The sequence below is a fragment of the Silene latifolia genome, chromosome 4 (genome assembly GCF_048544455.1).
Source record: "Silene latifolia isolate original U9 population chromosome 4, ASM4854445v1, whole genome shotgun sequence".
NCBI lineage: Eukaryota > Viridiplantae > Streptophyta > Magnoliopsida > Caryophyllales > Caryophyllaceae > Silene > Silene latifolia.
Window position 1 is genome coordinate 112,458,817 of NC_133529.1, and position 72,089 is coordinate 112,530,905.

General features: G+C 38.9%; 4 protein-coding genes and 1 non-coding gene across 5 annotated transcripts in view; 1 reads left to right on the forward strand and 4 right to left on the reverse strand.

The window, feature by feature from the left end:
* LOC141653849 (metal tolerance protein 9-like) overlaps nucleotides 1-125 on the reverse strand; it is a 2,771-nt gene extending 2,646 nt beyond the window's left edge. Inside the window, exon 1 of the mRNA XM_074461718.1 lies at nucleotides 1-125. This exon is cut by the window's left edge and continues 54 nt beyond it. Coding sequence (XP_074317819.1) covers nucleotides 1-121 — 121 coding nt within the window. The 5' untranslated portion in view covers nucleotides 122-125.
* A 10,388-nt stretch (nucleotides 126-10,513) lies between these two features.
* Nucleotides 10,514-12,795, reverse strand: LOC141653847 (metal tolerance protein 9-like). The gene is made up of 6 exons (XM_074461716.1): nucleotides 12,452-12,795; nucleotides 12,160-12,272; nucleotides 11,655-11,900; nucleotides 11,503-11,583; nucleotides 11,187-11,417; nucleotides 10,514-11,052 (listed from the first exon to the last, which is right to left on the reverse strand). The coding sequence occupies exons 1-6, from the start codon at nucleotides 12,624-12,626 to the stop codon at nucleotides 10,684-10,686; spliced, it is 1,215 nt and encodes a 404-aa protein (XP_074317817.1). The 5' UTR covers nucleotides 12,627-12,795; the 3' UTR covers nucleotides 10,514-10,683.
* Nucleotides 12,796-12,806: 11 nt separating this feature from the next.
* On the reverse strand, nucleotides 12,807-20,118 carry LOC141653846 (phosphoacetylglucosamine mutase). The gene is made up of 10 exons (XM_074461715.1): nucleotides 19,810-20,118; nucleotides 18,752-18,816; nucleotides 18,404-18,666; nucleotides 16,961-17,080; nucleotides 16,740-16,882; nucleotides 16,369-16,626; nucleotides 14,935-15,344; nucleotides 14,450-14,625; nucleotides 13,732-13,828; nucleotides 12,807-13,230 (listed from the first exon to the last, which is right to left on the reverse strand). The coding sequence occupies exons 2-10, from the start codon at nucleotides 18,810-18,812 to the stop codon at nucleotides 13,073-13,075; spliced, it is 1,686 nt and encodes a 561-aa protein (XP_074317816.1). The 5' UTR covers nucleotides 18,813-18,816; nucleotides 19,810-20,118; the 3' UTR covers nucleotides 12,807-13,072.
* A 12,305-nt stretch (nucleotides 20,119-32,423) lies between these two features.
* Nucleotides 32,424-36,018, reverse strand: LOC141653848 (F-box/FBD/LRR-repeat protein At1g13570-like). Its single transcript, XM_074461717.1, has 6 exons — nucleotides 35,876-36,018; nucleotides 35,128-35,641; nucleotides 33,937-35,050; nucleotides 33,677-33,835; nucleotides 32,933-33,541; nucleotides 32,424-32,610 (listed from the first exon to the last, which is right to left on the reverse strand). Exons 3-5 carry the CDS (start codon nucleotides 34,036-34,038, stop codon nucleotides 33,269-33,271), a joined length of 534 nt encoding a protein of 177 aa, XP_074317818.1. The 5' UTR covers nucleotides 34,039-35,050; nucleotides 35,128-35,641; nucleotides 35,876-36,018; the 3' UTR covers nucleotides 32,424-32,610; nucleotides 32,933-33,268.
* Nucleotides 36,019-56,433: 20,415 nt separating this feature from the next.
* LOC141654316 (small nucleolar RNA R71) lies at nucleotides 56,434-56,540 on the forward strand. Its single transcript, XR_012547877.1, has one exon. It is a non-coding gene; the product is annotated as a small nucleolar RNA R71 (small nucleolar RNA).
* The last annotated feature ends 15,549 nt before the right edge of the window (nucleotides 56,541-72,089 follow it).

Genomic DNA, 72,089 nt, shown 5'->3' on the forward strand with positions numbered 1-72,089 from the left:
TGTCAAGGCTGAGTTGCCAAGGCGGGTCATTTTCAGTCTCAACAAAGTTATGCGGAGATGCAGCTGGCAACAGGGGTTCAACTCTGTAGTCCATTGAGTCAACGCGTTGGTTGGTTGCCATTTCTTCTCGATTGTTGCTGATACATGTACTTAGTAGTACCAAACTTCACTCTTTATAGGTGATGAGTTATAAATTGTCGGATGTAGACGGAGTTTGATTCCGTAATATGATGTGCACTTGTACGAGTAGTTCAATTACCATATTGTGCCTTTGCCTTACCTAGACTAGAAAAGGTTGGCTTGTGAAAAGCGACTTGAACTTCATGCTAAATGAGTGTACAGTGTTTATGATTCGGACGGGATTTGAACTTCATGCATATAGTTATCTCATATACGTAATTGTTGGAATATGTGTCCTCCGACAATAATGCGATCACAACTGTTGATCATGATGATCACATGTTTAAGTCTCATTATAAAAAATACAATTGGGAAGTAATATTTACTGTCAACTGGTCCACACATATCGGTAATGATTGACTGACTAGAGTTTGACATTACTGTCGTGCGACGGTGGTGATCAGTTGATCCCCTAGGTCATACCTATAGGGCTACACTCTTAATTGATCATTTAATTAATCGTATAACGTTACGAGTTAATTAAATTACTTGAAAATTGACGGACGATTTTGGAAGTAAAATTTACGTATCACATTGAAATTTGATTAAATGAGATACGGTCTGAGTAATCGAATTGTATCATTGCTCGGATGAAATTATTGTTTAAAGAAACAATTGAAATTGAATGAATTATTATAAATACAATTTATTGTGATTTATAATTGGTAAAATATTTTGGTACAAGTAATTATGAATTACTAAGTCGATTTTTGTATATGACGTATTTTTAATACGTTGATTTTTAATATGTTAAAAATACATAACAAATTTATGTAAAATATGACATGTGACATAAGACAAATTGACATTTTGACAAAGATAATATGGAGTCCATATTATCTATGTGTGCCGAAATTAGGGGAAGAATTGGGCTAATATTGTGTTGTTTAAATTAGTGGAGAACATAATGATTGCCCTATTTTTCTAGCCATGCATACCTATTGCTCATTGTGAAGAACAACTAGGGCATGCATTGGCTCCCTTCCCTTCCCCATCCACCCGGTTTTTAAGAGGAGAAAAACCATGAGTTTTTCTCATCTTTTTACCTTATACATACATTTAGTTAGTGTATGATTTTATTCATTCTAATTCATCTAAAAATAAGAATTTTAGAAAGATAAAAATACTTTCCTCTTCTCTTCTCTCTAAACCGGTTTTTAGAGACAAATACCAAAATTATTTTGGGTCAATTTTCATACAAGATTAATATTGTACTAGTATCTATAATATTAATTTTAATTTAGAGTGTGCTTTGGGTATAAAACATTGGGAGAGATCCTACACTTGGGTCTTTGTTCATCCAAAAGGAAAGCACAAGAACAAGAGAGAAAGGTGATCTCTCTTGTGCCCTATAAACCAAAAATCCAATGTAAGACAATGATTTATCCTTTATATTGTTCATTAGTTTGCATGCATAAGATCATTTGTTAATTTTATGACAAATTAAAATAAAACATATATGAATATGTTAAGTATATAGATTTACTTTTCCTTCAATTGGTATCAGAGCCATGGTTGTTTGCATGCAAATCGGTTAAAAGTTTTTCTGAGTTATAAAGATTAACATATAAAACTTGTATAATTTGTGTTATTATGATATATCACGAAATTAATCCATGCATGTTAAAATTTCTGATCCTAAAATGTTTTTAGGATATTTTGGTTAATTTACGGATTTTTATTGTTCATATTATACAATAATGGCATTTAAATATGATTTTATGAGTAAAAATGTCATTTTCGGACTAAAAATAGCTAAACTTCGAATTTTCCAGTGATTTTTGGATATGTTATCACATATATTATTTTGAGATGACCTGTAAATTTTCATAATTTTTGGACTTCTTATGCTCGAAAAATGGATTTTTCATTATTAAAATCGGATTTATGTGAAAAATAGGTTAATATGAGATAAATTTCGAATCTGGTCATAGAAATTTAGTATGTTGTCACATGCAATTTTACAAGAGGTGTGTAAAATAATAGGCTATATTGAAGTCTTTGTGCATGATTTATGATTTTTTGAAGAAAAATAGCATAAATAGTGACATTATTAGTGAAATATTAATAAAACATAATCTATGACTAAGGAAAAACGTCACATGTTGCTTTTTATTATCTATTTCAGATCTAAAGTTGAAAAGTTGATGAATATAATTTTTCTCATGTTTTTATGATTATTTTGTTAAAAACGATAAACCGCAACATTGTTTTTCCGGAAAAATTTCGAAATTTTTTAACCTAAGTTTTGGAACATTATGAGTGTCATGGTATTTTTCCAGAATGTTCATGAGTTTAAATTTCAAATTTTGAATTTATTTGAAATTTTGTGATTTATTTGGAGTTTATAGCTTATTTTTATAATTTTAAGTCCATTAATGAACAAATTTTTAGAAATATGAGTTAATTATGGTCAAATTATTAGTGAAGACTAAATTTTGAGTCCTAAGAGGTTAGGGTAATTAACTTATGCATAAATATGAATTTATGTAATTTTTGTGATTATAAAATGTTGAAATCACGCAAATCCGTAAAAATCGAGTAATATACGATATTGGCTACTTAAAGGCGATTTAGCATAAAATTGAGCATGTTCATACATATTATAATGCTGCATTTTCTTTATGATTGTCATAATTTCATTTTATGTAATTTTTGAATTATGTAATTTTTACTTAGTATGGCCTTAGTTTTTAATTGGTATTACCCGAAATGTATGGGAATATCGATTCGGTTGTAATTTATTGTGATCTCGTATCACCGTTTTGTAATTTAATAGATTTATTTCTTTTTTAGTTACAAATGTATAATAGGAAATTATGTAATTTGTTATGTAATTTTATTTATTTCGGAGTTCCCAAAGACGGATTTCTTCAAGAATGGCGATACATAAAGAGGGTGTTACCTCGAGATGCGTGCCACAACCGAAGTTCAAGGGACCAATGGAGTTGGTTTCCGATTATGTAATAGTTAAATAGTTTTTCTATTTTAGGAAGGTCATACTAGGATTTATTTTATGTTTGCATTTTATTTATATGTCGCATGCATCGCTAAATCGCCATAACTAAAACATGCATTGTCTTTTTTATCGAGTTCATCGACCGTGTCAATTAAAATTATCGTAGTTCACCGCTTTAGTTCACTTAAAACGTGATAGATAATAAATTGACATGACCTCTCGCTAAAACAAATCAATTGAGACATAGCCTTACCAAATAGTAGAAACCATGAAAACCTATTTCGTGGGGGAGTGCACTCGGCCACACCGGGGTACAAACCTTGTTACGTAGGGGAAGTGGGTGATAAATGTCTATCCACCGAATTCATGTCAATAAGGGGTATTTCGGCACACCGTGCCCAAAATTGATATGGGTTTGGATTATGGACACATTTATTCGAAATTTGGGTTGTACTCAACGAAAGTATTCACGACAATTTCCGGATGTGTTTCGGGCTAGAGATAAATATTAATGTAATTTTTATCGACCAAGAGTTCTAAAAGTAGAATCGATTAAGAGGTTAATCCACCGAGTTGTGTTAATAAAGGGTATTTCGGCACACCGTGCCCTAAGTTGATATGAATTTGGGTCTTGGAATCATTTATCAAGTTGGGTAGAGGTCACTAGATAAATGCATTAAAACTTGTTTAAATCATACATTTTTACGAGTATTATTGTTAAAACGACATTTGTTTTACTCCTTCTATTTTGTTTTGTAGACCACTTCTTTTCTCATAACAAATGGCAACACCAACCCCTAATGTCACGCCTCTCGCTAATTCATCTTGGCTCCGATCCTTCATGGATCGATGTAAACTTGAAAAGAATGGGTCAAATTTCTCCGATTGGGATGCCCAACTCAAACTAGCCGCCCAAGGTGACGACAAGCTTCGTTACCTTACCGAGACCTCTCCACCCGAACCTAATGCTAGGTTGACCGCCGCCACCAAGGAAGCATATGAGGCTTACCATAAGGAGTCCGCCGCAATGAAAAATGTCTTGATATTTGCGATGGAGGCGGACCTCCAAAGGAGAGCCTTTAAAATGGGCACCGCTAATGAGATTTACTCCAAACTTGTGACAATGTTTTCACAAACTCCGCGGATCGTCCAATATGAGGCGGCCGCGGCATTCTTTGATCTCGACTTCAAAGAGGGCCAAAAGGTTAGCTCTCATGTGCTCAAACTTATGGAGCTTGTCGAGACCTTGAAAATTCAAAAGGTTGAAATCCCCAAAGAACTCATTGTAGATAGGATTCTACACTCCTTGTCCAAAGTCAAAGCATATGTTCAATTCCGGGTGAATTTTAACATGCAAGACAAGGATGTGTCTCTTGAAGAATTGCACAAGTTACTTGTGCAAGCCGAGAGGGACATGGGGTTAAATGTGAACCCACCAAAGGATGTGCTTAACATAAGCACTAAGAGTAAGGGGAAGTTCAAAAAGAATGCAAGGAAGGGTAAGAAGCAAACTCCCACTTTCACCAAAGCAAGGGCTAATGATGCTAGCACTTCAAGAATCAAGAAGGGTCATCTTGATAAATGCCATTATTGTAATGGTATGGGACATTGGAAAAGAAATTGTTCCAAATACCTTGGTGATATTAAGGCTGGAAAGATTACTCCAGTAGGTATATGACTATCCCTTCTTTTATGTTTCTAATTTAACTATGGTATTGTGATACAAAGTTGTGATAATGTATCTCCCTTTTTATTGTAAATAGGGCCTCCACCAAGCAAAGACAAAGGAAAGGAAAAGCAAGCATGAGAAACCATCAAGAAGCTAGGGATAGCTTTCATGGAGCTTTGCTTTTCATTGTCTTATTTTAATTATGTTTTGGATTTTTAGAACCTCTAAGTTTCCGTGTTCGACATGGAAAGGTATTTTGGATAATTGGTTGTATTTTGGATAATGGTGACTTGGTTTGCAACCCAAGTCACCCGTTTTATCATTTTATCCTTTGTTCTAAAAATTCGTATTTAAATGCTTGCTCTTAGAAACATATGATTATTCACTTAAAGTGATCTAATAGACAATTATAATGATAGGATTCATTATACGTCCACATGCTTAAAGCTTGTGTATGATCATTTATAAAGTGATAATGAGTCTATGAACTCTCTTAAAGGAATGTCAATCACCAAGTACACATCAAATATCTAAAAACTAATTAGTCAACCTATGAGGTAGTTCTCCTTATACTTCAAAATCATTGTTTGTGTCTCATATGCTATCTTTGAATCTATAGTGTATTTATTCTAAAGATAGAGTGGGAGAAAAATGAGGACACAACACACACCAAGATAAGTTTGTGAACTTGTGTAAATGAGATCTACAGAATAAAGAATGATTTGGATAAATGTATGTCTATTAATATAGTATACCCAATTGGATGAGATCTATGGTCTCGAATAGTTCTTCATGACTAAAGAGACCAAGTGAAGTAATCGAAAGAAAATATTCTTAAGATAACTACGTGAGGACACCAAAAGAAAGTTTTGGAAGAAAATGACTAATGTAAAGTCTTAACAAGAGTTTAGACTAGTTTATGATGTATTTTGACCAATAGTTTCAACCTTGAGATTTACTTAAGAGCCTAAATGAATCAAAGTTACACCCTAGTAATAAACAAGATTTATGACTAGAAAATGCAAGGATTGATATACCGATATCCTCAATAGCTAAGTTAAGCATTAACCACGCAAATGTCATTTTAACCTCCTTCCAAAAGGGTGTTTCGAAGGACGTATTCTAAATATTATTTATATTTAAATAATGACATTGCTACACATCATTATGATATGTGTGAGTTAGAGATTAAAATCTCTTTTAATAAGGTTAAGATGAGACCACTTCAAAATGGGTATTTTGAATGGATATGATGGGAACATATATGGTTTTATCTTAATAACTTGGCAATGCAATTTATATTTCAATTCAATTCTTGAAATGTTTCAATTAAGAAGTAAAATTCGAAACATGTGGAATTAAGTGGGAGTTTGGAAATTATCATGTGAAAACATGGAATTTAGTGGGAGCTATCATCCTTTGAATGTTTATAACTCAACACTCATTGAAGAATGACGAGCTAATACCTTCCTTCATAGAGGAAGTTTTGAGTTTTCAATTCTGGATGAAAATGGACTATGATGAATCCAATTACATCAAGGGGTGTTGGATAAGTATTGAGAGATACACATCGTATCAACATACACATAGGTTATTCATATGAATGAAAATGGAATTACCATTAGCAGTCATGGTCGTTCATTGAACCTAAGAACGGTTGATCTCATGATTATAAGTTACTAATGTTTCCGCCATTAGAATAATCATGCACATGTCCAATTATGAATCATATGCATAAGAGCATGATGGATCATTGTTAAGCCATAATAGAAACGTCATGAATTCTCGAGGAGAATCCGATGAGCGATTTCGGTGTTTGACGGAATGCTCTATTGTGTGTCAAGAGGTTGCACATATTATAGAAAATTCGAGCACATGTAAGGATTTATGAGAATCCTAAGCCTTGCAAGCTAAAAGGAGAAAAAGGAAGTTTGGAAAGATACTTAGTTGAATAAAAGGTTACTCAAAACTAATCTTTCCTAATATGCTAGGACTTGTGAGAAGTCCTAGGCTAATCATCTTGACAAATTGTTGCAAGACTCTACAAAACATATACCTAGTGCATTGTGTGTGGATGGAGTACTTGATCAGTACAAGTTATATCATTCACCACAAATCCGTTCGTTATGTGATAATCGATTAGGAAGTTCCTTCAAGTTAAAGAACCGAAACCAAGGTCGGAAACCTTGATATGTACTTGGTAAGGTTCGTGCTATGAGTGATAACATGAATGTAAAGGAAAATGCAAGTATAAGAAGTTTGAACACATGGACACATGGCATGTTAAACTTCTATTGCAATCAACGAGTGTTTACACACTTGCGATGTGCATCACAAGGTTGTAATATGGTATTGACTACCCGAGTGTGATGTCGACATTTGTCGTTTGAGTTATTATTAACTCACCTTATACTTTGTTACATCCAACGGGTTGTAGAGACAATTGAACCCCGTTTAAGTGAACACGGATTAACATTGTATTTGCCCATAGTTACTTACATGAGGTGACGTCTCGAAGTGACTAGAGTGTGATGCGATTGATGGCAAGTTCAAGTGTCATAGAGTCATATGAGAATGACTAGTCGATCACATAGACAGACTGTTAGGAACTTTTGTCGGGCCTAATGACCGCTTATAGAGTTCTGGCAAATTTATATAGCCTGGTCGTGGCGAGAGCTGCTATAGTATTCAAATGAGTCGATTCTTTTGACTAAAGACTATTCGCCTAAGATGGCACGATTTGCATTAACTTTGATTTGTGTTACTACGACCTTCGTAAATGGGGTCAAATGGGCATATTTTGGGTTATGATGGCTGTGGGCTGTGGCTAGTCGAAGGGAATGAGTGCGATAGGAATTGTCCACCCCTAGTCAGGGTTATAATCATATCTCAGGGCCACTCGAGGAGTAATGAACTGGAAATGCGTGGCCACGCTCGGAATGTATCCATGGTGGATAAATCCGGTCAATCAGTTATTCTCCAGATCGAGGAAACCACTCTCGATATGATCACTTGCAAGTACGACCTGAAAGACACCTTGCATTGAGTGGGAGATAGTAATAGGACAAGAGAATTGGTGACGCACACTTGTCGAGGACAAGTGGGAGATTGTTGGAATATGTGTCCTCCGACAATAATGCGATCACAACTGTTGATCATGATGATCACATGTTTAAGTCTCATTATAAAGAATACAATTGGGAAGTAATATTTACTGTCAACTGGTCCACACATATCGGTAATGATTGGCTGACTAGAGTTTGACATTACTGTCGTGCGACGGTGGTGATCAGTTGATCCCCTAGGTCATACCTATAGGGCTACACTCTTAATTGATCATTTAATTAATCGTATAACGTTACGAGTTAATTAAATTACTTGAAAATTGACGGACGATTTTGGAAGTAAAATTTACGTATCACATTGAAATTTGATTAAATGAGATACGGTCTGAGTAATCGAATTGTATCATTGCTCGGATGAAATTATTGTTTAAAGAAACAATTGAAATTGAATGAATTATTATAAATACAATTTATTGTGATTTATAATTGGTAAAATATTTTGGTACAAGTAATTATGAATTACTAAGTCGATTTTTGTATATGACGTATTTTTAATACGTTGATTTTTAATATGTTAAAAATACATAACAAATTTATGTAACATATGACATGTGACATAAGACAAATTGACATTTTGACAAAGATAATATGGAGTCCATATTATCTATGTGTGCCGAAATTAGGGGAAGAATTAGGCTAATATTGTGTTGTTTAAATTAGTGGAGAACATAATGATTGCCCTATTTTTCTAGCCATGCATATCTATTGCTCATTGTGAAGAACAACTAGGGCATGCATTGGCTCCCTTCCCTTCCCCATCCACCCGGTTTTTAAGAGGAGAAAAACCATGAGTTTTTCTCATCTTTTTAGAGCATCCACATTGAAGAGGATGGACCATCCTCTTAGCACCCTCTCTCATCTAAGAGGATGTCCTCTTCAATGTGGAAGCATGGTTACATGTCCTCTTAGAAGGAGGAAGAGGAACACTTCCTCTATTTTTAGAGGATATGCAATCTTGGCCCTTGTGCCCACTAGTCATCCAATATCTAGCATGTGGCATAAATTTACTTCTTTTTTTATTTTTTGGGTATAAAAAAATTGGGAGAGTAGAGTTAAGAGGATCCTCTTTGATGTGGAGTTTTTTTAAGAAGATTAAAATGAAGAGGATGAAGATAGTGGAATATGAGTGAAATTGAGGTGTCAAAATTAGAGAAGGAAAGAGAAAAAATAAGAGGATAATATCATCCTCTTGGATGTGGATGCTCTTACCTTATACATACATTTAGTTAGTGTATGATTTTATTCATTCTAATTCATCTAAAAATAAGAATTTTAGAAAGATAAAAATACTTTCCTCTTCTCTTCTCTCTAAACCGGTTTTTAGAGACAAATACCAAAATTATTTTGGGTCAATTTTCATACAAGATTAATATTGTACTAGTATCTATAATATTAATTTTAATTTAGAGTGTGCTTTGGGTATAAAACATTGGGAGAGATCCTACACTTGGGTCTTTGTTCATCCAAAAGGAAAGCACAAGAACAAGAGGGAAAGGTGATCTCTTTTGTGCCCTATAAACCGAAAATCCAATGTAAGACAATGATTTCTCCTTTATATTGTTCATTAGTTTGCATGCATAAGATCATTTGTTAATTTTATGACAAATTAAAATAAAACATATATGAATATGTTAAGTATATAGATCTACTTTTCCTTCAGTAATAAGTTTTGCTGATATGCTGATACAAATGTGTTGCAAATGAGCTACGCTATTTTGGCCCGGTTCTATTTGACATTATTTCAGTTCAGATCCGTTATATTCAGTTCAAGTCGGGCCAGAATAAGTTTAGACCGTTCAGTTCATTATTACACTTCAGTCCAGGTCAGGTTCAGTAAGTTTGGTTCCTTATTATGATATTTTCGTCCATCCCCGTCTGAGTGTCAATTATTGAGCTTATATGCAAATGTACATTTAGCCAAACAAGGTTTAGTACCTACTGTATTCTGCAGGTAAGCTTGGTTTATCATGCCTTATAGACTTGTGAAACTCATTGAAACTTGGTCCCCCAATTTCAGTTGTAGTAGTTTACGTCTCCGTCTGATTGCCCCTTGCGCATTGCATAGTGAGCAAACTTCAGACTCAACTTTTCTCGTTTCTGAATGTTTAGAATCATGCTTAAGGTTCTGTAGGATCGTTATTTTACTGGTTTTCACTCTCAAGAATCGTCAAATGTCTCTGACGAACATAAATTACTGAGGGTTCGCTTGGAATGGGAGTAACTATTAAGGGGTAATAGAGCTTAAATGAACTAGAAAATGGAGGAAAGTGATGAAGGTTGGAGATAGAAATGGAGGAAGATAGTGTAATAGTCCATCCATTAAGGGGGTAATAATTACTCACCTCCCCCTCAAGTAATGCATTACCTCCATATGGAGGTAATAATTCCTCCCTCACCACCTCTTTCCACCCTCCACAACCACCACAAATCACCAATCTCCTTCCATTTCTTCTTATTTTAGCCTCTACTACTCCCTTAATAATTACTTCCATTCCAAGCGAGCCCTGATTGCTAATACAATCTAGTTCTTGAATTTGAAATCGAGGTCGTAAGCTAATTCAAAAGTTAGCTTTGGCATCATTAGAGTTCTGAATTTGGCAGCAGGTACCTTAACTTGCATGAAACACTTGTATTCTTATTTTCATACTTACAATGACCTGTATAAAATTAAACTGTTTTTAGAAAGTATAGCAAGTTCTAGATTCACATTAACATTCTTTTGTCGGCGATTACATGATTCAATCAGATATTCATGAAGTACTAGATATTAACTTGTTTGTCTTCTGCTGATGCTCTGGTTTGTGAGTAACCTCGTGATCAACGTGGACAAAAGCTCGTTCCACTTCAGGTAGCTGCTCAAGTTTATCTTGGAGGGCGTCACCTATGTTATGGGCTTGACTAAGCGGCATGTCTCCTGGCAATACTATGTCAACCTCCACAAAGTAATGACGTCCAAAGCGGTATGCTCTAACACTTTCAATCTGTTTTATTTCCTCAGCATGGTTCCACGCAAGATATATTAACTTTGTCAAGTACTCTGGAGGGGCTCCTCTGCCTATCAAGGATCCTATATTTTCGATCACAGTTCTTGCCCATGTAGTTGTTGTGTAGAGAGCTATCTGTAAACGTATTCAGTTCGATAGTATTGGTACATCTGAGGAAAATGTAATGGGCTTGTCTACGATACCCCTACTCGGCTGCAAGTATCGGGCACACCTAATTTATGACTTATTGAAATGATATAGGGACTTACTATTATGGCTCCAGTGGGATCGATCCACCAAAAGAAGTGGATGGCTAAGACAGCTGCAGCGACACTAATTGAGTTGGTAATAACATCAAATAAATGATCTTGAGCGTATGCTCTAACGATATCATTCTTGAACCTTCGGCAGTAAACCATTAAGATAAACTTGACTACTGTGACTGAGACCATGATTGCGATCATCCATTTTTCCTTCTCTGGACTTCTCTCTGGCTGAGCCTGCACCATGATCAGTGAACGCATTTTTTTTATAGTAACTGCCACTAATGTAGACTTAAGTGTACAACTAGGTCAAATATCTTACCTTGGTAATTAGTTGTCTGACAGATTCGAACAGTACTTGCAGACCAAAGGCTGCCATTACTGACGCAAACACGACTATTCCCTGTAAATTGCAAGGAATTTGTAAGAGATCATTGTTACTTTTAAAGTTACATGGTTTCGCATTGTTCTTACCACTGGTTGCATTCGAGTTTTCCCGACTGGGTATTTTTCTGGATTTGGTTTCTTCATTGCATGAGCAGTAAACCACAAGATGAATCCTGATAAGACATCCAAGAGGGAATCCAAGGTTGATGCTATTACTGCCATTGATCGAGTCTCTACAGAAGCATAGATCTTTGCTGCCAGAAGAAGGACATTTGCTACGTTTGATACTGTGATTGCAGTTCTTTCCCCTTTTGCAAGTCTCATTGCTTCATCCTGCCCAGGAAAAAAGTTATCAGAAAATGGTGATAGTTCTACTGCAGCCTTTGTCGGTAACCAGTTCCAACACGAAAGTTTAATTTGTGTGTAGCCTAAGTTAGTCCCGCAAGAGATGGTCTCACACATTGAAATGCGAGACAAACTAATTTACACGTTAATCAAACCATATTAAACGATGATTAGTAGATAAATGTGACAGTCTCGCAAAAACAATCGTGTGAGACTTTCTCGGTTAAGTAGTTGTTTAGAACCACACCTGAATAGAACTTGCTGAGGAAGAGCCAGGCTCATCTGATGGCTGCAATTCATTTAATCCTTGGATAATCTCCTCTTGTCTCTTATAGTACGCTTCAATCTTCCATCTTTTTCCTGAACAAGGGTTGAAAGTTAAGGTACGATCAGATTCTTTAGCGATTTTTAAGAGCGCTATTGATAAAATTTGTATGGTATGAACTATGAAGTCGGAAACTCATTAGCATAAAAAACTGCCATATGGCTTCCCTTGCACAATGAAAAAAGTATGGTTTGCATGAAAGCAGAAATCTTACTTAATCCCAACACGTTGGATTTGCCTAAATCTCGATCAGCAGGAAGCTTGAACATGTCGAGGCTGAGTTGCCATGGCGGGTCAGTTTCAGTCTCAACAAAGGTATGCGGAGATGCAGCTGGCGACAGTAGTTCAACTCTGTAGTCCATTGATTCAACGCGCTGGTTGGCTGCCATTTCTTCTCGATCGTTGTTGACGAGAGAGCAAATTACATGTACTCAGTAGTGCCATTCTTTCCTCTTTATAGGAGATGAATAATATTCTGTCGAATGTAAACGGAGTCTGATTCCGTAATATGATGTGACGGAGACAATTATTCTGTAGTTAAGACTTAAAAAAGCATGGAAAGTGCTAGGTTTTGACGCAAGCAATTGATATTGTTGCAGTTTAATATACCATATTTTGGTGTCTACAGTCATCTCACTCAATAAAAAATTACACAAGAACCAGTCAAGTACATAAAAACTAGCAGAAAAGCCTGAAAGAAAAAGCCTGTAAAATGACACACTTCCAAATTCTCAATTTCTAAAGAATATCTATCCAATGATAAATTTAATAAGAAAAGGATTTGTTAACCGTGAATTTCTGCATAATTTAACAAGTTGTGATCTATTCGGATGAATCAATGACAGCTGCCGGATCCAAGGAATTGATCCACAATTTTTGCTACTGAATTAGCAAGAGAGTCAGCCTCTTCTTGGGTTGCAGCTTCGGCATAGACCCGAATAACATCCTCAGTTCCTGATGGTCTGATAAAACATCGTCCATGACGATATTTAACTGCATGCAGAGGATAAAATATCAGGGCACGTCTGTGTCAAGGGTAATTCAAGCTCGTTACCATATCAATATCTCCATGGCCTCCATCCCAACTTTTGTCTCCATTTCATCTACTCATCTATAATCATAATTTTTTTTTTCTTTCAATCATACGTAGTTACAAAGTAGTTGTCATTTTTACTTTTAAAAAAATGTATTCTTATTATTACTGTTAAGAAGTTGCAACTATCATATATTGTGAGAGAACATCGGCCAAAGCCGATATTGTTCGACCAATAAAGTCAATGCGGAAAAAATAAGTGGGATGAAGGGAGTACGGAGTAAAAATTAATCCCGGAAAATAAAATAATTATATACTGGCAATTATAAGCTCATAACCCAAGGAGCTCTTTACTCTTGTTTATATTATTGCAAGAGATGAAGTCGACGTTGATAATGATTGGCCACAAATAATATAAAATGTACTCCGAAACAAATAAGAGTGGGAGATTGTGAGATTACCAGTTTGAGCATCGATAGCATCTTGAATGCCAGCGGGTTGAACAGCTACAGTTTCAGCATTTGCCGTGACAACAGATGTTCTATCAACAACTTTGACCTGAAACTCACACAAAAACACTATCACTACACTGCATGAATATGGTAAGGTACATCAAATGCAAAGATGTATGAATATTTGACAGGCAGAAGAAACAATTACGTACTTTCTAAAAGATATCATGACATATGACTATATGAGCTTGGAAAGTGTAGCATTCAGGTGTGTAAGGTAGAAGGTTTCAAGTACTACGAGAAATTTAAAGAAAACAGCAACAAAACGACATGAACTGGAAATAAAGTATCAATATTACAGAATAGACATTCAAACATAGAACAGGTGACAATGGACTGAAAATAAGAGAAATTCACCCATGCTGAAACGAGTCTAAAGTAAAAGTATTGATAAAGCCATGGCATCCAGGCAAGGTTACCGAATTCGCTCGGTGCCCTACGAATCACGAATTGTTAAAAGCGAATTCTATCATGTTGCTTACTGAAAATACATATAACACACATTCTACAAGAGCGAATCGCAAATTGATAAGGACGTATTCATAGCGAATTCGGTAACAGATCCAGCGTCTTGAGTTTTTTTGTCAATGTCTTGACTCTTGAGAGTATTATTAGGTCTCCTCAGTCAATGAGAAAACTGAGTGGAAAATTAATACAAAGAACAAACCTTAAGCTGTCTGCTTGGGAGATCAGTATAGAGTTCATTCCACTTTTGAATTGACCATCCTGTGTGTCGTAAAACAGCTTCCACTAATAGCAGTCCACTCAAGGCATCCCCAACTGCTTGATTGATCAATTTACTGACAGCTAACAGTCTTGACACAGCCTTTTGCTCTTCGGAATCTAAAACAAGAACACTAAAGTCGATTGTAAGAGAATCTTATAATAAGTTAGCGTGGCACCAATTTCACATCTCAAGTAAAAGGGTCACTGAACGTCGTAAAATGACCACTATGATATAAAATGGTTCACTAAATAAAAAGGATTATAGAAAATGATAATTAGTTACTAACATTATGAAAACGGATACTAGCTAACAGGGTCTTTGTTTGCAGTAGAAAGGCAACTAAAATATACAAGGAGATGTGACGATGAAGATTGGGTTTGTAGTAAAGGAGATGTGATGATATAAGACAAGTCAAACATGATCACCTTTGGAGATGGATGAGTATTCCCTATTTTTATCTTCCAACCAAGTTAAGACAGTTTCTGAAAACAATATGGTGCCATGGCCATTTGCTTCAAAGTAGATGCCAATATCGTATTCCAAAGCCTTTTCATGCAAAAATTTTACACCAGTGGGAGTGAGTGCAACATCGAGGCCCAAGTTCTTCAAAAAGGATGTAGACGCCCCATTTGCATAGGCAGTTTGTACTATGCCAAGTCGTGCTTGGTAAGAATTGTGTGCTTTTCCTTCATCCTTTATAACACTTAGTTGATCTTTGATAAATAGAGCAAACAATGATAGTATCTTGTCCCCATCAACAAGCTCAATCCTACTGCTACCTGGTTGCACAAGAAAGTATACAAGCCTATCTGCATCTCCATCGAAACTTGCACACCTGGAATGCTAGACCAATTCTTAGCACTTAGCATTGCTTCCACAAACAACGATTCTTCTCATAATGATACAAATCATTTAACTTGTACTCATATATAAATATACAACAGGAAACTAAAACTGTAAGGTGAAAGAGAGCATTTTCAAGTTCAAACAACATTTTACCCAAATGTCTCAAGGACTTCCGCAAAAGGAGGGGTAGGGGGGTCGTATGTTCGCATCATTACCCTTGTGTTAACAATACAAAGTGGCTATTTTCAGATAAATTAAAGCTGAAAATTTCATTGCGAATTGCATCAAATGACCGCCATTGGGCTTTATTTCAAATTAAAAATATTTTCTTAAAAATCCAGTCAGTTTTGGAATTCTGGGTTTAGTGTCTGAAATCTCCTACATCAACATCCAATTATACTACACCGCCGAAACAGGCTCCTGTGTGGGAGGCCAATGGTGAAATGACAAAGCTTTTGTACTACTAAGTAATAATTATAAGTAAAGTCATTAACAAGCAAATCATCCCCACCCCTTCCAAACAAAGATCAATCATGATGATGATGTAACAAGCTACAAAGCAACAACAATGCGATTTGTTTTGTTTCCGAGTAAGAGAGTAAACCATTGAAGTTATCTATCAACGGACGAGCAATGACTCAAGAAAGACAAAAAATAACGTTGAAAATCTTGAGAATAAATTAATACTATTTGTAACTAATCAAATAGACAAACTTGAACTTCTGACTATGGAACTATGGTCATAAATCAAACCAGTGCCGAAAAGAGCACTCAAAGTTTAGAAATATCCTAATTTATCCGAAGACGACATCTTTTTTATGGTATTGAAAGCATAGTAATCACCTCCTGTATAATGAAAGAAAGAAAGGAAACAGAGAAATAACGAAATATAAAGTTGCATGCCACTTAACAGTCACCATAGAGTTGAGAATGTCATATGTACGCAGCCTTACTCAACACAAAATCAAGCAACGTATAGATAAAATATTAAGATGAACAAACAGATTACAAACCTCTTTCCAGCGTCATTAGGGCCAAATCCAACGGGTAAAACCTTTTCTTTTTGCACAAAATCAGCACCAACTAATTCATTCAGAATGCCTTCACCTTTGCTGGAGTTTCTCACTTCTACTAACAGACCATCACATATCTCACTAAATATTTCGAGTTTATCACCTCCAACGCCATTGGCCCCATCCACTAACACCTTGTCATTTAGTCTGTCTGTTTTATTTGTTTTATTTCCATCTGGTATCAAATCCAGTAAGCACCTAAACCATTTTGTTACATTGTCAATTAAGGTTATTGTAGAAGGGTTTCTTGTCTTCCTAGCAAAGAAAAACCTTGGTCAACAAATGGAAAAATGATAAGTGTCTGGCGTAACCTGTAGGATTGCAAGAGTTGCTGAAAGTAATCATGCTCAGTTGATTTCAAACCCATGTTCCTAGCACGAACCATCCAATGCAATTGAGGGGTGGTTACGATTCCCATATCGTGGCTAACAGCCCCAATTATCGAACTAATACCCTTCGAAAGGATTATATAGACAATCATAAAAACTTTGGACTAGATACACTCAAATACACATAAAGTAGGAAACCATACTTCTTTTGCGGCATCTAGAAGAGATTCTCCACTGGGCCGAGTGTCTCTTCCAAGCAATACCTCCGCTGCCCGGTTACCATTAAAAGAAATTTCCTCCTTTCTTACAAAATCATCTATAAGCTGTTGTAGAAAAAAACATAAAAATAAAAAATAATCAAACACAAACTACGGAATCAACTAGAACTTTAAAACTCGTTCCATCTCCTCAAAATATAGATTATCACATTCATTAATCAAGGAGGCATTGACAATACAAGCTTAAAGGCAGTAGTGGTTCAAAACAAACAAAATGAAGCAGCTGCCTTGGGAGATGGCATGAACTATTGCCTCTTCACCATTTCAGCATAAGTGCAAAAAAGAAAGAGAGGCGCAAAGTCGCAAACATAAGATCTATACAACCCAAAAGAAAATAATATCTAAAGACATAGCAATTCCCAACAAGCCCTATGCCGAAATCCCATGCAGCATGTAGGCATTAGGCCCACCGCAAGTGCACTAATGAGGCCTTGAGAGCTGGCCAAGACAAGTTCTCTATACGAAAGCTGGAATCAAGGACCCCAAATCCAAGATGGCGTACTCTTGGAAACACCCTTGATAAAAATATTACGTAAAAGATTAGATCTTTCACAACTAGGAAGCCATTTCTTTCCAACATTCAACATCATCGGTCGAGCATACGTTAAAGACAAACATATTGATCACACAGCCAAATCATAACCTTCTATAATTACTTATCACTTCAAAGTTCCAACTTCTAAGCAACAAAACCCATAAAAAACATAACATAAATCTATTCTCAGCTGACTAGGGATGACCTCAACTGAAGCTCAACATAATGATTCGCATCTCAAAAAGCCGTAATCTTGGAAGCACCCTCATCGTAATCATAGGCAAAAATTTGTCCTTAGCTGACTAGGGATGACCTCAACTCTCAAAAAAAGCCGTAATCTTGGAAGCACCCTTATAGTCAACACAGGCAAAAATCTATCCTTAGCTAACTAGGGATGACCTCAACTAAAGCTCAACCTAATGATTCACATCTTGAAAAGCCATAACTTTGGAAGCACCCTCATTCTAATCACAGCAAGAATCTATCCTTAGCTGACTAGGGATGACCTCAACTCAAGCTCAACCTAATGTGATTCGCATCTCGAAAAGCTGCAATCTTTGCCAGTAGACCCATTCCAATCATAGGCAAAACTACAAAATCTTCTACAACTTTGAACCCGTATCATTCCAATTACCCAAACAAACATAGAATCAAAAGACATTGAAATCCCAAATTATAGAATAAGACGGTAAATTCATTTAATACCGTCAATAAATGAGTGTTTTTATATATAAAAAGATCGTCTCAGACTCTAAGACAGTCTTACACAATAATTATTGCATTGACATATATTCAAAATTACTAACACCAAAATGAAAAGCAAAGCAGAATACCAAAACAAGTTGATGTGGATCAGAAGCATTAGCAATAGAATCAGCAAAGGGTTCCCAAAACTGAGACAACATTCCACCATTAGGATCAGCAATTTTAACACCATTATCAGAAACCCTATTATGCGAAGCAGTAATCATCAACCCAATTACAGATTGTGTCTTAATTGATCTCAAAGCAGCCAAAATCCCAATTCTATAAACAGTTGATTTCAGAATTGTTGCATCTTCTCTGAACCCTGCTGTTCCATATGATAATCTAACTCCTAACATTTTCCAAAAACAGCAGCAGCATATTATAAAGATGGGTGTAATTCAAATGATTAGATTAAAGAGATGTAAATAAGATACCTTTGGGTGGAGGGAAATTTGGAGATGATTTGAGAAGAACTGATCTTTGTTCTTCATTCATGTTTCTTTACAGTAATGTTGATGATGATCAATCAATCACAACAGTACAAATGAGAATTTGTGTAGCATCTTTTTATACAAAGGGTTGCTATTCTACGGCATATAAGTCAAGACGTATATACAGTGGCGGACCTAGGAATCATAGAAACGGGGGGCACAATAGGAAAAAGAGAGACAAATGAAAAAAAATAAAATATGAAATTTCATTACATAGATTTCACCGTGAACATTACATATGATCCTTGAACACTCGACTCGACCCAAAATAGTGTATTTGGACCCTAACAAACTTGAATCTGACATAACTTCTATCATCGGCAACAATCATCCATATTCCATGAAATAAAAGTATATGACCGCCACGGAAACGCTAATTCTCATTTCAGATGAACTACTCCGTTTGACGCATTTAGACGGTCTTATGTGATTATTTTTATGGTAAATATGACCGTTTATACTGAGTAATAATTTTACCATAAAAATAGGATTATGCTCATTCATGAACATGATTTAACATAATTTTACCATAACTTATGTGAACTTCAAATTACTAGTAATGGATGGATTACAGTTGTTCAAAAAGCATTTGCATCTCTTGAAGATGTCAATGTACTCAAACAAATGAAGTTACAGGCAGGCAGTGAGTACTGAGCAGTAGTAATTAGCATCAAAAATTAAAAAAATAAAGAACAAGGAATCAGGCAACAAGTAGACAACATGAACAACAATCAAGAAGTTTCAAGTTGGGTACTGGGTAGCTAACACTGCCTCAAATATTGAACTTGGCAAACATCCTACTAAACGAATTCCTCCAGGCCTCCAATATAGGAAAATTTGAAACTATTAAATCATTCTCCATCATTAATTAAGCACATCAGCTAACACGGCCGGATTATCCAAAATCGAATTAGGAGTTTATTAATTTAGGGTTTGAGAGTTGAGAAATTAAATTGGGGGTTATTAATTTAGGGTATAAAAGTGAGCCGGTGAGGTCATACCTGCGGTGAAAACGGCCGGACGATTCGACGACGGCGATCTTATCTCCGGTAACAAACCCAAAAGCAACCGCTAAAAAAGTTTGAAAAAGCTGCGGTAATGGCTTAGGGCGGTGGACGTCGCGACAAGGGTGGTGGTGTCGTGGTGGTGACTAGTGAGCAGGTGAGGCCGGTGAGTTTGACGGACGATTTTAAGGAGGAAACGTCGCTCTAATTTTTGACGATTGAGAAATTTGAGATATGAATGGAAACAGGAAACGTCTTTTTTTTTTTTTTTTTTTTTTTTTTTTTTTTTTTTTTTTGCGTTGGGGTGCACGTGCCCCCCGGGTCCGCCCCTGCGTATATATTCATCCGTCTTAACAATAAAACGGTTAAGTATCATTCCACCTGTAAATATAACACAAATTTATTATTTTTCTCCATATATTCTGCTTTTGTTTTATTTTAACTACTTAAATCGTTTTACGTTTAAGACGGATAATGCCGTTTTAAACGAGAATTTGTGTTCTAACTAAGGTTCATAGGTAAAAAGAATTGCAAATGGGGGTAGATAATGGGTCAATGTAGAATTTGAGAAGAAAATCGCTACAAAAAAAGTGATTGTGGTTTGTGCACAAAATTAAACATAGATAAGTGAAAAATTTTAACGGGGTAAAATCGTTGTTCCAAGTAGCGGCTTTACACCTGACGTATAATACTGATGGGGCATATTCTGTGCCGCTGACCAAGTCAACATATTGAACGAGGTCAAAGATATCCACAGCAAGCCAATGACTTAGACATCCCGGCCGATCGACCTTTCGGCTGCCAAGACGTATGGGTCTCGGCATGGCAACCTAGCAAATGGGCACATACCCGCGTACTCATATCCAAGAACCCTCGGCATGGAGTCAACCAGGCTCGTGGGCGTCCCTAGGTCCCTCGGCCGAGGGTAGATCGATCTTTCCACCTTTATGCCACTTGGCCCACTTGGCCACTACGTGACAAAAGGTGAAAGTCTATAAATACTCCTCAATCCTCGTTGAGGAGGAGATCCAATCTAACCTAAGAACCACTTAAATCGGTATTATCTCTCTCATCTCTCTACAATACACGTCATCAAGCTACATACTACTTAATCACGGTAAGTTCACCGACTTGAGCGTCGGAGTGAGTACGCTGGCACAAAGCCAAGCCCTCGGTTGCTCATTGTTGCAGGAGAGGCCGAGGAGAGCAATCAAGGCTAGAAGAGGCATTATTCGACAAAGCTAGCGTGGTAAACAAACCTGCTTCGGAATCCATACCCGGAACAATTGGCGCCGTCTGTGGGGAAAAACGGATACTAAAAGCTAGTCATTCCCAAACAAAAAAAAAAAAAAAAGAAACCCACCCAAAAAGCTAAGAAGATGTCAAAAGAACAAGAGGTGTTCGTGGCAGAAGAAGAGCCCCTCCACCGAGGAAGATACCGTCCACACTCAGAGTTGTGCGGCCCTCCACCACCGGATAATTCAACCGGAGTTCGGAATGCCAATAATGCGAGATACGCCGCTGCCCGCCGACTGTGTCACCGTCATGGGGCGTGTGGTTGATGCAAAGAAAGCTAAAGCGACTCCTGGACCGATTGTCGGGCCCGCTCACCTTATGTCACACCGACAAGAGCGGCGGGACCGGTCCAGAAGCTAGGGCCCAAAAGGTGACTCCGAGAAACCTGAACGAAGCACTAAGAGAGGCTGAGCTTACCAAGACGCCGGGGGAGCCCAGAGTGTCAGTGGTAGAACTAAGCCCTTCCCGCACTCGCGGAAGGACGATGTCGCCGCGACACCCACGAGGCATGCCCCAGACGAGCGAAAGGAGTCCGACTCACCAGAGTCGAAGAAGGAGTCCGACTCACCAGAGTCGAAGAAGGAGTCCGACTCACCAGAGTCGGAGAAGAAGCCCTTCCCACCACGGGGAGAGGGGCCGGACTAGGGATGCGAGGAGCCGATCGCCGCGTGTCGGTGAGACACGTGGTCGACAAACCCCTCGGTGCCTACGTCCCTAGAGACCAGTGCCGCCAAAGCTAAAACTACCGTCCATATCATACAAAGGAGAGGGCGACCCAACCGATCATGCCGAGGCTTTCGAGTCTCACATGTCGGTGTGGGAGCAACCCGACGAGGTCAGTGCAGTGCCGAGTTTTCCCAACGACCTTGGTTGGAATGGCGCAAAGGCGGGTACAAGGGGCTACCCGATGGGTCGGTATACTCCTATTCCGACCTAAGAGACGCGTTTTGGCCCGAAGACTCTACCAATAAAAGGAGAGCGTCGAGACGTCGGATCTCCCGACCATCAGCGGGGAGGGAGGCGAGTCACTCCGAAGTTATGTGAAGAGGTTCGATGCCGGGGTTCGGCAGATTAGGGAGCCGAACAGCGAACTAGCGACCTTCGCGCGATGAAAGGCCTCCCCAGGGGACTTGAAAAACGAGCTCATCAAGTGCGGTGGCTTTGAGCCTTGAGTCCGCCGGGAAATTGGCCGACCAGGCCATTAAGGTCGAAGACTATCACAAAATATGGGTAGGCCACGGCGAGGCCGGAACTCGAAAAGAAAGAGCCACCGGGAGGACAAGCCGGATGAAGGGCGCCGTGACAATAATAGGTCGCGGACCGACAGCCCGCCCTTGAGAAGCAAAACCCGCCGGACGCCGGGGAGTTCAGGTCCGTACTACCATAAGAAGTACAAAGATCACACCCCCCTGGTCGTATCGGCCGCCGAGGTCTTCTCCCTGAGCAGAAACGAGGGGCAGAAGTGGGAAAGGCCCCCCAAACCTAGGGGGGACGGTGACACGAGCCTCGTATCTTTGTGAGTACCACGGCCACACCGGTCACTTAACCAACGGCTAGGCATTTGAAGAATGCCATTGAAGAGCCGATCGAAAAGGAGCCTCGGCAAATATGTTCGGAGGCCAAAAGACTAACACCGGTGGCTCGGATAAAAAATCCGTCTTTCAACGAATAGGAACAATTCATGTTGTCATCGGGGGAAACGAGAACGGCGGATCCGCTCACGGGCACAAGCGGCACTGAGCGAAGCGATCATCGGGCGTCAACTTCGTGCCCACTACAGCGGCCCGCCCTTCCAACATCCCGAACATAACTATTGGGAAGAAGGACTACGAAGGAATCATCGCCCCGCATAGCGACCCACTCGTAGTCCACTTAGACATAGCCAACCACCTGGTCATGAGATGCCTGATTGACACGGGTGCTTACACGAACATCATGTTCGGGGAGTGCTTTCGGGGCTCGGCCTGAAAATTGCGGACCTTAGCCCATGCACCAACCCATTGTACGACTTCTCCGGGCGGGCTTGGTCCCCCGGGGTCTATCAAGTTACCGGTGATGTTCGGCCGGTCCGACGCGGCCAAGAATGTGATGTCCGAGTTCGTGGTCATCGACGGCTCATCCGCATACAACGTTCTCATCGGTCGTGTCACCCTGAGTGAGGTCGATCTTTGTAATGTCCATCCGGGCCACGACAACGATGTATGTCTCGGACCGCGGGGAGGTTCATAAACTCGTCTCAAAGAACGAAAAAGACGAGGCGGTCAACGTCCAAATATCGGCCAGAGGATGCAACTTGCAATCCTTCAAAGTGGCAAAGAAAGAGGAAAAGGGGAAGAACCCATCTTTAAGACAGGAGGACGAACCGATGAGCACCAACCACGTCGCCATGGTCGAAGGGGCTGAGACCGAACAGATAGAGATTGATCCAGGACGCACCGTGACTGTCGGTGTCGGCCTGGAACCAAAATTCAGGGCGATCTCCTGACCTGCCGAGAAAGAACAAAGACGTCTTTGCGTACTCACCGCCGAGATGCCAGTGTCACCGAGAAGTCATCGTTCACAGCCGAACGTACTCCCAGCTCGCCCGTGAAGCGAGAGGGTGAGAAACTCCTCGGCCGAGAAGGAAGATGCCATCAAGGCCGAGGTTGACAAGTTGTTAGATGCAGGCTTTATCATCCCTTGTACATACCCTGAATGGCTAGCTAATGTTGTAATGGTTAAAAAGTCATCAGGGGGGTGGAGGATGTGTGTTGACTTTACGCAACTTAATAAAGCATGCCCGAAAGATTGCTACCCCTTGCCTCGGATAGATAGCCTAATAGACGCAACGGCAAGGCTACACAATCGAGCACCTTTCGACGCCTTTTCAGGATACCATCAGGTATTCATGGCAGAGGAAGACATGCCTAAATGCGCATTCATCACCATACACGGCACCTACATGTACAAAATGATGCCGTTTGGTTTGAAAAATGCCGGCGCGACTTACACAAGACTGGTGGACAAAATATTCCAAAATCAAAAAGGGCGAAACATTGAGGCCTACGTCGACGATGCTATTGTCAAGAGCAAGTCCGACGGCGAGCACTTAGCCGATTTACACGAGACATTTTGTTCACTAAGGAAATACAAGATGAAGCTTAACCCGACAAAATGCAACGGTGTCGGCCAAGCAAATTCCTCGGCGTGCTTGTTAGCGCCGGGGAATTGATGCCAATCCAGAGAAAGTCCAAGCAATTCTCGAACTGCCGGAGCCGAGGAACCGCAAGGAGGTTATGATACTGACCGGAAGAATGGCGGCCCTTGCCCGTTTTATCTCTCGGTCAGCCGACAAGAGCACCCCTTTCTTCAAAGTGTTGAAGGGGAATAAAGACTTCTGCTGGGGGGAGGAACAGAGCACGCCTTCAAACAATCGAAAGCTCATCGCAAACTCTCCCACCCCGTCCGGCACCGACGCCGGGGAAACACTATATCTCGTATCTAGCAAAGTAACCTCGGCCACGGTCGGTGCCGTAATCGTCGAGAAGAAAACAAGCGAAAGACACCCAATCTACTTTATCACCATACACTTTGTTGCCCGCCGAGAGAAACTACCCGCCGATTGAAAAAGCGCCTTTGCCGTGGTTGTTGCCGCAAGGAAGTTGAAACCCTACTTCGACGCACATCCCATGACGGTCTTAACCGACCAGCCGTTGGAAAAAGCATTGGAAAAATTCGAACAGTCAGGCAGACTTATCAAATGGGCGGTGGAGCTATCCGGCTTCGGCATTCAATACAAACCGAGGCCTTCGATAAAGGGGCAGCGCGCGAACTTCTTGGCCGAGTGCACGTATCGGGAAGAATCGTGTCCCGGCATGTGGGAGGTATATACCGATGGATCCTCCACGCCGAACGGCTCAGAGCGCATCCTTATCATCGGCCCAAACGGGGACGAGTTCGAGTACGCTTTGAAGTTTACCTTCTCAACCTCAAATAACGAATCCGAATATGAGGCAGTGATAACCGGAGTTGAGTTAGCCGAGAGCCGCCGGGCAGAGCACATCATTTTGAAAACAGATTCTCTCTTGGTGACTAACCAATACGAAGGAGAGTACGAAGCTCGGGACGATGGGATGGTAAGATACCTGGAAAAGGTAAAAGCTGAGACCTCAAAATTGAAGTCATTCAAAATGCGACACATCCCTGTGTCCGAGAACAACCGGCCGACGCTCTCTCAAAGCGGCGGTTCAACCATAAAGAATATCACCGAACCGTCTTTGGTGGACATCAGGAACGCTAAAAGCATTGACGAAACCATCGGCATGGTGTGCGACGTGGAAGCCGAGACGACATGGATGACTCCGATAAAGAGGTATAAACTGTCAAACGAATTACCAGGGGACCGCAACCTCTCGCAAAAGATAAGGAGGATCGCAGCAAGGTACTTGGTGTTTGAAGGAGAGTTATACAGGAGGTCCGTGACAAGGCCACTCCTGAAATGTGTCGGTCCTGCCGATGCAGAGCTAATAGTGACGAAATACACGAAGGCATCGTGGTCATCACATGGGGGCAAGAACACTAGCCCACAAAGCTCTCCGAGCCGGCTACTTCTGGCCCACCATGCTTGAAGATTCCAGAAACAAAACCAGAAAATGCAACAGCTGTCAGATGCACGCTCCGGTGATACACGCACCTTCCCGAGACCTGCAACCGGTGCTTAATCCCCTTCCCTTTGCACGATGGGAAATGGATCTACTAGGGCCATTTCAACGGCATCCGGAGGAAGAAAGTTCCTAATCGTCGCCGTCGACTACTTCACCAAATGGGTCGAGGCCGTGGCGACCTGAAAGCTGCGGCGGCCGTAAGAAAGGTGATCGGGAAAATGTCATAACTCGCTTTGGGTTACCCCAAGTCATGGTGTTCGACCATGGCCGAGAATTTTGGAGTGACACAATAATGAGCTGGTTGGAAGAACTCGGCATCAAATTTGCATACTCCTCCGTCCGCCACCCCGAGCAACGGACGGGCGGAGGCGACCAATAAAACGATCCTCAGCGGCTTGAAGAAGACAGTTGAAGACCTCAAGGGAAGATGGGCCGATGAGCTACCCGGCGTACTATGGTCCCTCCGGACCACGGAGAAAGAAGCAACGGGGTACAGTCCTTTTCACCTAGTCTACGGGTCCGAAGCAGTCCTGCCGATAGAAACACAGACGGCGCCAATTGTTCCGGGTATGGATTCCGAAGCAGGTTTGTTTACCACGCAAGCTTTGTCGAACAATGCCTCTTCTAGCCTTGACTGCTCTCCTCGGCCTCTCCTGCAACAATGAGCAAACTGAGGGCTTGGCTTTGTGCCAAGCGTACTCACTCCGACGCTCAAGTCAGTGAACTTACTGTGATTAAGTAGTATGTAGCTTGATGACGTGTATTGTAGAGAGATGAGAGAGATAATACCGATTTAAGTGGTTCTTAGGTTAGATTCTGGATCTCCTCCTCAATGAGGATTGAGGAGTATTTATAGACTTTCACCTTTTGTCACGTAGTGGCCAAGTGGGCCAAGTGGCATAGCAGGTGGAAAGACTGATCTACCCTCGGCCGAGGGACCTAGGGCAGGCCGGCGAGCCTGGTTGACTCCATGCCGAGGGTTCTTGGATATGAGTACGCGGGTATGTGCCCCGGCTGGTAGGTTGCCATGCCGAGACCCATGCTGGCAGGCCGAAAGGCTGCATCGGCTGGGATGTCTAAGTCATTGGCTTGCTGTGGATATCTTTGACCTCGTTCAATATGTTGACTTGGTCAGCGGCACAGAATATGCCCCATCAATTTGCCCCCAGCGTAGTCTATGCCATGGTATGGGCTCCGATGTATGCTGAGTGTATATTCTGTGCAAGTGAAAATTGTTCCGGGTATGGATTCCGAAGCAGGTTTGTTTACCACGCAAGCTTTGTCGAACAATGCCTCTTCTAGCCTTGACTGCTCTCCTCGGCCTCTCCTGCAACAATGAGCAAACTGAGGGCTTGGCTTTGTGCCAAGCGTACTCACTCCGACGCTCAAGTCAGTGAACTTACTGTGATTAAGTAGTATGTAGCTTGATGACGTGTATTGTAGAGAGATGAGAGAGATAATACCGATTTAAGTGGTTCTTAGGTTAGATTCTGGATCTCCTCCTCAATGAGGATTGAGGAGTATTTATAGACTTTCACCTTTTGTCACGTAGTGGCCAAGTGGGCCAAGTGGCATAGCAGGTGGAAAGACTGATCTACCCTCGGCCGAGGGACCTAGGGCAGGCCGGCGAGCCTGGTTGACTCCATGCCGAGGGTTCTTGGATATGAGTACGCGGGTATGTGCCCGGTGGTAGGTTGCCATCCGAGACCATCTTGGCAGCCGAAAGGCTGCATCGGTTTGGGATGTCTAAGTCATTGGCTTCTTTGTGGATATCTTTGACCTCGTTCAATATGTTGACTTGGTCGCGGCACGAGAATATGCCCCATCAATTTGCCCCAGCGTAGTCTATGCCATGGTATGGGCTCCGATGTATCTTGAGTGTATATTAATGCAAGTGAAAATTTTACGCGGCTTTTTCTCCTCGGCTTATCAGATAGGCCGTATCAGTATCCCCCTCCACATGGATGTGTAATGGACATCAAAATGTGGAAGAGAAGGTCTGGTGGCCGGCGGACCCAAGGTTGAGAGTCGGTGTATTTTTGATTGCCCCACGTGCGTCGCCTAGCTTGGTTAGTCGTGTTGCCGGCGGAGAATAGATACTTTAGGAGTTTTTTGAGGAAGGTGAATAGGCAAAGGGATATGAAGGGGTGTGTTGAAGACGCTTGGTTCTCGTTGCTTTGATTGACATTCAACTGTTGCGTTGATTGACATTCCGTGTACGCATGCACGACATGTGTCTCTTCGTTGATTGGCCGACGCTTCATGGGGGCTGCGTTTTGATTGGTCCTCCTTTATGGGCTTTTGCCTATAAATACCAGATTACGAAGTGAAATTGGTTAACAATTTCATTCATTCTAAAAATTTTCTTCTTTCCAAAATTCCAAGTCTTTCCTCTCTTCCGATCTTCGAATTTTTACGTCGGCGTAGCACTTTCTTCAAGGTAAAACGAAAAACCTTTTCAACTTTTTGTTTTGTTTAAGTAATTGTTTTGAACCATGTCTTCTACTCGATGCGGTCCAAGACCCGTGCGCCGGGGGTTCCCGTCGCGTTTTGATGAGGAGGAGGCGGTAGCCGCAATTCCGTTAAGGTCGAGGGGCCCTAGGTCTCCTTCCCCGAAGTTGACCACGAGTTCTGGAGCAAGTGGGAAGATGATGTTGATGATGAGGAAAGGAATCCTTCCGGTGCGGAGAGGGCGACGATCCGCATCATTACGATGTCTGTACCATCGGCCCCAATCGTGCTTGGACCGATGGGCTCGCCCGCTGCTCCAGAACTCTGTGGTCAACTTCGGAATCCATACCCTTTGGGCAAGGATAGCACTAGTCTCCCTATGCGACTCCGCTTGGAGCCGATACGCCCTTTTCGACTCCTCCCTTTGGGCGACAACTACGTCGTAGCCGCCCTTGTACCTGTCCCGTTCCTCCTTGACAGCGGCGGCAGAATCGCGGCCTCTACCTTGGCCTTCTCGGCCGACAAAGCAGCTTCTCAATTTCCTCGACCCGCGCTTGTGCGGCAAGGAGGTCATTCTTAGCCTTCCCGCCACCCCTTTGCGGCAACAACATCGAGCCTCACCGCTCTATCAACGGTCCCGTCTCGGCCAAAGCCTTTTCTTGCTCCCTAATACGAGCCGACCGTTCGGACCAAATCCCAACCTTCTTGCTCAGCTTTGTACCCTCCGCTATGAGCCGGTCGTTGGATATCGACGCGAGTACCGAGTCGGCATTTTTTCCCGCCGTCTGCATGGGCCTCTTCTCAACTCGCCGCTCAGTAATTGGGACAGACTGCGCCGGTTGATCTACAAAAAATTCAACCAAAGAGTCCACGTCAACGTTCATGGACATACCAGAGAGCCGGTCATCAGGTATATCTAATGAGCCGGCTAAATCTGAGCCGCAAGTTAGATCATGTCCGGAGGGCTTGCTCTTCTTGGCGGTTGACCCGTTTCCTCGGCGCGGCATTAACATGAGCGACGGAAGCGAAGCATCGGTGGCATGGGTAGATCTTTTCCTCTTAAGCCCGAGCGGAGATCCTCAAAGATCGGAATCCTCTCCATCGACAATGTCAACGACCTCCACCTCTGATGGAGGCGGAACTGAGGTTGACACCGTCGCCGCCTTAGACTTGGCTTTTCGGACCCGGCGAGGCAAGGCAGCAGCTACCTTGGCCTGGGCCGCCGTCTCGTCCAAGCCCTTCAAGAGGTCAGTAGGCGACGGACGGCGGTCATGCACATCGACCTTCGGATTCTTCTCCTTAACGTTTCCGTCTTTGTCCAGCCCCATCTTCTCGAGGAGTTGCTCGATGCAGTTCGGGACCAAAGTGCTCAGTAAAAGAAACAAAGTAAAACTTAGACAAAGGGACATATCAAGAAACAAACAACGAAAAACATTAAAGCAGAAATGGGCCTCACACCGACCCCACTCACCCTGTGCTAGGGCCGGTATGAGGCCGACATAGCAAAGCGGCTCGTCCATCAAGATGACTTGCGTCGGGGGCAACCAAACCTTCGGCGCCCCATCATCATCGACCTCGAAAAGCTTCAGTGCCTGCTTCTCGTCCTCATTAAGATAGACATTCGCGGCGTCCATCTTATTCTTGCCCTTGGGGATCATCTTCTCACGCTCCCCTTTGCTCTCGCACCGCAAGTTAACGCGGTGCTCAAAAGACCGAGGCAACGGATAATCATCTGGGACCTCGACATACACCCACCGTTCCTTCCAGCCCTTGCAAGAGGTGAGCTTAGGCACGGTGAGGTAGCCCGGCTCAGTCTGGACGCTATACCATCCCCGGCCACCTTGAACATTCATTCGAAGAAAATGAATTCGGCGGAATAAGTTTACCGTTGGGATCACCCCGGCGACGACACGGCCACACAAAGCCGACTATAGTCCTAACGGCCAAAGGGTGAAGCCGCACCGCCGCAACGTTCATCGCCCGAATTATGGAAGAGACGTACATATTGAGAGGAAACCGGAGACCATACTCCAAGTGTCTCATATATACGCCGATGTGACCCGGGGGAGGGCAACAGACGGCTGGCCCTCTCCGGGGATGACAATGTTGTACCCCTTGCCAAAAAAGAAGTGCTCTTGAAAAATTGAGCAGAGCAGCGGGCGAGCCCATCGGTCCAAGCACGATTGGGGCCGATGGTACAGACATCGTAATGATGCAGGACTGTCGCCCTCTCCGCACCGGAAGGATTCCTTTCCTCATCATCAACATCATCTTCCCACTGCTCCAGAACTCTGTGGTCAACTTCAGGGGAAGGAGACCTAGGGCCCCTCGACCTTAACGGAATTGCGGCTACCGCCTCCTCCTCATCAAAACGCGACGGGGAACCCCCCGGCGCACGGCATCTTGGGACCGGCATCAGTAGAAGACATGGTTCAAAACAATTACTTAAACAAAACAAAAAGTTGAAAAGGTTTTTCGTTTTACCTTGAAGAAAGTGCTACGCCGACGTAAAAATTCTGAAGATCGGAAGAGAGGGAAAGACTTGGAATTTTGGAAAGAAGAAAATTTTTAGAATGAATGAAATTGTTAACCAATTTCACTTCAGAAATCTGGTATTTATAGGCAAAAGCCCATAAAGGAGGACCAATCAAAACGCAGCCCATGAAGCGTCAGCCAATCAACGAAGAGACACATGTCAGGCATGCGTACACGGAATGTCAATCAACGCAACAGTTGAATGTCAATCAAAGCAACGATAACAGCGTCTTTTCAACACACCCTTCATATCCCTTTGCCTATTCACCTTCCTCAAAGCAAAACTCCTAAAGTATCTATTCTCCGGCAACACGACTAACCAAGCTAGGCAAAGACGCCGGGGCAATCAAAAAAAATACACCGCACTCTCAACCTTGGGTCCGCGCCAATTTGCACCTTCTCTTCCACATTTTGATGTCCATTACACATCCATGTGGAGGGGGGATACGGTACGGCCTATACAGAAGTAAGCCGAGGGAGAAAAAGCCGGGGCAGAAAATTTTCACTTGCACAGAATATACACTCAGCATACATCGGAGCCCATACCATGGCATAGACTACGCTGGGGGCAAATTGATGGGGCATATTCGTGCCGTGACCAAGTCAACATATTGAACGAGGTCAAAGATATCCACAGCAAGCCAATGACTTAGACATCCCAGCCGATGCAGCCTTTTCTACCGGCCAAGATGGGTCTCGGCATGGCAACCTACCGGGCCGGGGCACATACCCGCGTACTCATATCCAAGAACCCGGCATGGAGTCAACCAGGCTCGCCGGCCGCCCTAGGTCCTCGGCCGAGGGTAGATCGTCTTTCCACCTGCTATGCCACTTGGCCCACTTGGCCACTACGTGACAAAAGGTGAAAGTCTATAAATACTCCTCAATCCTCATTGAGGAGGAGATCCAGAATCTAACCTAAGAACCACTTAAATCGGTATTATCTCTCTCATCTCTCTACAATACACGTCATCAAGCTACATACTACTTAATCACAGTAAGTTCACTGACTTGAGCGTCGGAGTGAGTACGCTTGGCACAAAGCCAAGCCCTCAGTTTGCTCATTGTTGCAGGAGAGGCCGAGGAGAGCAGTCAAGGCTAGAAGAGGCATTGTTCGACAAAGCTTGCGTGGTAAACAAACCTGCTTCGGAATCCATACCCGGAACAAATACAGTTTAATTATTCAAGTTAAGACTCAGTAAAAAGTAAAGCCGCTACTTCAAGTAGCGACTCTGCTCCTGTCTTATTTTCCTACTTTTTTTTTTTTTTTTTTTTTTTTTTGTCACGAAGCGCACACTTAATCGCATTACAATATAGGAAAGGGAGATTCAAACCTGGGACCTATTTTCCTACTTGAAAACAAATTAGTACTTGAAATTTGAAAAGAAAAGAAAAAAAATTATAGTCTACACAAAAACAGTTTTGATGAGAAATACTTGAAAAGAAAAGAAAAAATCATATCCTCCACAAAAACTTTGAAGAAACCTCTCTCGAGAATACTACTCCGTATCTTTTTTTTTCGAAAAGGCCGTGTTAAGCTTGTACGCTTAAGCGGTATGTTTATAGTCTACACAAGGTAGATCATTAAAGTCGTGTTTTATGACTAAAAGAACAAAATCAAAACATTTAATAAAAGTTATCTACTAATACAACCAATGATAATGAAATGGAAACAAGAATACAAAGTATTACAAAATCACTATACCATCAACATTAGTAATCCGTCATCAAGCAACAAGAAGCTTATTAAGAGGGTAACAATGGATTCGAACTGAAGTCGGATCACAAGTTGAGTTAACTTTCTCAGCCTAAAAGTTAGTCAATTGCAGGAAAGCATAATCATACTTCTAAAGTTCTTAGTTATAACCAGAGACTAGACTTGTACTCGGGCCGAGCTAGGGCCGGGCTGGGCTCTCCTGGTCAAACCCGGGCCAGGCCGGGCCAGGCTTGACCGGGCCAGGGCCAGGGCCAGAGGCGGGCTAAGAGCGGGCCGGGCCGGACTGGCAAGCCTTAACATTTTATTTTTAAAATTTTATTTTTTGTTAAAATGGCGGGCCAGGGTTGGGCCGGGCTGGAATTTCAAGACCCTGGCCAGGCCAGGGTTAACGGCGGGCTAAGGCCGAGCCAGGCCAAGTTGCATAAAATAACGGACTGGGCCGGACCGGCCCGTGCTGTTGACCAGCTCTACCAGAGACAACCTTCTTCCGGAGAAACGTCAGCCCAAACATTGACTACCGTCCACTTCTCACGATACTAATTCTAGTAATGCAGAGGCCGAGCTTAACAACCATGAAGATTAAAACAGTATAATCATGCCAAAATTACAATATAAATAACACCGCTTAGAGTGATAATTATATGGAAACAGCATTACAGAAGTAATATTCCGTCACTACAACTAAACTGATGCAGGTGCTGATAGAAGGTTAATGGGTTTTCTGGTAGGTAAATAAGGATTAGGTCTATGATAAAGATGTCGAACCAAAAATGCAGCCATGCAAGATGCATTTTTTTAAAAAAAGGAACTAATATTAAGGATCCATATAATCTACTTTAGCCTCTGATGATGCTCTACGAAAGTACATCAACTCTCGCGTCAGCCTTGATTCTAAGAACTTTGTAATTCTTGCATCTCTTTTCACGCTCATTATCTCGAGAGCTGGAGAGCAGCGCAACAAGAATTCAATCAACTTTAGCTCCATGATAACTCCCAAAACTGAAGTTAAGTGAACTTTGCGAAGACAACACAGTTGATATTGAGGGTAAAAGGCAATCATATGCTCAGCACAGTCCTTGCTTGAAAACTGTAAACGAACATTAGCGGAACAGTTACTAAAACCATAAATGATCAAAGATGTAACCTTGTAACAGAACTTAAGGTTTCGTGAATTTTGATTTCACAATGCCACACAACAGAAAACGACAATTTTGATACTCACCGAGATTTTTAGTTCTTCAATAACAGGACAACTTTTAATCACACCAATAGCACAAAGGAACTCGCCATATTCATGAGTTTCGATGTTTGATAGCTGAAGAGATTTTAAGCAACGGAAAGTTGTCGGTAACATTGTTCCAATTCTACCTGCAGTCAAAAACTTCAATGTAGAGACGAGAAAAATTGTCGGACTAACATATAGAGTAATCGTAAATCATCTGGTGACAATTGTATAATATCATGGCACGACTATCTTATTACCTTACAAAAATGCCCGCCAAATGAAAGGGTTTCAATTCTACATGGATGGGCAAGGTAAGCAATGAGCTCACATGCTGTAGCACTTTGGTGATTCGAGACCATTTCGTCTAGTGTGATTGAAAACCCAATGAGATTTTCAGCAGACCTAAAATAAACAGACTCAAAATTTCGACACCTGTTAAGTACTTGAGATTTGGTGCGATAATATCCATATACTCATAACCCTTACTGACTCGTTAATTTCGTGCTCAAGAACTGGACAACTAGCAATGAAATCAGTGAGGGAGTTCCCCATAAAAGTGACATTTTCAAACTCAATTGTCTCAAGATTTATGAAGTGGTTAAAGAAGGGTAGCAAATTGATTATGCAGTTGTCAAGTGCGAGCCTTTCAAGACTCAGACACGAGAAAAGGTGGTAAGACAACTTAAGAGGTGTGTTTTGCGCATTGTTAATGGTGATATCCTTGACACCGTTCCTTGAGAGGTAGGAAAAACATGGGCCAATATCAGGTGCGCTAGACGATTTTAATTCCGGAATGCAAAGGTTAAAAACACTTATGTTGCCAACATGAGACAGCAGAATTACACTCAAAATGTTTAAAAACTCCTCCGCTGTTGGTGGTTTGCTTTTTAGCACCTCTGCAAAAAAAATTGCGTCAAACCTCAACTCAGAAAGTTCTTTGAATGCACAGAGCCAACTTCTTGAGACGTGACACAATTTTGCAGCATCGTGAAGGGGCAAGCATTTCAAAACTCTACCAATAATGTCATCAGGCAATTTATTGGCACGACCTTGTGCAACAGTTACATTTTTGTTGCGCACACGGCGATTCATTATTAAACTGTACAGCAAAAAAGAAATGAACAATCACTAACAGATGAGATACTGTTATTACACTTGAACCACAAAATAAATGCAATGACGGGAATTAATACATGTAACGAGAATTCATTCTACTGGTGTCACCAAAGCAAAAGAAGAAAATTTGACTATAAAGACGAACTGAACTTGCAACAATTTATTCACTGAGCTGAAAAACTCAAAAGCTCATTACTTATTTAACCAGTTACGCTTTTATATTAAAATCTCGATCGTCTGCCATCTAAACTGATCCTACATGTATCAGTTACGCTTTTATATTAAAAATTCAATCGTCTGCCATGTAAACTGATCCTACATGTATCAGTTACGCTTTTAAATTTTTATATGAAAAATTTAAAGCAACAACAACAACAACATGAGAGCCTTAATCCCAAAATGATTTAAAGCAACATACATCATAATTTAACGACGGGCCTGGGCCACACTCAGGCGGAGGAAAAAGAGTCCACAATACAACAATACAGGCCCAAGAGGGTTCACTCTAAAACCAATTGGCAATAAAGGGAGTAGCCCCTTGCCTTAGTGGCATGTTCTTCTCTAATTCTCCAATGTGAGATTCTTACATGTGGAACTCATATGAGTCGGAGCTTTATTCTCAACACTAAAGTAAGTTTCTTGGACATTTTCTTTTCCAGTTTTGTTGTGATTGCTCGGGCCAAGAGATGCTGATTGCCGAATGCCGTAATCAAGGTGAAATGGCGTACGCCATAATCAAGGCTGGTCTTATCCTCCTCGTCTCAGTCATTTGTTTACCTTTCTTTATTCATAAGGTTTTTGGATAATTATTGTCCATAAACAATGACCTCCTCTTCTCTACTTGATCTGTGTGCAGTGTACTAAAAGTAAACAAATGACCGGGGCAAAGTGAGTATTGAATTTTAGTCGCACAAAACATGTTCAAAATCACACATCCTTAATTACCTGTGACTACTGAAACTCGATTTAAATAATATTAAAAAGGAAAGGAGGTGGGGAGACGATCACAATTCAGAGAAGCTGAAAAAAAAACCTATTTGAATATAAAAAAGAAAGATGAAAGGTAAAAGTGAAAGGAACCTGGATAGAATGGGCAAACTCAGTTGATCAGGTCATTCTTCTTCCACGGTATGTAAAAGAAGCAAAGTGTAAATTAGCCACTGCAAAACATGAGCTTGAATGATTTCAGAATTCAGAGTCCGATGCATGTAAAACACGAGGCAAGACGAGGGGTGACTATATTTAACTTCCATTAGTTTCATTATAGGCGGGTATATCCGTCTAAAGATGTAGACTAGTAAAATATACTATCTACCATCCCACCTATTATTTGTCTTATTATAAAAGTGGTGACATATTTAATGTATCTACAACTTAAAAACGAATAGTATTTATCTAAAGTGTGATTTTGTGATTTAACTTCTCACTTTTAACTTACGCAGCAAGCCTATTTTTTCCTTTTTAAAAAAAAAATGATCTTGAAACTTAATAGGTAAATGGGAAAAAAGAATTATGCCGCTACATCAGACTTAATATATAACTGCGTTTATGTGTATTTTTTCTGAGTTTATAAAGTTTACCGGTATTAGTGTCCGACCCCGCCCGGCTACTCATTAATATATTTTTCTATGACATATACTAAAATTACAATGAAATAAATTATGAGACAAATTCATTCATCCCGCTATTAATATTTTACTTAAGTCAATTGGTTAGCTAATTGTTCATATATACTTTTTTTTGTTGTTAGTGTTGTTACTTTTATTACATTCGTTATTACTACGGTTACTTTCACTACTCACGCTGTAACTATTGTTATCTTCATTACTACCGCATTAATATTGATAATTTCATTACTCTCGTTGTTACTTCTATTACTTTCACTACTCCCGCTCGCTGCTAACATTGTTACTTTGACTATTCAAATGAGTGATTACTATCATATTACTATATCCAATATTACTACAATTCTTTTCACTGCTAGCAGAATTACTTTTACTATTTAGGCATGCAATTTTAAGAGACTTATATATTTATATAAATATATTACATATATGCATTAAATGAAATCGAAATCAAAATAATTATGTAATATTATATTTTTTGGAAATCTAGCTTAATTTATTTACCTTTTAATAGTTTCCAAAATATAACATACTTATATTATATTTGTGTACGTTAAATAATTAACATCTTTATACTAATTAATATCATAAATGGAGCATGTTTATTTTAAGGAAAATCATCATATTTCAGTGTTCTCTAAATTTATACTTCAACCAAAACTATATAATATTTACATTGAAGTCCCTTGGTTAGGTCTATCATACCGTGCTATCGATTTAAAACTATATAGTATAATTAATTTGTATAGATTTATTTAATTACATTGAAGTCATTTGGTTTAAAATATATAAATATATATATATATATATATATATATATATATATATATATATATATATATATAGAGAGAGAGAGAGAGAGAGAGAGGAGTTCTAATGAGTCCTCCTTCCCAATTGAGTCCATAAGTCCTTCTAAGGGCCAATGGATGGACTCATTGGATGGTTGAGATAAATTTGATTAAGGACTATTAAAAAGAAAAGGAAAAAAATGTGGATGGTTGGATTGAGATGGGTGGTTGAGATTGAAAATTACCAAAAAAAAATTACCACTAATCAAATTTCTATACACTAATTAATTTTTCTTTCTCTCTCTAGCCCCTAATTAATCAGTTTTGAGTTTCAGATTCCAGAAGTGTAAATGTAATGTTGTATGAGTTTTACAAGTGTAAATGTGACGGAAATTTTGAATTTATATAATTTTAACATTTTACAAGTGTAAATGTGATGTTTTACGAGTGTAAATGTAACATTTTAAGAGTGTAAATTTGATTTTTTGTGACGGAAATTTTGAATTTATATTATTTTAACATTTTACAAGTGTAAATGTGATGTTTTACGAGTGTAAATGTAACATTTTAAGAGTGTAAATTTATTTTTTTGTGACGGAAATTTTGAATTTATATAATTTTAACATATTATAAGTGTAAATTTGATGTTTTACTAGTGTAAATGTAACATTTTAAGACTGTAAATTTGATTTTTTGTGACGGAAATTTTGAATTTATATAATTTTAACATTTTACAAGTGTAAATGTGATGTTTTACGAGTGTAAATGTAACATTTTAAGAGTGTAAATTTGATTTTTTGTGACGGAAATTTTGAATTTATATAATTTTAACATTTTACAAGTGTAAATGTGATGTTTTCCGAGTGTAAATGTAGTATTTTAAGTGTAAATTTGATTTTTTGTGACGGTAATTTTGAATTTATATAATTTTAACATTTTACAAGTGTAAATGTGATGTTTTACGAGTGTAAATATAACATTTTAAGAGTGTGAAGGTCTTTTACAAGTCTAACTTTGATCCTTTACGAGTAAAACTTTAGTCCGACTACCAACACACCACCAACGTCGTCCTACACCACCAACTCATATCCACAAAAACTATGAATGCAAATTTATATAATTTTAACTAGTGTAAATGTAAAGAGTGTAAATGTGAGGAAATACAACTGTAAATTTAAAGATTTATGAGTGTAAATGTGAGAAAATACAAGTGTAAATTTAAAGATTTATGAGTGTAAATGTGAGAAAATACAAGTGTAAATTTAAAGATTTATGAGTGTAAATGTGAGAAAATACAAGTGTAAATTTGAAGAAATATGAGTGTAAATGTAAAGAAATACGAGTGTAAATGTAAAGAAATATGAGTGTAAATGTGAAGAAAAACCAGTGTAAATGTAAAAAGATCTACTATGTATTTATCAGATCTAAAAGTGTAAATACTAAAACTAAATCTGAAAAAACCGACTGCCAACATAAAAACCCTATAACTCTCATTAAATACGAGTGTAAATCTTAAGAAATATATATAAAAAACCAGATCTGAAACAAATAAAATATAATAACAAAACGAGATTTGAAATACGAGATTTGAAATCTATAACAAGACGATATCTAATATAAAGGAAATCTGAAAAAAAAAAAAAAAAAAAAAAAACGACAAACAACACACCACACCAAACCCAAAATAATGAAATAGGAAAATAAAAACAAAACAAAACTTCAAACAAGTGTAAATGTAAAGAAATGTAAGTGTAAATGTAAACAAATACAAGTGTAAATGTAAAGAATGTGAATGTGAGTGTAAATGTAAAGAAATACGAGTGTAAATGTAAAAAAATATGAGTGTAAATCTAATAAATATGAGTGTAAATTTAAAGAAAGACCAGATCTGAAAAATGAAAAAGGAACCCAACAAAACCAGATCTGAAAAAAATATATAACAAGACGATTTTTTATAAGACGAGATTTGAAAAAACTGAAATTTAAATTGTAAACTAAAAACTAAATCTAAAAACCACCGTCGAAAACAAGTCCAAACTTGAAAAAAAAAGGAAAAACATTTAAAAAAAAGGAAGGAAAAACGTATAACAGAAGTTGCAAAAACAGGAAACAAAAACTTGTATAAAAAGACCAGATCTCTAAAAAGACGCCAAAAATAAACCACCCAAAAAACCCACCGCTGCCGACCACCACACTTGCCTCCTTATACCTCCTTGGTCTTTTTTTTTCTGAAACTTTTTGTAGATCTGAAATAAAAAGGAGGTGGATGAGTGGTAAGAAAGAGAAGAGGAAATGCGGATATGGAGATGAGGTGGTGGAGGAGTATTATGGTGGTAATGGTGGTGAGGTGATGGCTTTTTATGGTGGTAACGGTGGTGGTTGTTGTTGAGTGCTGCGGGTGTGCGTCATTGTGGGTGTCGTAGTGTTGTTGGGATGGTGGTGAGTGGGTGGGCGTGGGTGAGAGGAATTATTTGGTTTTGGGGTCTCAGATCTGGGAAAAAAAAGAGAAGGGGAAGGAGGTGGCTGTGGTGGTTGTCGTGGGGGCTGTCGGGCTGTGGTGGTTGACGTGGGGGATGTCGGGTGGTGTGTGCGTGGTGGTGTCGGGTTGGTTGTGGTGTGTGTCGGGAGGTGGAGAGGAGAGGTGGTAGTGTAGAGGAGAGGGTAGTTGGGTTGTGGTGGGTGGTGTCGGGTTGTGGGGGGTTGGTGGGCGTGGGTGGGTGGCGGTGGAGGTGGTCAGTGGGGTCGGGTGAGGAAGAGGGGGAAATTTTTTTTTGAATTATTTGGTTTTGAATTTTGTTGGATTTTTGAGAGGAATTGGATTTTTTTGGTTTTAGAGAGATAGAGAGCTGATATTTGTGTGAAGGAGAGAGAAGTGAGTGGAAAAAGAAGGCTTTTATAGTGCAATTAGGGTTTGATTAGTGATGGTAGAGAGGGAAAGGGATTAATTAGCATCCATCCCCTTATTTTAGCCTTAATCCTCCCTTTTTTCCCTTTCAATCTCAACCTCTCATCTCATCTTTTCAATGGCCCTAAAGAGGACTTAGGGACTCAATGAATTTGGACGGACTCACTTGATCCTTCTTATATATATATATATATATATATATATATATATATATATATATATAGAGAGAGAGAGAGAGAGAGAGAGAGAGAGAAGGGTTCTTATAAGGCCTTCATACCTTATAAGGCCCTAAGTCTTTATAAGAGCCCTTGGATGAAGGGATTGAAGGGATGAGATGAGGAGAGAGGGCGTGTTTTTTAGAGCAAAAAAAAAAAAAAAAGAAAATGCGATTGTGTGAGAGAGGGACCACTTTCATCGTTAATGTATCGCCTCCATATCAAATCCCGCGGACAATAGCAATAAGCAAAGCCTCCTATATCATTTTGCATGCTTCCCTCCTCTTTTCACCATTCAAAACCTCTCAACAAGCAAAAACCCATAAAAATCCCCACAAAAACGATCCTAAATCCTGTCAAATACAATATAAATCATCAAAAAAAATAAGAGAAATTTCAGCGCAAATGGAAAACTACTCAGTGATCATCAGATAAAAAAATTGTTATGAGATAAAGTACGTTATTGTTCATCCGTTAAAAATCATTAGCTTTGTTGAAGACAAAAAAACTGTCATTCTTCATCAGAAAAACAAGCAGAAATGACGGTCGGTGTTTGTGAAGTGGATCATATGCATTGAAGTTGCCCTCGAAGGTGAGTTGTTTACTTTCTTATTTGTGTCTAGGTTATTATTGTAGCTTGATGTTCAAATATAAAGTGCTATATGTAATTTTGGATTAATGTTCATTATTGTACGTTGTAGTTATTTAATTTGTGTTCGTTATTCTTAATACTGTTGTACTTTCATGGTGTTCATCAGATTTGTTCTTTCATTTTGGTAGCTTGTTGTTGATGGCAAAAACTGATGGAAATTTAAAAGCTTGATCAAGTAGGAATTATAACTTCAGTGGGTTTTTGTAAAACTCTGACCCAAATATGTATAACTTCAATAATACAGTGTACACATGTAGTTCTTATATTCATCATGTTATAACTCCAGAGGTTTTTTGTAAAACTTTTTGACAATTTCCCTATAACTACAGTAAATGGGGTAATTCAAACCCTAAATTGTGCGTAAAAATCTTACTAAAGAACCAATTTTGATATAGTTATTCATATTATAGGTGAAGTTATACATTCATTAAGTGAAGTTATAGGATGTGGAGGGTTGTACATTATATGCCTAGAGTTATACATCTTTGTGTCTAGAGTTATACATTGGATGATTAGAGTTATTGATTTGTGTATAGAGTTATACATTATATGCTAAGAGTTATACATTGTGTAGCTAGAGTTATACATTGTACGACTAGAGTTATACATTGTGTAGCTAGAGTTATACATAGTATGACTAGAGTTATACAGACTGTGTCTAGAGTTATACATCGTATGACTAGAGTTATACATGTTGTGCCTAGAGTTATACATTAAATGCATAGAGTTATACATGCTGTGTCTAGAGTTATACATTGTATGATTAGAGTTATACGGACTGTGTATAGAGTTATACATTGTATGATTACAGTTATACACATTTTGTAGAGGACTTATACAACATATCACTGCAGTTATGAAACAAGGCAAATTTTATAAGACAGCTATGAGTTATACAAAAAATATCAAGAGTTATACAAATTGTGTACAATAGTTACACAACACATGACTGCAGTACAGTTATCCATGTATGATTACAGTTATGAGTTTTACAAAAAATAACAAGAGTGATACAAATTGGGTATAAGAGTTATACATTCTGTGAAGTACAGTTATCCATGTATAGGTAAGAGTTATACATTGTATGACTAGAGTTATACATTGTGTAGCTAGAGTTATACATCGTATGACTAGAGTAATACAGACTGTGTCTAGAGTTATACATCGTATGACTAGAGTTATACAGACTGTGCCTAGAGTTATACATTAAATGCATAGAGTTATACATCTTTGTGTCTAGAGTTATACATTGTATGATTAGAGTTATACTGATTTGTGTATAGAGTTATACATTGTATGATTACAGTTATACACATTTTGTAGAGGAGTTATACAACATATCACTGCAATTATACATTATATGCCTAGAATTATACATTATATGTCTAGAGTTATACATTATATGCTAAAAGTTATACAGACTGTGTCTAGGCTTATACATTAAATGTCTACAGTTATACATTCTGTGCCCAGAGTTATACATGGTATTTGCATGTGTTTTTCTCCGTCATTTGTTTTTTCTGTAATTATTATTCGCTTAGATTTTATGCGTTTGTTAGTAAAACAAATTAAATAAAATAAAATAAAGAAGATGATGGAGAGGATAGTAAAACAAATCCACATTTAACATACATGAACTTAATTAATAGATATAGATACATAAACTTAATGCATTGCTAAAAATACAATTCTTAGATGTTCATATAGGGATGCATTCTCTTCTATGATATTCATCCTCTCCTCCTTTGCTATTTGGAGGTTTCGTTCCGCAGATGCAATATCTTCTAATAGCTGCATTATCTGCGACTCTAATAAGCCATTTTTTTTGGCGTCTTTGAGTGCGATCCGAGCATCGTCAAGGAAGAGCCTGTACTTCCTCTCGATTTCCTGCAAGCGGCGTATGAAACTTTTGTTGTACTCGGTCATAATGCATGTTAAACGAATGGTATCATTCATTATTGAAGGAAGTTTGGAGTTTATTAGGTTTTAAAGATTTAGGGTTTGGAGTTTAGGGTGGAGATAGGGATATAATGGACTGGTTATTGAGATAGTGGAATGAATTTATAATTAGTAATGTGTCCTTTGAGTTATTTTTTTAATTAATATGTTTGGGGTTTGATGCTTAAATTAATACGAATTTTGTTTAGGAAGTTGTGTCATATCCCTGCTTCAAATCTTATAACTCTTTGCATTCCATATATTGTGCCGTTTCATTAAATGTGTAACTCTTAGAATATAAAGTATGACTAGAGTTATACATTATATGCTAAGAGTTATACATTGTGTAGAATGAGTTATACATCTTACAGTCTCTGCCTAGAGTTATACATTGTGTAGCTAGAGTTATACATCGTATGACTAGAGTTATACTCTGATCGTGCCTAGAGTTATAAAGTGTGACTAGAGTTATACATCAAATGCCTAGAGTTATACATTTTATGCCTAGAGTTATACAGATTGTGACTAGAGTTATACATTGTATGACTAGGATTATAAATATTGTGACTAGAGTTATACATTATCCGCCTACAGATTAAACATTCTTTGCCCGAGTTATACAAAGTGTGACTAGAGTTATACATTAAATGACTAGAGTTATACATTGAATGACTAGAGTTATACAGAGTTTGACTAGAGTTATACATTGTATGACTAGAGTTATACAGACTGTGATTAGAGTTATACATTAAATGACTAGAGTTATACATTGAATGACTAGAGTTATACAGAGTTTAACTAGAGTTATACATTGTATGACTAGAGTTATCTGATTGTGACTAGAGTTATACATTGTATGACTAGAGTTATAGCAATCGTGACTAGAGTTATACAGAGTGTGAATATAGTTATACAAAGTATCTACCTAGAGTTATACAGAGTGTGACTATAGTTATACATGATATGGTTAGAGTTATACATTATATACCCAAAGTTATACGATCTGTGCATAGAGTTATACAAAGTATATGCGTAGAGTTATGTATTTCTTAATCATTTCATGGATGTTTGATTTTCGAGATGGTCGTAAGGCAATGAAACCGAGTATTGTAAGCATTTGGCGGCGGAGTTTACACCTTGTGTAGGACAACAATTTTTTGAAATCGGCGAAGTGACATTCTATAAAGTTTATGCATTAGCGTCCGGGTTTGATGTTCGGAAGTACTCGACGAAAAAATGGCGCGACGGTGAAATCAAGTCAAAGTTCTTTGGTTTGCAAAGAGAGGGATTCACATATGTCCCAAAAGGAGAGGCGTAATTAAAAAAAAAATGAGACCGGGGTTAGGGAAGAAGAAATGCAATGGGGAAAAAGAACTGCGAATCGGAGGAAATATACGATCAAGAGGGTAGGGTGTAAAGCACATGTCGGGCTATTTATGAAGAATGGAGTACTAGTAATTGACCGATTCCACATGGGGCATAATCACGAGCTTGTATCGAGTGAGGATCGTCAGTTTCAAAAGATGTCGCGGAACATAGAAGATTTTCACAAGTACTTGATAATGTACAACTAAAGGGTTAGTTTACTATTAAACAAACATCCACTAATTGAATGGCAAACTTCTAAAGTTATTCACCGAGATGATAGAGTTATGTAAACCTAAGAGTTAAAAATAATAAGAAGTTGCACAATCAATCAATGGAGTTATGCATATGTTTCAAGAAGTTATAAGAATAGCTGAAAGAGTTATAGTTGAGGAATTCTTGGTTATTAATCAGCACTGATAAGCATTTGTTGTCCACTACAGTTGAGGATAGGAGCAATTAGGACGTACAACATGTGTAAGGAGTTCGTAAACAGGTTCGAGAACATTGGTGCATCCTTAACTGATTTTAAGAACTTCCACCGAGATGTGAAGTGCTTCATCCATAAACGGGACGGTCAATTGTTCATTGACCGGTTCAAGAATATGGCACAAAATAGGCAGGGGTTTTATTTTGATTATGAAGTTGACAAGGATAATGACCTTGAAGCGCAATACGGGCCGATGGGTAACCGCTAGAAGGAACTACTCCGTATTTGGAGATGCAGTGTCGTACGACCCAACATACTCAACAAACAAGTACGATATGATTTTCATGCCATTCACTGGCATAGATCACCATAAGCGATCAGTGACATTCTGTGGGGCGTTGATTGCCCATGAAGACCATGAATCCTTTCAGTGGGTTTTCAACAGGTTTTTGAATGCTATGGGAGGAAAGGAACCCAAGTACATTATCACAGATCAGGATCCGGGCATTATTAAGGCCGTACCCCTTGCCTTCAAGACTGCACGCCACCGATTTTGCATGTGGCATATAATGAACAAGGTGCCATCAAAGGTCGGGGTGACAAGGGAGGATTATAAGGAGTTCGTTTAGAAATTGAACAACATTATATGGGACGACAACATAGAAGCAGACGACTTTGACGCTAGGTGGGCATAAATAATGGACGCGCATGGTCTTGTGAACGAAGAGTGGTTTACAGAGGCGTACGATAAAAGGAGCCAATGGGTGATGGCACATTGCAGGGACTTGAACATGGGTGGTGTAATGAGGACAACCCAGAGATCAGAGAGTAGTAATAGTTTTTTTAAGAAGTTCGAGCGAAGTCGGCACGTTAGTGGAGTTTTGGATGCATTTTGAAAGCGCTATGGACCATCAAAGGCATACGCAGAAGAGACTTGACCATGAAAACCGACACTCAACACCGGCAAGAACGGGACGCATTTACCCATAGAGGAATATGCGTCAAATATTTATACCCGTGAGGTTTTCAAGGAATTCCAACTAGAGGTCATTTGCTCAATCGATACATGTAAGACCGGGGGCTATGCTGAAAGAGATGGGGTTGAAGTGACTGCTGTAAAGGATTCAATCAGACAGAAAAGTTTCAACGTAGAGTACAACCCAGGTAACAACATTTTGGCATCAACTTTATTTGGTAGTTGACTGAAGTTGGTAGATATAGTGCCAAAGTTACATTGTCTGAACATAGAAGTTATACAATTGTTCAGTGAACTGCAGTTATCTGCTGTATAAATCTGACAACATTTTGAATAACTAAAAGGCTCTGAATGTATAACTCTTGTTGCCATATGTATAACTCTACTTTCAGAATAACATTAGGAGTTATTCAATTTTTCACTGAACTTTTGTCATTTGTAGTATAACTCTGATTACATTTTGAATAACTTTAGCTTTCAGAGTGTATAACTCTTGTTGCCATATGTATAACTCTACTTTCATAATAACATTAGAACTTATTCAATTTTTCACTGAATCGACTATTTGTAGTATAACTCGATTAGAGTTTGAATAACTGTAGCTTTCAGAATGTATAACTCTTGTTGCCATATGTATAACTCTACGTGATAATGTTTAACTGTTATTATTATATGTATAAGACTACTAACGACATAATTTAATTGGATTACGGGGACACGTACTACACAAAGTGCAAACTGTATGATGTTTGAAAGGATGGGATTTTCGTGCCGACATATAGTATGGATTTTGTCGGCTAACGGCATGAAGACAATTCCGGTTGATTACGTTTCTACAAGATAGAGAAAGGATGCATTGCAATTCAGATTATCAGAATGTGATGGTGAACAAATGGAAACAAATAGTAGCGCTGATGCAAAAGAAGTTGCGATGGTGAAGTTGTGGTCAGAAGTTCATGCAACCATTGGTTTACTTCGTGGCACGAGTGAGACTGAAGTTGTGAACTTAAGCTCGTTAATTAGAGAGTTCAAGGAGAAACTTTTACCGTACAAGAAGGATTTAACAAAGCAGCAGGAATTTGAGCGAATCCTTGGTTGCCCCGCCAGTGACGAGGTAACAATACTTCCACCAAAACAATCGAAAAACAAAGGCAGAGGTAAAAAAATGGTGTCAGCTAAGGCTAAAGCCATTGCCTTGGCTTCTAAGCCAAAGCGCATGTGTAATAACTGTAAACAAATGGCACACCACGATAAACGGAACTGCCCTAACCCATTCTCTGAGCATCCACCGTCTTCACCAGCATCTGAAGGAGTAGAAGAAGAAGAAGAGGAAGAGGAAGAAGAAGAAGAAGAAGAAGACGAAGACGACGAAGAAGAAGAATAGAGAAACTTAACATGCTGTAGTAGTAGGCAGTAGAAAAATATCCCCGTCTCAACAAATTATTTACAATCTTTTTTTCTTTAAAAGGTAAAAAATCTGGTGAGACAGAAGGGGTATTTAATAGCTAGCTTTTGTCTATTTTGAAGGGGGATTGCACCTTCCAGATTGTATAACTTCAGTAATATGGTGTGTGAAATTTCAAGCTAATGTTGTATAACTCTTTTACATTATTTTGATGACTTCTGTTCATGGCAACATATCCAATATTTAAAAGTGGCTTTAAGAATGAATTATAATTTCAGTGGCTTTAAGTAAAACTCTTACCCATATATGGATAAATGTACTTCACAGAGTGTATAACTCTTGTTCACAATTTGTATAACTCTTGTTATTTTTTGTAAAACTCATAACTGTCTAATAACATTTGCCTTTTACATAACTGCAGTCATATGTTGTATAACTCTTGTACACAGTTTGTATAACTCTTGATGTTTTTTCTATAACTCTTAGCTGTCTAATAAATTTTGCCTTTTTTTTCATAACTGCAGTCATGTGTTGTATAACTCCTGTACATAATTTGTATAACTTTACTTCACAGAGTGTATAACTCTAATACTTATCTGTAAAACTTGGATTTTAATTATGACTGACCAAGATGATATAGTAACAATCTATTCCAAAAAGTTGTCTAAGTTGTAAAGGAGTTTCTTGACAACATACTAGAGTTGCAAAAAAAGAGGATACAGAATCAAAAGGAAATACATTCTATTTTTTCGCAGGTTTTTTATCTCCTTTCCGCGCTGCTTTCCGTCTGGCTGATGCGATCCCGCTAAGTGTTCACAAATTAAGATGTGGTCGTTGGTCACGGTCGAATCAAAACACAATTTATAGCTCCACAAACAACTCTACAATTAGTAAAGAGGCAAGTAAAGGTCGGATCTCAAGGGACGGGAGTTGAAATGAGATTTCTATTGCAACTAGTGGTGTCTAAGGGGTGTCACAAATTGGGTTGGTGTAGAAGGTTACTAAACTAAAATAGCAAATGAAAATAAACAAGCAAGATGAATTAAAGGGGTGTAAACAATTGATTAAAGGCACTAGGGTGTCATGGGATCATAGGGGAATCATGGGATATGATCATACAAACATGTTCTCAAATTATAAGCAAGCAATTATTGTTGTGATGGATTGAGTTGGGTTATATCTTACAATCCTAGGAAAGTTTGGGTCCCGGAGCCGAATCGATTAGATTGTACAACACCTACAAGTCGACTTAATCTTCCCTACTCAATAACATGCATGGTCTAATGAGACTCGAGTTGGGTTATATCTTACACGTCTCATTGAAAAGATAGGAGATGATAGTAAATGCAAGGATTCATAGGCTTAGCATTTCATCAAATATAACATGTGCATGAGTTGAGATCAAAACAAGCAAGCAAATAAAACATGAAAGCATATTAATTTAAGCATGAATCATTCCCCATGTTGGTTTCCCTAATCACCCATTAACCCTAGCTAAGAGACTACTCACTCATTATCATGTTGATCATGCTAGCAAGGTTGTCAATCATACCAACAATATGAAACATGATGAATAAATGAAAGTAATTAACAATAATTAAAAAGGGATTAAGAGATTATACCTACTAATGATTCCAATAATAAAGCAAAGATAAAAGAAGTACTTGAATGCTTGATTGAGAGGTTGTCAATCTCCCAACAATAACCCAAAATAATCTTCAATTACCCAAAATAAAGGATGAACAAAAGAGAGATTAAAGAACTAAAACTTGGATTAAAACTTGATTAATACTTGATTACAATATTAAAGAGAGATTTGATTGATATTAACTACACTAATTATTGATAAGAAGAACATGCTCCTCTAATTAGACTAATGGGGTATTTATAGTGGAAATTAGGAGGATGCATTAGGGTTAACTAAGGGCTAAACTAGTAATTACACTTTTTAAGTTGAGCAAGGAGGACCCGGTATTTTCTGAGAGAAGGGCTTCTTTCTTCGTAGCTTGGAGAAGACAATCCGTGCTGTGCTAGAATCCGGGCGGAATAGGGTCGGGACGGGCGGATTCTGGCGTTGGAATCCGAGCGGATTCAGGGGAATCCGGGCGGATTGTGGAGGGGGAATCCGAGCGGATTGTGGCAAAGCCGCTCGGATTGTCTTCTTTGCATGGACGGACGGATTGGTGACAATCCGCTCGGATTGTCAGTCAGCAACAAATCTTCTTCTTTTCTTCCCTTTTCTTCATAAATTCCTTGGGGATTTCCTTGGGGACTCAAGGATCTTTTCCCAACATTGCTCTTCTACTATAATATGTACAAAGGCCTTCTAATCTTGTCTCTCCTTGATGCTTGGTCATTGAATTCGATCAATTTAGTCTCGTTTTGCCATGAAAATGTAAGATTCTTACTCCTTTCCTACCAAGGGATAAAAATCTCAAAGAATATGCAAAACAAAGAACTAAAGATAAGAAATGACCCAAATAAGCACTAAAAAGCATGGGAACAAGGCTAATTCGGGGGCTAAATATGCGCCAATTATGGTCACATCAAATATCCCCAAACCGAACCTTTGCTCGTCCCGAGTAAAGAGGTGACAAAGATTAGGACCAATACTAACCTATCCTAATAATATAGCCGATATGAGACAATTAGCGGGTCTCACTCCGCCCCTTCAACTCACAACAAGACAACCTTGAGGTAGGATGCCTTCTTGCAAGGCAAGGTGGGTCTTGCCAAAATGGCGACACATCCAAACATTAAGCACACAAAAACACATAATGGATGCATCTACAAAAAGAATAGCCACTCCCTCATCAAGTGGCGGAGGCACTAAAGAGGAACAAATTTAAGAGCATGTAATCCTTCACAAATACTAGTTCAACAAATTACTAAGTCTAAGAGGATGGCACTAAATCACCTCCAAATGGTGTTAAACTAGACTACTTTCGTCCTCAATTTCCAAATGCTTTCGTCAAGAGCGATCGGATGGTGGTGGAATGATGATCCCTATGATGCTAGTAGCATATGACATGACAAGTCTCGAATTCTCTACAAAAGTAAAGGTCATGGATCGTCCCAAGCTCGACCAAGTGGCTTGACAAAAGGCTTTTTGGGAATGAAATGCTCAAATCTTTATTCACAACGGGTGGATATGACTAGTATTCAAAATTGTCCTCATTTCACTTTCACATTTCAAAAATTTAAGATGGGGTTTGTCCTTAGGGCTAGTGTCATTTGCTTTCGCCAATCGCTTATTAGGCAACCGGTTAACCTCTAGACAATAGCTTTTCGAGGTGATAGTCACTCTGTCTCTGGGCGGCCGAATTCACAACCGTATGGGGGCCCAATTCAATGGATCCCGCACCAAAGCACATCGAAGTGGTACGCCTCCATCAAAACAACTTAACTTTCAACTTTCAACAATTCATAACATTTGAGGTTTCCTTGGCATTACATTACTTCCACATGACAAAATTTCTTTGAAATGAGCACTTCAAGCTTATTGATAGAAAATATTTGTGGGTTGCCTTACCACAAGGTCACCTAGACAAGTTAACCAAGTCCACATCGCATCACGGGGTTGGATAGGTGACTCACATGCAAACCCTTGACTAGGCCTTGGGTCATGGGTCAAAAGACACTAGTATGACACTATCTAGGGTGTTTTACAACCATTCTAGTAGGCAAAGTCTTAAGTTGCACAAGTATTTATAATGGCTTAGTTGCTCTTGTCAAAGTTCCTAAATAGGCATTTTTCAAAACATTTCTAACATGCAACTACATGCCATGATGCAACTAATATAAACATCCTAATGCAAGTGGTTCTATCAACTAATATGACATATAAACTAAATGCAAGTCCTAAATTCACATTGTTATACCGCATCAATCAAAATAAAGCCACATAGTCATTAACATAAAGAGGAAAAAGGAGATTGGAAAGATCATACCATGCGGTCTTCAATATCCTCATGTCTCGGATGTGGCGTAGTCAATCAATGTGAACAAGGATAGAACAAACACAATATATACAAGACAATATATACAAGACTACAAAAGGAAATAAACATGTTTTTGGGTTTTCAATTTTCAAATTTTTATGATTTTTGAAATTTTTCAATTTTTTTGGATTTTTGAATAAGAGTTAAATGTTAGAATTCCCATCCCCACACTAATATGGGCATTGTCCTCAATGGCCAAAATGATGGAAATTATGCAAAGATGATGCATGATTTCTATACTAAATGCAATCTACACTAAGCTATACTACATGATGCATGGTTTTTGTTATGACGGAGAGGATAATTTAGATTACCTCCCGTTGTGTATACATTAACTTCCCCAAACCGAGTGAGACACTATTGCTAATGTCCAAGGATGGGTGTAGTTCATGCACACACTATGCTATGCATGAAACTAATTTGTCATTTTGGATTTTGAAAATGGGAACAATAGAATGAGAACACCTCAATGGTACCGAGGTGTGAGTCCTCTAATGGGGCTAGGACTACTCCAACAATGATCAAAATTATAAAATACAAAGAGAGAAATAGACAAACCATGAGAGTATAGGAGTCTCCAAGGCTTGCTAATCTTCCATCATGCTATCACCATCACTTCCCTCATGAGAAGTGGTCACATTGCCACTTTCCTTGTCATTTGCTTCTTCACTTTCTTCCTCATCTTCCTCTTCATCATCTTCACCATCCTTTTCTTCTTCACTTGCTTCTTCCTCAATATTATCATCAACTTCTTCATCATTTCCAACAACCTCATTGTCACCCATAACGACCCTAGATGCACCCGGAAATAAGACTTCTCTATCCGCCCAACTAGGCAAAGGACAAGATGGATCAAGTAGTCCTTGCCTAGCTAAATGTAGGAGGGGTGGATATTGAGCCAAGTAGGCATTTTTCCGATCTTCATAGGCTTGCTTGTGCATTGCTTGCATGAGAAGAGTCACATAGTCTTTCCCAACTTCAACTCCTTCCGGCTTGAACTCTTCATACTTAAAGGGGTAAGGTGGTATGACAATGGAAGAGGAGGGCATTTCAAGATCACCCTTTTGTTGTTGAATGATATACTCGGCTTCTTTGGAAAGGGGAAGTAGATAATTGGTCCGGTGGACGCTTAGACGGCAAATCTTCGAAGGCAAGGTGAACGATCTAGCTTCACTAGTGAACCATCCATACTTAGTGTCAAGGGGGTTATGGGCAACCCACTTGAACTTGTGAATCATAGTATGCATATCAACAAGATGGCCACCCTCCTTTGCTTTGTACTTGTTATCCTTATTGAAGTTAGGATCAAAGTGCTTGGCTAGGAGTGTAACTAGGCCGCCATTGACAATAACGGTCGTGCCCTTCTTCCCACAATCAATGTTGAGCCATCTATCTACCAAGAGCCTCAAAGAATTGTAAGGCTTGGTGTGTACTCTTCCGATATTCAAAGCCGATTCAAGGAGAATAAAATCAAGTCTTGTGAAATGGTTGGTATCTTTCCTAGCAATTATGGTGTTACCCACGACCTTGTGCCATACTCTTATGCCCGGATGGTGGACCAAAAGAGCACGACTCGCATGAAAATCCTCAAATTTCTTCCCGTAGATTGCCTCCCAAAGAGGTTCGGGGTCATACTTTCCATAACTCTTAAAATAACTTGGTTCATCACTAAGACCCAAAATTTCACCCAATTCCCTAAAGGTAATGCGTCTACTAACATTAGCTAGACGAAACTCGAGATTCTCCCTATTCTCAACTTTGGTGACTTTCAAATAACTTAAAAATTCCAAGGTAAGGGAGGGGTATGTCAATTCCCTTGTTTCAAACAATTTCTTCAACCCCATGGCATTGAAAAAGGCTTTTGTTTGCTCAAGAACACCCAATTTTTTTAAGGTATCTTCACATATGAATTTGGTGGATTGTAATGACTTCATATCAAACTTGACAAAGGTATTTCTATGGGTATCGGAAATAAAAGTTACCTCCGGATAATGCAAAAGTTGATCAATTACCGGAGTAGAAGGTGTTGTTGCTCCCATAGAAGGTTGTTGTTGCACTTCCAAGTTTGGTGTTGCTACCACCATAGCCAATGCTTTCTTTGTTTGAAGAGCCTTTTGCCTTTGTGAGAGTGCCTTAGCCTTTGGTGCCTTTGTTGCCTTTGTTGCTCCCTTAGTCCTTGCCATTGATGAACTAACCAAGAAAAGAATGAAAAATCTTCAATTTGTAGTATGCCCAAATCGATTTGAAGGTGAAAGGCTTTGCCTTTATGAAAACAAAAATCGACTCAAAGGTTGAAGATTTTGTGCTTGGTTTTGATTTTTGTTGAAGAAGAAGTGATTAATTTGTTGTTGGAAGGATGGTTTGATTTGATTTTGGTGAATGTTGTTGAGGGTTTTTGTTTTTGTGATGGAGAAGATGAGGGTTTTGATGTTGTGGGTAGTGTTTATGAATGAATGAATGAATGAATGAAGGTGGGAGGGGTTTTAAAGAGACCGAAATTTTCGAATCTGCAGGGGCAATCCGTGCGGATTCTGCCCAATCCGTGCGGATTCTGCTCCTTCTGGACTTTGCAAAACTCGCCTAAAGACGGGCGGATTTGTGACAATCCGCTCGGATTTGCTGAACACGGGAAGGGCGGATTTGCTTAAAGACGGACGGATTTCATCCGAGAAAATTTTGCTTGTTTTCCTCATTTGCAAAGACGGACGTCTTTCTTACAAGACGGACGGATTCTTCAAGACGGGCGGATTCTTCACAGACGCCCGGATTGATCCACGATCAAGAATTTTTCAAAATTCACTCGATTCAGACGGGCGTCTTTTCGTAATACGCTCGGATTCTTCAAGACGGGCGGATTCTCTCGGAATCCGCTCGGATTCTTCCCCGTGTACACGGATTCGGTTCCATCCGTGCACACTGCATTTCCCATACCATTCTTCCATTCTTTCTTCAAGTCTTGTGTTCGTCATTGTGGGGGCACTACTAAGGCATGGATAGCCTAGGCAATTGCCATCCCCACACTAAGCTAAAATCACTACACATCAATTGAAATCGTTAGTCCTTCCCTCACTTCTCTCAAACATGACAATTATTTTGATCAAAGTAAATAAAAAATCCAAAGATGACAAAAATGCAATACAAGAATTGAAATGTAAGTTAGGGAGTTAGAAATATTTACAAGTGGTGGTTTAGGGAGGACTCCACCAAACTCTCATTCTTGATGAGATGTCAAGGGGGCATGTCCAAGGTGTTGTTGATGTTGCTCAACACCTTGAAGAAGTAATCAAAAGCTTGTTCATTATCATGGTAGAGGTTCTCAATAGACCGTGGCCCTTGTTGTTGGTCTTGATCGATGGCATTACCAATGTAGGGATTAAAAATCCCTTCAAATTCGTCGTCCCAAAGACCACAAACTTGATCATTGAAAATCTCTTGCTTAGATGGAGACAATTCTCCCAATTTCTTCTCTTGGCCAATGAGGCCATCCTCTTCTTCCTTGGTCGATTTTGATGAGCTTTGCAAGCTCTCCTTGTCACAATTCACTTGCTCTTTGAATGGAGAATCTTCAATTTTCTTCTTCCATTGAAGTTCCGATTTCTTCCTTTCATCCTTTCGGCAATAATGATCAATCATGAAACATGGTTCATGCAAACGAGGAGCTCTCATAGTATTGTCAAGATTAAAAGTTATGCTTTCATCTCCCACTTCTAGAGTGAGCTCACCATGTTTCACATCAATCACCGCACCGGCGGTGTGTAGGAAAGGTCTTCCTAGGATGATTGGAATGTTGGAATCTTCCTCCATATCAACAATGACAAAGTCCACCGGGATGAAAAACTTCCCAATTCGCACGGGGACATCTTCCCATATCCCTAACGGTGTCTTCGTCGATCTATCGGCCATTTGGAGTGTGATATTGGTGCATTTAAGCTCTCCCATACCCAACCTTTTACTTACCGAGTACGGCATGACACTCACACTAGCCCCTAGATCACATAAGGCTTTGTTGATCGTCGTGTCGCCAATGGTACACGGTATTGAGAAGCTTCCCGGATCCTTTAACTTTGGAGGTGAACTCCCTTGAAGTATTGCACTACTCACCTTAGTGAAGGCGATAGTCTCAAGCTTCCGGATCGACTTCTTCTTTGTGAGGATATCTTTCATGTATTTCGCATAGGCTGGAACGTGATTGATTAATTCCGTGAAAGGAATTGAGACTTCCAAATTCTTCACAATTTCCATGAATTTTCCAAGTTGATCATCAAATTTGGGCTTGGCTTGACGACTTGGAAAAGGGAGTCTAATCACAATGGGCTCCTTCTCCTTGGACTTGTTTTCATTTTTCTTTGAACTTTCTTCTTTTGATGACTCTCCATCTTTGGAGTTTTGCACAATTTCTTCCTTTTCACTAGCTTCCACAACTTCATCCTCAACTTGCTTCTTCGGTGCTTCATACCTTGTACCACTTCTCAAATGAATAGCACTAACCGTTTCATGTCTAGGGGGATTACTTTGAGGTGGTAATTGCCCCTTTTGTCTTTGTGAGCTTGAAGATGCTAGTTGAGTCAATTGTGTTTCCAACATCTTGGTGTGAGCTAGAATGTTGTTGATGGTGGTTTCCTTTGCTTGACTATCTTTTTGCATTTGAGTGAAAAATTCTTGTTGATTCTTTTGCATTTGGAGGACCGCTTTTTGGACATCAAAACCTTGGTCATTTTGGTGATTGTATGGATTTTGATTTTGGTAACCTTGGTTTTGATTGTAAAAGGGTCTTTGATTTTGGTTTCTCATGGGTGGTGGAGTGTATGTTGTTTGAGGGTTTTGAACATTTTGGCTTTTGTATGAGAGATTTGGATGGAATTTGGTATTTTCATTGTAAAAGTTGGAATAAGGGGTACCACTCTTGTATGCTTGGAAAGCATTCACTTGTTCATTTGTTCCCCTACATTCACCTTGGTCATGTCCCAAAGTTCCACAATTCTCACATATCCCACTTGGGATTGATGAGGATGCCGTCATGGCATTAACATGATGTTTTGATGATTTTGAGTTTTCCTCAAGTCTAGCCATAGCTTGTTCAAACTTCAAGTTGATTGTGTCAATGTGAGCACTAAGTTGAGCACCCAATTGAGTAACGGAGTCCACTTCATGCTTTCCTCCTCTAGTAGCCTTGCGAGGTCTACTATATTGTGAGTTATGGACCGCCATTTCCTCAATCTTGTTCCATGTTTGATTGTCATCAACTTCGGTGAACATTCCATTTGATCCCATATTGAGAATGTTCCTAGAATCTTCATATAAACCATTCCAAAATTGTTGCACCAAAAACCATTCGCTAAGTCCATGGTGAGGACATGAGCGACAAATTCCCTTGAACCGCTCCCAAGCTTCATACAAAGACTCTTCATCCCTTTGCTTAAAACCCGTAATTTGAGCTCTTAGCATGTTAGTCTTTTCCGGTGGGTAGAATTTTTTGTAGAAAGCTAGAGCCAACTTCTTCCAAGAATCTATTCCAAGGGTGGCCTTATCAAGGCCCTTCAACCATTGCTTCGCGGTGCCGATTAAGGAAAAAGGAAATAGGACCCATCTAATTTGGTCTTGAGTCACGCCCGTTTGAGAGATAGCATCACAATAGTCGTAAAAGGTTTCCATATGAGAATGAGGGTCCTCACTAGGCATCCCCCCGAATTGGCTCCTCTCAACTAATTGGATGAAGGCGGACTTGGCAATAAAATTTCCGGTTAGATGTTGCGGAGTAGGAGTACCATTTGGTAGATTCTCCTCGGTGGGTACGGAGTGTGACGAGAATTTTGGCATTGTAGGTGGATTTTGTGGGTATTGTGTAATGGGTTCTCTTCTCCTTCTATTGCGAAAGGATTGACAAACTCACTAGTGGGTTGAACAACTTCACTAATACCTCTTAAATTCCTCCTAACAACTCTCCTATTGTTCGTCAAGGTTCTTTCGATTTCACGGTCAAAAGGTAACAAATCACCTTGTAACCTTCTAGACATGCAAAATATCAAACAACTTGAAAACAATTAGAACAAACCTTGAGGAGTTTTACTTCCTCAAGGCGAAGAAAGACACAACTAATAACAATAAAAAGAAATCTAAATCAAACAAACACCGTCTCCGGCAACGGCGCCATTTTTGATGCGATCCCGCTAAGTGTTCACAAATTAAGATGTGGTCGTTGGTCACGGTCGAATCAAAACACAATTTATAGCTCCACATACAACTCTACAATTAGTAAAGAGGCAAGTAAAGGTCGGATCCCAAGGGACGGAGTTGAAATGAGATTTCTATTGCAACTAGTGGTGTCTAAGGGGTGTCACAAATTGGGTTGGTGTAGAAGGTTACTAAACTAAAATAGCAAATGAAAATAAACAAGCAAGATGAATTAAAGGGGTATAAACAATTGATTAAAGGCACTAGGGTGTCATGGGATCATAGGGGAATCATGGGATATGATCATACAAACATGTTCTCAAATTATAAGCAAGCAATTATTGTTGTGATGGATTGAGTTGGGTTATATCTTACAATCCTAGGAAAGTTTGGGTCCCGGAGCCGAATCGATTAGATTGTACAACACCTACAAGTCGACTTAATCTTCCCTACTCAACAACATGCATGGTCTAATGAGACTCGAGTTGGGTTATATCTTACAAGTCTCATTGAAAAGATAGGAGATGATAGTAAATGCAAGGATTCATAGGCTTAGCATTTCATCAAATATAACATGTGCATGAGTTGAGATCAAAACAAGCAAGCAAATAAAACATGAAAGCATATTAATTTAAGCATGAATCATTCCCCATGTTGGTTTCCCCTAATCACCCATTAACCCTAGCTAAGAGACTACTCACTCATTATCATGTTGATCATGCTAGCAAGGTTGTCAATCATACCAACAATATGAAACATGATGAATAAATGAAAGTAATTAACAATAATTAAAAAGGGATTAAGAGATTATACCTACTAATGATTCCAATAATAAAGCAAAGATAAAAGAAGTACTTGAATGCTTGATTGAGAGGTTGTCAATCTCCCAACAATAACCCAAAATAATCTTCAATTACCCAAAATAAAGGATGAACAAAAGAGAGATTAAAGAACTAAAACTTGGATTAAAACTTGATTAATACTTGATTACAATATTAAAGAGAGATTTGATTGATATTAACTACACTAATTATTGATAAGAAGAACATGCTCCTCTAATTAGACTAATGGGGTATTTATAGTGGAAATTAGGGAGGATGCATTAGGGTTAACTAAGGGCTAAACTAGTAATTACACTTTTTAAGTTGAGCAAGGAGGACCCGGTATTTTCTGAGAGAAGGGCTTCTTTCTTCGTAGCTTGGAGAAGACAATCCGTGCTGTGCTAGAATTCGGGCGGAATAGGGTCGGGACGGGCGGATTCTGGCGTTGGAATCCGAGCGGATTCAGGGGAATCCGGGCGGATTGTGGAGGGGGAATCCGAGCGGATTGTGGCAAAGCCGCTCGGATTGTGCTGCTGCGGGACGGACGGATTGGTGACAATCCGCTCGGATTGTCAGTCAGCAACAAATCTTCTTCTTTTCTTCCCTTTTCTTCATAAATTCCTTGGGGATTTCCTTGGGGACTCAAGGATCTTTTCCCAACATTGCTCTTCTACTATAATATGTACAAAGGCCTTCTAATCTTGTCTCTCCTTGATGCTTGGTCATTGAATTCGATCAATTTAGTCTCTTTTTGCCATGAAAATGCAAGATTCTTACTCCTTTCCTACCAAGGGATCAAAATCTCAAAGAATATGCAAAACAAAGAACTAAAGATAAGAAATGACCCAAATAAGCACTAAAAAGCATGGGAACAAGGCTAATTCGGGGGCTAAATATGCGCCAATTATGGTCACATCACTGGCTTCTACTTGCTTGAGGATCTGTAATTTCTCGCCAATGAAACCATTGACCTTGGACAGAACTCCTTCCCTGATGATGTTCATGTCAGCTAGGAGAAGCGTCGCTGCCAACTGGATCACCAAATATCGACGGTTCACCTTCCTCTCGAGATCAACGTGACCAAAACTATCACCCTCGTACATTAACATGTGCATCATGGCGAACAAGCCAGACTCGGTGTCGTTTATCGTTTGCTGATGCCAGGCAAACTGGATCTGACGGAACTGGAACGCCGGTATGTCTTTCCCTCTGTTCTTCTCGTTGTCCCTCGACTCCACGTAGTCGCTCATGAGGCTCGCCTGGCAGAGACAAGAACGTCAAAAAGTGAGATTGTAAAAGCGGTGACAACACTTTTTAGTTGAACATAATTACAATTTAATTACACTTACAATAACGTGAGCAGGTTTGCATATCTCCGATTGCCGTGGACTTGAATAGTACTTATTGTCCAGAAGATCAATCGTCCTAGAATTAAAGTTGATACACACACATGCATAATGGGCTTCAATCTTAATGGGTACGAAGATTAAATCAGCCTTCAAGCTGAAATCTGTCCCACAGTCGGTTCGGAAGACGTCCCACGTATTGTACAACCTGTCGGTGTCCGGTGTTTGTTGGACAGGGTTTCGTACAGGTTCATGATTATTTCTGTTCAAGTAGCAAGTATATGTGTGAGGATACCGGTGGAGTTATAGGGGTTGTGCATTGGAGTTGCACAAAGAACTCTTATAGCATAATGAAGAATGCCTAAGTTCATATCTTTGGTTGTTAATAACTTCTCAAAACAAAATGTTGAACTCGTAAGGTGAATGTATAACTTTAGACTTAATTTCCCTTGTGAAAGTTTTAAAGAGGGTATGTGCAACTCTTATAACATATTAAAGGATTGATTAGGACCATACCATATGACGGATACCGAAGAAAGACGAACGAAAAATCCCGCAATCCTCTGCCTCCAATCGATTAAGCAACAAGGACCAACACTCAATCACTTTTTCATCCATTGGCGTCTCGGGGAGCATAGACAACATTTTCAACCTATTAATTGTTCCGTGCCGGCCATAACTCACAAGTGGTTCACCGTAGTTCAGATAAAGCAGTGTTAATAAGGCTATAACGTATACTAAATGGGAAGGTAATCGCTATTAAAATGATCGCATAACTTCACATGTGAAACGTATAACTGCAGATTTAGGAATGTGTAACTCCATTAACGATATATATAACTTCGGTGATGAAACATATAACTCCATGTATTACTCTAGGTATAACTCCAGGCCTCTAATGTATAACTCCAAAGTATATATTGTACAACTACGAGCATATCTTGTAAAACTCTACGCAAAATACGGTAGAATTCCGGTATGGACATGTGTCTATATTGATAAAACTTAATATGATAAAAAATTAGGATTTTAGATGACTTACTCATTTGGAAATTTGTAGTCATCAAGGAAAATGTAGTCAGCCACTTGTTTGCGATACACCGGGATATCCCTAGTTAATGCCTTGTTCATCTTGACATCTTGGCGACCACGGTAAGGTCGGCGTCGGGTTCCCCGACATATTTGGTGCAACCAAGGCCATCGCCCTTACCCCGGGAGCGGCTATTAACTGTGAGAGGGCCCGACTAGACGGCGTCCGGCCTGGGGCTACTTTGGAAGGTGGAGTCGATAGGTTGGACTCGACTTTGGAGCAAGGTCGTTTAGCGTAATCTGTTCTCTCCGGCGATTCCAACACCTCTCTTCCTTCCACTTGTGTTGCCGGCTATCCTCTGTTTATCACGCACCTCCTCCATTTCATGGTCTTTAAGCTCCTTAAAAGTCGTTACCCCGGATAGCACATCTTCCCCTGTCCAAGTTAATGTCACTGAGGACAAGGGTTGCAGCAATTTCCGCTCGCATGAGGTCATTGCTTTCCTTAGTCCCTAGAGTACAGTCGAATGGCTCTCCACGGTACAACAACATATGAACCATGACGTAAAGACCACAGTCATTGGCAGTATGTCCTGATCCCTGCCAGTTGAATTTAATGTTGACAAAAGGAAACCCTTCAACTTTCTTGCCTTTGTCGAGCCCTTTGTAGGCCATATACTTTCCCATTGCATCAGCCTGGCGGAAGTTAGGCAAGGCGTTTAAAAGGGGAAGACCAATTAACAAAACAAATGGAGCTGATAATTAATCTAGTCACCAGTTTTATAAGACTTACAGTAATACGCGCAATCCCTCCGTATGGTAATTTCAGAAGATCGTCCTCGTAAGAACGATTATCAAGATACTCGATCTGCTCGGAGAGGAAATTTATGCAAATGCAAGAGTAATGATCTTCATCGCCAGTGCTTACCGGGACGAAAACCTACAAACATGCACCAACAATCTAAGAGTTATAAAACATAATTAGCAGATTAGAGGCATACATATTGTGCGTAGTTGGAATTATACATTCTATGGTTAGAGTTATACATTATATGTGTAGAGTTGTACATTCAATTTCTAGAGTTATACAGTATATTCTTGCAGTTGTACATTATGTGCAGTAAGCATTTGCCTGGAGTTATACATTATACTGTATATGCTTACAGTTGTACTTTATGTGCATAGAGTTATACATTCTATGGTAAAAGTTATACATTATATGTCTAGAGTTATGGAGTGAAGTTAGCCACTCATCAAAACTCTAAGCATATACTGTATAACTCTAGACAAATAATGTATAACTTCAGTCCTAGAACGTATAACTCTAGTCATTCTGAAAGCTAGAGTTATATAATGTATAACTCTTGCCATAGGATGTATAACTCTAGCCATAAAATCTATAACTATAAGCATATACAGTGTAGTGTATAACTTCAGGTATTACTCTAGGTATAACTCCAGGCCTAACTCCAAAGCATATATTGTACAACTCTAAGCATATACTGTTAAACTCTAGGAAAATAATGTATAATTCCAGTATGTAAATGTCTCTATATTGATATCTGAGCTCACCATATCGGAGTCCAGTTGGAATGGGCTAGAACACGACTCTTGCCACATGTCCCACGAGGCACAAAAGCCTTCAGAATTATCAACAACCAAGTTTTTCTTCCTGCCTTGCCAAATTGCAATTGCTAGGTCCTATAAAAATAATAGACGGGGGTTGGCAGCTTGTATCACAAGTTACGTACAGTTTGTCACAAAATAACTTGCGGAGTTCGAGCACACTTACAGCGTGACCTAGGCCAAAGAAATAGCGCGAACTTGAAACAACTGCGGTGTTCGCGTGCGTAAGCTGATTGAGTAGAACAGACCAGCAGTCGATGACCTTGGCCATAATCTGAGCCCCGGGCATCAACGACTGGAGATCAATACGCATTATGTAGTTTGGACAGGGATATGTGACCAATTGTTCCCTACAAACGATTAGCAAAATTGAGACACGCAGCAAGGGAAAAGATTCATGGCCTGTTTGACTGTCGTATTGAAATATAGGTAAAACTTATCTTCTACTTACACTTTCTTATGGTCGTGGAATTGATCAAAGACATAATCCATTACATCCTTCCTCACACTGAACACCGTCCTGAAACGTTCCTTGTTAAATCGCAACCACTGTGAGCATACGTGCTGGTCAGGTTCGGGTGCCCCGCAATCCCGAGAACAACCTAGGTTCTCAGGTACAATGTCCATACACGGAAGGGGGGCAGTTGAATGCAGTAAGAAAGGATGGTGGATCATGTCACATCGCGGCACATAAATAGGGGTGGAAGTGGTGCAACCGGCTCAACCCTAGCACCAGCGATTTTAACTACCAAACCTTCTTTGGCAGCACCAATCGTTCGCTCCTCAACCCCGGCAAATGCCTCATTCAAATCTGCCGTGCTCATGAAAGTCAGAGGGATTTGATTTCCACTCCATTCCGTTGAAGGATTCCCCGGGGTGGTCTCCGCACCGTCGACAACATCTACGTTTACACCCCCATTGTCAGAATGTTGTTCAACATTCTCAATTACATCCTTTTTAACAGTGGCCTGAATGAAAAATAATAAAATTAAACACCATGCTTTTGTATCAAAAAAATTACAGGTAAAACTCTAAAAGTGAGACAATTGGGTCACGAGTTGATCCAATGAATAACGATTATACATAGAAGGGCAAGAGCTATACACGTGTGAAGTGTTAAAAATATGCTATCGAATTATTCGCCTGCAGTAAGAGTTATACACATATGGTTAGGAATTGTACCAAACGTATAACTCAGGCCATAAAATGTATAACTGTAAGCATAGAATGTATAACTCTGGCCATAAAATGTATAAAGCATATACACTATAATGTATAACTCCAGAATATAACTCAGATATAACTCTAGATATCCCTTGACTATCTAATGTATAACTCCAAAGCATATATTATATAACTGTAGTCATATACTGGTTAAGAGTTGTACCAACCGGCCGTTGCAGTCGCACTACAGTTACAAAGGCCACAAAATAACTTTCAACAAAGTTATACTTTATGAACTTAGAGTTATACACGACCAATAAAAAAAAAGATTGTATAAAAAGTATTTAGCGCAAATTAACAAACTTACCTCGCCACCAGGACCACTCCCGGCCGCTGGAAGTCCACATAAAGCTTCCTTGAATTCAGCAGTGGAAAACATACACTCCATCAATTCTTCTGTCTCCATTGGCAATTCTGGGACCTTATCTTTTTCCGTCTCCTTATCTGACGATTGATTGTCTAAAAATCTTTCAACATTTTCTTTCAATCCCTCCCCATGAACTTGCTCATGCACCTCATCACCTACCACGGGCCGAGATTCAGCATCCTCTGACCGTCCGTCAGCTTGGCCTACAATGTCTGCTGCAGTTTCATGGTCAATGTTTGACAATCTTCCAACATTTTCAACATTTTCTTTCAATCCCTCCCCATGAACGTGCTCATGCACCTCGTCACCTGCCCAGGGGCGAACCTCATCGTCCTTTGACCGTCCGTAAGTTTGGTCAATTTCCTCCTCGGTGTAACTCGCCTCCAACAACAGTTCTCTGACAGTTTGGACGGGGGTGCACACGACTTGATCCTCTAACCCTGGGCTAGCGTCTGACAACGGATTAGAAACTACTGTATCACCTCCCACTTCCTCCATAATCTTTGACCATGAAACTGCCACTGATTTCGTTGGCGCGTCGGCCTTGTCCGACTCTCCACGCGGCTCAGCATGAGGGTTACCACCCCTCCCACCCCCATCATTGGCGAGACTAGAAAGAACTTCACTTATTTGACGCGTAGATGCATCAATTCCGTCACATTTTTTGGGCGACTCACTAACTACCTCTCCAAATGCAGGAGCGTTACCAACAGAAACCTTCAGCCTTTCTGCAATCTGTTCTGCTTCAGCGACGTACTTTTGAATCTTTTCACCCTCAAAGAATTCTTGAGAGGGCTGACTAGGATTTAGGCCCGTCGAATCACTAGTTACAGCTTTGATCCTTGCGGTTGCATCTGCGTACCATGAATAGAACACAATAGCGTTCCTTTGCATTTGTAGATAAAGCTCGTGAGTACACTGCATTCAAGAAGTACAGTAAGTTAGTTATATTATAATAGATTAGTACATTCAGCTGAAACAGAATCCATCTGCAGAAATATATAATAGTTTGAACTTACATCGACAGCCCTAGCTTTCAATTCCTGGTCATCCTCGACACCTGCTGGTAGTTCTATCTGAATGAACTTCTTCTTAGAAGTTGAGCAGGAGAGAGGGGGTGGGGGGCCTGATAGCAACAGTAGTTTGAGTTCACGCGGGTCGCTGAGGCTGCTACTATCCAAACTCCTTCTATAAGAGGGGTCTTGAAGGCACCTCGGATACCTGGTCTTAGACAAGGTTAAAGTACCCAATCCCCCTTGACCCACCTCAAATTTTACCCTCTCTACAAGCGAAGTTTCATCCCAATGCTTAATCAAAGGTAGATCGTGGAGGCACAGCTTACCCTTGTAATCATATCGCTGAAAGTAGCTTATCATGAGGAAGGGGATACAACCACCCAACATCGTTACCCCCTTTTTGATCTGTCCCGCTTTCACCATCATTTCCAAAATATAAGAGCACCAGTGAAAATGCGGGATGGCTTTAGGATCTTCTACAGCCCTTAACAGCTTCCAATCTATCCCGTTGTTTGGGGTGGGTGCGAGGAATAAAGACATACAGAACAAAACAAAAAGCCGGAAAAAATGATCGTCCGCCTCCTCGTGCTCCATAAGTTGCTTGTAAACTTTCCCTAAACTTATTGCACTATTCCCTTTGCCCACCCCGTACGCTTGCCGCCATTTGTCCTTGGCTCCTTATTTTCGGGATCGTTGGACCCCTTCGTGAGCTCACGGGCACCAAAGGGAGAGGGTTGGGTCCAAAAGGTAACAAGAAACAGTCATGCACATCATGCTTATCGATCATAAACTCCTTCTTCCGAGAAGCCCCGAACACATATGACTCATCCGAGAAGGACTCCAAGAATAGGCGAACGTGTGCAAGTGGGAAGTTGCTAATCTTAAGCTCCAAAAGGCCACCAAACCCAATTTTCTTAACAAGCGGACACCGATCCTCATTAAGCTTTTCAATGACAGAGACAAGCCTTTGAGGTCGACACGAAACCGTGATTTCATGCACCCTCTTCACCATTGGCTTGGCCTCGACCATCTGGGGAAAACAAGGACAACACACAAAATTAGACATACTGTAGTTGCAATTAGAGATATTTGCAACAAAGAAATACATACTGTGAAATAAAGTTATACAATAGATAGTCAGAGTTATACAAAATATAAGTAAAGTTATGCATTCGATAATAGAGTTAATCGAAAATATCAAGAGTTGTACATTCGACGACAAAAGTTATTCAAAATGTCATCGAGTTATACAACAAATGACAATGATTATAAAAAGGTCAAACTTTGAACTGGGAATCGGCGATTTCATATAATCACAAAAGTGGACAATCTGAAACTAAAATTATCTAATGTGTAACTCGAGCCATGAATGTATAACTCTACTATTAAAATGTATAACTTCAAGTATATACTGTATAACTCTAGGCATATATTGTATAACTCCAGGAATAAAATGTACAACTCTAGGCAAATATTGTATAACTCCAGTTATACATTATGACATCAGAAGTTATTCAACATGTAATCAGAGTTATACAACAAATGACTCTAGCAATAGAAAGTATAACTCTATCAATAGAATGTATAACTCTAGCAATAGAAAGTATAACTCTAGCAATAGGAAGTATAACTCTGGCCATGTAATGTATAACTCTAGCCATGTAATGTATAACTCTAGCCATGTAATGTATAAGATCAGAAGCAATAGAATGTATAACTCTGGCCATGTAATGTATAACTCTAGCCATGTAATGTATAACTCTAGCCATGTAATGTATAAGATCAGAAGCAATAGAATGTATAACTCTAGCAATAGAAAGTATAACTCTGGCCATGTAATGTATAACTCTGGCCATATATTGTATAACTCCAGTTATACATTATGACAGCAGAAGTTATTCAACATGTAATCAAAGTTACACAACAAATGACTGCAATAGAATGTATAACTCTAGCAATAGAAAGTATAACTCTGGCCATGTTCTGTATAACTCTAGCCATATAATGTAAAACTCTGGCCATACAATGTATAACTGTAAGCATATACAGTATAATGTATAACTCCAGGAATAACTCTAGGTATAACTCCAGGCATCTAATGTATAACTCCAACGTATAAATTGTATAACTCTAGCTATATATTGTATAAATCCAGGTATAAATTGTATATTTGTAGGCATATATTGTATAACTCTATGCATGGAAACTAATTAGAAGTATAGTTATACATATAACAATTAGAGTTTGACATTATGAGAAAGGAGTTGGTCACGAGAATCGGAAGAGCTATACATCTAGAACCCGAGTTATACATCTAGAAACCAGAGTTATACATATTGCGTACTACAGTTTTACATTAAGTAACCAGAGTTATACATATTGAGTACTAAAGTTATACATCTAGTAAGCAGAGTTAGGCATCTAGTAACGTATAAATCAAAATCAAAACTTTTAACCTGGATATCAACTCCCGTGTCAATACTTTCTACAACATCCATCTGTAGATGACAAACAATTGGGATTAGAGTTATACAGATATTTAATTGAAGTTACACATCATTCTATAAGAGTTATACCAACAACACGAGATTTTTGACCTTCGATTCAGATTTCTTGGAAGATTTCTTGGCAAAAACCATTGTTAATTATCAAATGACCTCGAATTTGATCTGCACAACCATAATTAACAATTGAACAACTCAACATTAGCAAACCCATAATTGAAGATTGAAAAATCAAATGAACTCTTTTTATGATAGTTTAACAAAGGCAATAATTAACAAAAAACAAACTACAAATCACTAAATAAGGAATGGAAAAAATACCTTATAAAAAAATGGAGACAAAGTAGTTTTGCGGGCGAGTTGGAATTAATTTGTAGTGATGAAAATGGCGTTTGTTAGGATGGAGTTAATTGGTAGTGATGAAAATGGAGTTATCAGAATTGTGAAGAAAGAAAAGGAAGACGAAATGACAGGAAATAGTGGGAAAAATACCCGCAAGTTGTTTTGAATTGTCTAGAAAATGAGGAGGGAAATGATCATAGACTGATGGACAAACAGTGTAGCATGCATGGGTTAGTGGGTAAGAGGAGAGAGGTAAATCAAAAATATTAGTTTAATGGGGTTTAGTGGGGTTTGACTGCGAAATCTTGGCCATTGGTTTGATTGATCCAACCGTCCACATTAGGACTTATGGACTTAATATATCTAAGGACCTTAGTTGATCTCTTCTCTCTCTCTCTCTCTCTCTCTCTCTCTCTCTCTCTCTCTCTCTCTCTCTCTCTCTCTCTCTCTCTCTCTCTCTCGAGATAGGTTCAGGTGAGTCCTTATATTTGGTTGAGTCCATAAGTTCTCATCTAGACCATTAGATCTCTTAAGATAAATGGTTGAGATTAAAAGGAAAAATACACTTACCTACCAAGTAATTAATGTGTTCTCTCTCATAATTTCAATTCCCAATTCCCCTAATCAATTACCTTCTCTTTTTCATCAACTAATTTATCAAATTAATATACTATAATTTATATTTCACATTCAATATTGGTTTTAAAAACGAAATTTCATACCCGCGTAAAATAATAGCGGGTTCGTAAAAGACTTCTTAAATCTTCATTCGGACTCCGATTAAGGCGAAACAAAAGTCGAAATTTATTATTTTTTCGAGCCCGTCGCAATAGGAATATTTTCGTATGCTATTGAGTTTTTGAAATTTGAAGTACTGCTAATTATTCAGAAATTGCACCATATTTGCTCGAAGTTACATACCCGGTTGAAGCTACAACATTTCTACTTGAAACTAGTTAGAGTTACATTATTTAATCGAAACTTACACCATAAAATTACACTATTAAGGTTAAAGTTACACTCATAAAACACTATATATTAATTGAATTTACACCATTTTTACTTGAAACTAAAAATTAATTCACTCATTAATTAAATCACACTAAAGTTACACTCATAAAAGATTAAAGTTACACCCGCAAAAGACTAAAATTACACCAATATAAGACTAAAGTTACACTCGTAAAAGACTAAAGTTACACTCGTAAATCGCTAAAATTACATAAACTTTTGTTAAAATTACAAAAATTCAAAATAATATGCGTCAAAATCAATTTGTAGTAAAAAATTACACTATTAGGTATTAAAGTTACGCACATAAAAGACTAAAATTACAGTCGTAAAATAATCTTAACTCATTAATTAAATTACACTAAAGGGCAAAAGTTACACCATCAATGACTAAAGTTACCCTCGTAAAACAGTAAAGTTACATAATCTTGTCTTAAAATTATACAAATTTAAATTAATATATTCAAAATCACACCATCAAAGACTAAAGTTACACCAGTAAAAGGCTAAAATTACACTCGTAAAAGACTAAAACTACACTCGTAAAAGATTAAAGTTACATAAACTTATTCTAAAATTAAAAAAATTAAAAATAATATCCGAATTCATATAATAAAATGTCTTCATCGATCCATCCAAATCTCACATCTTCATCGCCAATCTATATCGCCAAAAAAGTTACACTCGAAAATAATCTTAACTCATTAATTAAATTACACTAAAGGACAAAAGTTACACCATCAATGACTATAGTTACACTCGTAAAACACTAAAGTTACAGAATCTTGTCTTAAAATTACACAAATTTAAATTAATATATTCAAATTCACACTATCAAAGACTAAAGTTACACCCGTAAAAAACTAAAGTTACACTCGTAAAAGACTAATGCTACCTAAACTTATTATAAAATTTAAAAAATTAAAAATAATATCCGAATTCATAATAACACGTCTTCATCCATCCAACCAAATCTCACATCTTCATCGCCAATCTATATCGCCAAAGAGTCATCAACAACGATTTGGGCTTGGTTGACCGTAGTTGCGAACCTATAGTTCAAACGAAAAAACATCAAATTTATTGACAATAAAAAATCACAAAAAAGGTATGTAAAAAACACATGTGACAATCACTCATGTATTATTCACTAATCATGGGTTTGAATTTAAATTAACAAAGGAAGCATAAATTTTCCAAGAATTTTTTTTTACTTATAAGAACTCACCCATAAAAAAAACACGAAATTATACTATAAAATTATTTCAAATACCAAACAAATGATTCCAATAAATCTCAACAAACAATTAACAAGAAATAAAAAAAACAAACCTACCTTTAGATTTCGAGCATAACTGAGCAGTAACGAATATTTCGAAAACTCAATAATATACAAAAATATCACCATTGTAACGAGCTCGAAAAAATAATAAATTTAGGCTTTTGTTTCACCTTAATCGGAGTCCGGATGAAGATTTACGGAGCTTTTTATAAAACCGCTTTTATTTTACGCGGGAACTGTAAACACAACAAAAAATCTGATTTTTTGAGAGATGAAAAAGAAAATTATGATTTGATGAGAATGGAGAAGAAAATTATAGATGAGAGAATTAATAATGTATAGGGAAATTGAGTCATAAGAGAGGGAGGAATTAATGTTTGCATAGGGAATGTTATTTGTGTGTTTTTCCCTTTTAATCTCAACCATCCATTATCTATGATCTAAAGGCTTAAATTAGGACTCAAGGACTTAACTAAAAGAGTAGGACTTACATGATCCTATTTATATATATATATATATATATATATATATATATATATATATATATATATATATATATATATATATATATAGAGAGAGAGAGAGAGAGAGAGAGAGAGAGAGAGAGAGAGAGAGAGAGAGAGAGAGAGAGAGAGAGAGAGAGAGAAGAGATCAACTAAGGCCCTTAGATATATTAAGTCCATAAGTCCTAATGTGGGCGGTTGGATCAATCAAACCAATGGCCAAGATTTCGCAGTCAAACCCCACTAAACTAATATTTTTGATTTACCTCTCTCCTCTTACCCACTAACCCATGCATGCTACATCGTTTGTCCATCGTCCATGATCATTTTCCTCCTCATTTTCTAGAAAATTCAAAACAACTTTGGGTATTTTTCCCTCTATTTCCCGTCATTTCGTCTTCCTTTTCTTTCTTCACATTTCGATAACTCCATTTTCATCACTACCAATTAACTCCATCCTAACAAACGCCATTTTCATCACTACAAATTAATTCCAACTCGCCCGCAAACTACTTTGTCTCCATTTTTTTATAAGGTATTTTTTCCATTCCTTATTTAGTGATTTGTAGTTTGTTTTTTGTTAATTATTGCCTTTGTTAACTATCATAAAAAGAGTTCATTTGATTTTTCAATCTTCAATTATGGGTTTGCTGATGTTGATTTGTTCAATTGTTAATTATGGTTGTGCAGATCAAATTCGAGGTCATTTGATAATTAACAATGGTTTTTGCCAAGAAAAATGCCAAGAAATCTTCCAAGAAATCTGAATCGAAGGTAAAAAATCTCGTCTTGTTGGTATAACTCTTGTAGAATGATGTGTAACTTCAATTAAATATCTGTATAACTCTAATCCCAATTGTTTGTCATCTACAGATGGATGTTGTAGAAAGTATTGACACGGGAGTTGATATCCAGGTTAAAAGTTTTGATTTTTATTTATACGTTACTAGATGTCTAACTCTGCTTACTTGATGTATAACTTTAGTACTCAATATGTATAACTCTGGTTACTTAATGTAAAACTCTGGTTACTAGATGTATAACTTTAGTTCGCAATATGTATAACTCTGGTTTCTAGATGTATAACTCTGGGTTCTAGATGTATAACTCTTCTGATTCTGTGACCAACTCCTTTTTCATAATGTCAAACTCTAATTGTTATATGTATAACTATACTTCTAATTAGTTTCCATACATAGAGTTATACAATATATGTCTACAGTTATACAATTTATACCTGGATTTATACAATATATAGCTAGAGTTATACAATTTATACTTTGGAGTTATACATTAGATGCCTGGAGTTATACCTAGAGTTATACCTGGAGTTATTCCTGGAGTTATTCATTATACTGTATATACTTACAGTTATACATTGTATGGCCAGAGTTATACATTCTATGGCTAGAGTTATACATTACATGGCCAGAGTTATACTTTCTATTGCTAGAGTTATACATTTTATTAAGTCATTTGTTGTATAACTCGATTACATGTTGAATAACCTGCATTGTTATAATGTATAACTGGAGTTATACAATATATAGCCAGAGTTATACATTCTATGGCTAGAGTTATACATTACATGGCCAGAGTTATACTTTCTATTGCTAGAGTTATACATTCTATTGCAGTCATTTGTTGTATAACTCTGATTACATGTTGAATAACTTCTCATGTCATAATGTATAACTGGAGTTATACAATATTTGCTTAGAGTTGTACATTTTATTCCTGGAGTTATACAAT

Coding starts and splice junctions, on each gene's coding strand:
- LOC141653847 (XM_074461716.1), bottom strand. CDS start 12,626: ATGGCAGCCAACCAGCGCGTTGAATCAATGGACTACAGAGTTGAACTA. Junction 12,273..12,451: donor ATCCAACGTGTTGGGATTAA/GTAAGATTTCTG, acceptor ACCCTTGTTCAG/GAAAAAGATGGAAGATTGAA. Junction 11,418..11,502: donor TCAGACAACTAATTACCAAG/GTAAGATATTTG, acceptor ATCATGGTGCAG/GCTCAGCCAGAGAGAAGTCC.
- LOC141653846 (XM_074461715.1), bottom strand. CDS start 18,812: ATGAATGAAGAACAAAGATCAGTTCTTCTCAAATCATCTCCAAATTTC. Junction 18,667..18,751: donor AAATTTCCCTCCACCCAAAG/GTATCTTATTTA, acceptor GGAAAATGTTAG/GAGTTAGATTATCATATGGA. Junction 16,627..16,739: donor CAACTCTTGCAATCCTACAG/GTTACGCCAGAC, acceptor AAAATGGTTTAG/GTGCTTACTGGATTTGATAC.
- LOC141653848 (XM_074461717.1), bottom strand. CDS start 34,038: ATGGTCTCGAATCACCAAAGTGCTACAGCATGTGAGCTCATTGCTTAC. Junction 33,836..33,936: donor TTGGCGGGCATTTTTGTAAG/GTAATAAGATAG, acceptor TCTACATTGAAG/TTTTTGACTGCAGGTAGAAT. Junction 33,542..33,676: donor TTGAAGAACTAAAAATCTCG/GTGAGTATCAAA, acceptor GTTCGTTTACAG/TTTTCAAGCAAGGACTGTGC.